This window comes from Monodon monoceros, unplaced genomic scaffold, assembly GCF_005190385.1.
Source record: "Monodon monoceros isolate NGI ecotype Baffin Bay Population unplaced genomic scaffold, NGI_Narwhal_1 Super_Scaffold_3, whole genome shotgun sequence".
NCBI classification, from domain to species: domain Eukaryota; kingdom Metazoa; phylum Chordata; class Mammalia; order Artiodactyla; family Monodontidae; genus Monodon; species Monodon monoceros.
Window position 1 is genome coordinate 57315356 of NW_021703780.1, and position 61584 is coordinate 57376939.

At 46.7% G+C, this 61584-nt stretch overlaps 1 protein-coding gene across 1 annotated transcript; it reads right to left on the minus strand.

The window, feature by feature from the left end:
- Positions 1 to 25947: 25947 nt before the first annotated feature.
- POMGNT2 (protein O-linked mannose N-acetylglucosaminyltransferase 2 (beta 1,4-)) lies at positions 25948 to 45268 on the minus strand. The gene is made up of 2 exons (XM_029244422.1): positions 44921 to 45268; positions 25948 to 28247 (listed from the first exon to the last, which is right to left on the minus strand). Exon 2 carries the CDS (start codon positions 28140 to 28142, stop codon positions 26400 to 26402), a length of 1743 nt encoding a protein of 580 aa, XP_029100255.1. The 5' UTR covers positions 28143 to 28247; positions 44921 to 45268; the 3' UTR covers positions 25948 to 26399.
- Between the last annotated feature and the right edge of the window lie 16316 nt (positions 45269 to 61584).

The window sequence follows — 61584 nt, forward strand, 5'->3', positions numbered from 1 at the left end:
GAGGGTTTCAATTTCTCCATGTGTCCACCAACTCTTGCTATTTTCTGTGGCTTTGGTTATAGCCATCCTAGTGGATGTGAAGTGGTATGTTGCTATGATTGACATTTCTCTAATGCCTCACGACGACTAAGACACCGAGCATCTTTTCATGTGCTTGATGGCCACTTGTATATCTTCTTTGGAGAAATGTCTATTCAGACGTTTTAAAATTGGGTTGTCTTTTTATGGCTGAGTTGTAAGAGTTCTTATATACTCAGGATACAAGTCCCTTATCAGATATATGATTGGAAAATATTTTCTCCCATTCTGTGGGTTGTCTTTTCATTTCTTATTGGTGTCATTTGTAACAACAACAATAAAATGTTTTTATTTTAACGAGTCTAATGAATTGTGCTTTTTGTGTCGTGTCTAAGAGACCACTGTTTGGTTAAATGTTTGGTATAATTCACCAGTGAATCCATATGGGCCTGGGTTTTTCTTTGAGGCAAGTTTTAACATTACTAATTCAATCTCTCTACTTACTGTAAGTCTGTTCACAAAGTCTATTTCTTCTTGAGTTCGTCTTTCTAGTCTGTGTCTTTCTAAGAATTTATTCATTTCATCTTCGTTATCCAATTTGATGGCATACAGTCATTCACAGCAGTCCCTTAAAAACCCTTTTGTTTTTGTAAGGTCAATAGTGAAGCCCCGCTTTCATTCCTGATTTCTGCTCTTCCTTTGTTCATGTTATAGCCCCTGTCCATTCCTCTCTCCTCTCCCCCCATCCCCAGTGTAGGGCCTGGACTCTGGAAGGTTCCACCCATTAATTGCCTTGTAATCCAATATGGTTAAGTGCCAATGGAAAACTGTTTTAGACCAACTCAGAAATGCAAAACCAAAACATCTTGGCGCAACCAAAATACTGCAGCTTTACCATCAGGGGTATCTCTGCTTTGTATCGTTGCTTGCACAGACCCAGTTTCCTGGGGTGGCATGGGTGACACTCTCATCCCAACAGGAATCAGTTTTACTGTTTCGAAATGCACTTTAGAACCACTAATTCGGGACTTCCTTGGTTGTCCCGTGGGTAAGACTCCACACTCCCAATGCAGGGGGCCCAGGTTCGATCCCTGGTTGGGGAACTAGATTCCATATGCATGCTGCAACTAAGTTCACAAGCCACAATTAAGAAGCCTACATGCCACAACTAAAAAAGATCCCACGTGCCACGACGAAGATCCCACGTGCTGCAACTAAGACCCGGTGCAGCCAAAATACATAAATAAATATTTTTTTAAAAAAGAAAGAAAGAAAAGATTCTCAACATCTCTAATCATGAGGAAAATACAAATCAAAACCACAATGAGATATCACCTCACACCCATTAGGATGGCCACTATCAAAAACACAGAAAATAGGAATTTCCAAAGCAGCCGCACTATAAAAGAAAAGAAAAGAAAAGAACCACTAATTAGGGACTTCCCTGGTGGCACAGTGGCTAAGAATCTGCCTGCCAATGCAGGGGACACGGGTTCGATCCCTGGTCCAGGAAGATCCCACATGCTGTGGAGCAACTAAGCCTGTGCGCCACAACTACTGAGCCTGCGCTCTAGAGCCCGCGTGCCACAACTACTGAAGCCCGCGCACCTAGAGCCCATGCTCCGCAACAAGAGAAGCCACCCCAATGAGAAGCCTGCGCACCACAATGAAGAGTAGCCCCTGCTGACTGCAACTAGAGAAAGCCCGCGCGCAGCAACGAAGACCCAACGCAGCCAAAAATAAATAAATAAAATAAATTTATGAAAGAAAAGAACCACTAATTATGTCCATCCTGCCCCAAGCTCTTTGTTAGCTTTTTCCTTCTCCAGACTGAGAGACTGGGGGAAGGCGGGGATAACCTGGATTGCCTAAGAGGCATAGGACAGCCTGCCGCAGCCCTGCCCAGACCCTGGATGCAACCCTTCATAGTTTTCCGGGGGCTGTCTCGCCTTGAGTCATTGTGGAGACAAAGTGCAGGAGGACACCGCCTTACCTGCTCAGTGTGAGGCTCCATCACAAGGTCCCATCACTCAGGCTGTCATCCTGGCTCTGCCCCTGGAGCAAGGCAGGACACCCTACAGCAGCCACCTTGCCTCTTGCAGAATCAGCTTGGTCAACAGGAAGATGAGGGGTAGGACCAGCTGGCCTGAAGTCCAGCCTAGCCACTTATGATCAGATTACCAGTGAACCATCTGAGCCTGGGGAAACTCACCCTCCCCCAGGCAGCATTCCCTGGTTTGGTCTTGAGAGTCAAGCTGCCTGGGCTGGAATCCCACCTTCATCTCCTACAGGCTTGCAGGTGGCCTTGGGCGAATTATTCAATCTCTGTTTCCTCATTTTCTTCATCTGTAGAATGGAGGCAATACTAGTATGTAGCTCAGGCAGTTGCTGGAGTGGTTGTGAATGAGACGAAATATATAACATATATACGGCTTTCCAACTGTGCCTGGTAGACAGTAAGCCCTCAAAAAATGTTAGCATTAAAAACAAGTCTGCCCTAAACAGAGACACAGATGTAGAGAACAAACGTATGGACACTAACGGGGGAAAGTGGCAGGGGTGGGGTGAGGGGGTGGTGGGATGAACTGGGAGATTGGGACTAACATGTACAAAATGGATAACTAATAAGAACCTGCTGTATAAAAAAATAAAATTTAAAAAAACAGGGCTTCCCTGGTGGCGCAGTGGTTGAGAGTCTGCCTGCCGATGCAGGGGATACGGGTTCGTGCCCCGGTCCAGGAAGATCCCACATGCCACGGAGCGGCTGGGCCCGTGAGCCATGGCCGCTGAGCCTGCGCGTCCGGAGCCTGGGCTCCGCAACGGGAGAGGCCACAACAGTAAGAGGCCCGCGTACCGCCAAAAAAAAAATTAAAAAAAAACAAAACAAAAATACAAGTCTGCCCTTTTCGAGTTTAGCCAGTGCTCCTAGGCCTGCCCTCTGCAGCCATCAGCTGTCCCAGCAGCAGGAAATCTGCTGGGCTGCCATACATGCCAAGCACTGTGCCAGGCTGCCCATGACCCAGGGTAGGATGAGGAGATGGACTGGTGGAATCCCAAAGCGCTGCCCCTGAACGGTGTCAAGGTAGGGGAATTCAGACCTGATCGGAGTCAGGAAGACTGGCCTCGAGGCCCCACCTTGCCACCTGCTCTCCTTGAGACCTCCGTGAAGGCAAGTTCCCCAACCTCTGAATGTCGATCTGTTCATCTTTCCAATGGGAGTAACAGCACCTACCACTGTGTCGGGGGAAGAGTCAACTGCTGATACCTAAGACCTGATAAACACACCGACTGGCACTTACTAAGGACTCATTTCAGGTAATAAAAAGTTACCCTCCTGCTCTTACCTTTTCTCTTGTATTGTAAACGGCTCCCCTCCGCCCGCACCGGCCTGTTTCAAATAAAGAGCACGCCAAAGTTTCTGTAAATTTGGTCCTGTTTGAAACCAAGCAGAGGTGACTTTGAGGTGATGCGACAAAGGTTCAGACTGGGTTCTGTTTTACCCAAACTGCTTCCTCTCTGGCTGATATCGTGATCTTTATTGCCCTCACACCCCGGAGCTCAGGCTTGCGAGCTAAAATCAGAACGAGTCTAAGGTTTCCGGTCAACTCAGCCTGCGATTCTTCCACTTGTGATGCTGTCAGGGGCCTGTGCGTCATGAGCTGGGGGACCAAGCCTCCTGTGTGGTTGTGGTTGTGCTGACGCCCCTCTCTCCCCTCGGTGGCCCTGGGAACGGGGATGAGGGAGATGGAGGAAGTGAGCCAGTGCTCAGAGGAGAGTCACCTACAGCCACACAGACAGGACGCCACAAGGACCACCACTTTTCCTCCACAAAGAACCACGCACCTTCCTCAGTGTAACCGTTTCCGGAATGCAAAGCAGCCTCTGGAGAAGGCCAAGGGCTGTGCCTCTGCCACTTCTCCAAGCTGGTGCCGAGCATCTGGCAGGAGAGGCAGCGAGCACAGCTGGCAGCCGCAAGGGGCACCGGGGCATTCTGTGCCATTTGTACAGAGTGACGTTTCCAACTTGACTGCAAGTAGAATCTTTAATAACATATACATTTTCAGTGACTGAAGCCTTGCTCTTGCCAAATCCTAGCATAAAGCATGTTTTTACAGCTGGGATGATAAATCCCTGAAAGACGGCGCTTACCATGGAAACGCTGACACAGCCTTTCATTCCCTTCACAGTGATTAAAATCCTCATTTCAATTTGTTTTTCTTTATTTTGAGCTGGAGTCATTTGCAACCCCCAGAAACATAGCTCCCTGCGGTAGAAAACTAGATGCTGCCCTCTGTCAGAAATAAGATGGAACTGTTCTTCATTCGCTGGAGTGCAGCAAATCTTGGCTTGGAGAATTAGGGCAACCCGGAAAAGCAGGCCTTCTTACTAATAACCTTACCAGCAAAGACATTCCTGCAGGACTTAACCTTGTTTCCTGGGGAAAGTGAGGCAGGGAAGGAAAGGCAGCTGATAAAGCGTTTGTTATCAAACCAGAGGCCACTATGGGCAACTGGAGATTCAGCCCACTGGGGAATTCTGGGAGCCCGTGTGGACTCTGCACCTCAGTCATCCTGCCGGAGATGCAGACGAGCTTCTCATTGGTTGCAGGCTGCTGTCCATCAACTCTTAGGCACTTCTGGCCTCTCCAGGCAGAGATACGGATCTTGGTAGTTGGAGGGCCAGCCCTTGCCATGGTGAGGCCCCACTGGATACGGGCAGCCACTCTCCTTTCTGCAGCACCCGCTCCCCATTGCGCCCTTTATTCTCCTTTGGACTGTTTCGTTTGCAGGGATATTTTATGCCCTTGGAACCCAGGGGCGTTTGTCTTCTGTTTATTCATGGCCTACAGTCTCTGCTGAACCAAACGGCTCAGTGATCCTACCAACCAGATGGCTCCGAAAGTCTTTCTGCTCTCCAGATCTCTTAATTGATAATAAAATCCATAATGGAGTTGGCCACCCTTCTTAATCCGCCGGTGAGACTGCAGCAGCGTCGCTGCTCTGAGAGCTGACACGGCCTCAAATTTCCCGAAATTCAGCCGTGCAGATCTCGCGAGAACGTGGCCTAACGGGACTGGGGCGTTAGTCCGATTCTGCGCGCAGCCCGGGCTTCGGAAAAGGGTTTTCCAAAACGCGTCCCAAAGACAATCAGTGGGCACAGATAGTCCTCACAAGAGGGGTTCGGAGGTCGGATACTGTCCGTAATATTGCTGGGTACAGCCCCCTGTTAAGGGTCGGACTACCCTCCAACGTCTTAAAGGTTCTGAGAAGTACTGCAGGGAAGAAATCCAGTTAGCTTTAACTCAGTGTTTCCCAACTTATTTCATCACTAGACCTCTTCGTGATGGAGCATCCATTACCATCCTCTAGCACACTAGGTGTGCTACACGTAAAATGCCTTTATTTGTCCTTCCCCCCCTTATCTTAATGAATTTTAAAAATATTTTTATTATACAAGCATTACATGTTCATTGCAGAAAAACAAAAAGTACAAATAAGCAAAAAGGAGAGAAGGAGGCACTGAGGCGTGATTACTGTGGTGGACATTTGGGTTCTCATCCAGCAGCGTTTGTTTGTGGGAAAGGGGTTTTGTAGCAAGAGTCAATCTGTGTTTCCTGGACTATGTTCAGTTTTATGACCCCTGATTCTAAGTAGCAGGTTTTATTTTTTTAAAAGACCGCATATTTCAGCCAACAATGGCCAAAGAATCTTTTTGAACTAGTTCCAAAACCACCAGTGGAGGAAAATTCCTTTACCATATGTTGCACCTTTCATGGGGAATGGCAGGCCAAGAAAATCGACAAATTGGCAGAAAGATGAAAAAAAAGTATAGTGATTTCTCAGCTATGTAAAAATATTTATGATAATAAACACCGGAATAAAATACACCCCAGAATTAGGAAGTTTATTTCTAGAATGTGGGCTCCACAGTGACTTTTACTTTCTTTGCTGTTGTAAAAGCAAAACTTAAAGGTAAGTATTTTTCAAAGTACCCCCCTGCACACACAAGGCCACTTTCAGGGAGGATTAAAGCAGAGCAGGGGATGCTGAGTCTGGTGGGGGGCCCTCACCTGGGACAGGCAAGTTCTTGAGGTAGGGGCCCCTAACGTCTCTCCCACCTGAGAATCAGCAGGCTTGCTCCGGGTGGCATCATGTCCTTTTTGAGTCATGTTTGGGGTTCATGGGTGGTGCAGGATGAAGCCAGAGGTCTAGCTGGTTGCACTGACCCTCAGAGCAGCCCTAGAAGAGAAGTGCCTTTATTACTCCTTTTCACAAATGCTCCCTGAACATGTGAGCTCATGTCTACCCTAGAACTTTGCACCGGCTGTTCCCTCAGCCTGGGATACTCATCTTTCAGGTCTGAGCTCAAAGAGAGTCTATAAGGAACCCAAAAGCACACAGTACAGGGCTTGAGCCAACGTCTGCCTGACTACCAATCTCACAAGCCTAAGCTGAGCTCCAGAAGGGTTTTCAGATGGTTACAGTTCAGAAGAGAAAATCCCTGCCCTAAGTTTGACATAGGAGGTCAGGCGCTATCCGAAGCCATGGGAGGACATCTAGTATCTAACTCCAGATCTCCTTTTTAAAAGAATGGCTTGTCTGAAAGGCTGAGGACAAATCTGATTCCATCTTTTGGTGGTTGGAAGGCCATTCTGGGGGTACGAGCTCCGTGTGCACAGTCAGAAGTCACAGCCCCCTGGCTTACTGCCCATCTCCTTTGCCCTCTCAGAGCAAGAGCCAGACGGTCCTCTGGGCTCTGCAGCCACACTGCATATGCTGCCAGCCCAGAGGAAGCCCGCCAGGCAGAGCCGGCCATCCACCGGCGACAGCTACCTACCACCCAACGCTCGCTGAGTGCCAACCAGGTGCCACGCTGGGTCCACAGCTGATGCTGAAGCATAGTATCCTCCTGCCTCGGGAGAGGGGATTAGAGAACACGTGCTCGGGGAGGAAGTGCCTTCATTTGTCTCATGCTCTTTTGTCACCCCCCTCACGAGGCCCTCCCTGACCGCTGCCACTCTCAAAGCCCTGGTCCCTGTTTCTTTTTCTTCCTAGCATTTATCACGCCCTAGTGTTCTCTCTCCTTCAGAAGAGGCAGACATGTGAATCGTCTCGTTCTTCGTGATTCCCCAGCAAACAGAACACTGCCTGACACAGATCAATGCTCTATAAAGACCCGTTGGTCGAACTTCTACCTGCCATTTCAGTAGGATGGGTGCGTATCGGAGCCTTAGGAGTCCAGGTAGGTGCTCTGTGGGCACCATCACTCTGCTCTCCTCCGACATCACCCACGTTCTGCTTATGGACCAGTTCCTGGATTCCTGCTTTGTCTCAGCCTGGGAGACACACCTGACGATAGTAAGTCCTTTATGGGGTCAACAATGTATAATATATTCACAGTTTTAAAGCTCCTCCTGTAGGCGTTTACTACCCATCTTGGGTAGGTAATACCCAAGGCCCCCAAATCAGCGTTTAAACACAGAAAGCTCTTCTTTTTCTCCCCTTTTACTCCTGCCACCTTGGGGCTGCTGTTGCCCACAATTTATAACCGTTTCAGGAGGAAGGCGTAGTCTTACCTGGCCTGATGCAGCTCCAGCACTTTGGCACTTCTGAGGGAAGGTGGCCAGAAACAGAGTTGCATTTCACCCTCATCATCCCATAGACTATGAAGATTTCATTTTACCTCCAAGACAAACCAGGCACTGCCTGAGGGTCAGAGACTTGCCTGTGTGGCTGGATTTCAAAGGAGAAAGGCTGTGTCCATGACTGAGAGTGGAGGAGACCTGTGGCCACTCAGATGAGAAGGACTTTCCGATCTCACCCTTCAGGATGCTGGCTTGGTTTCCTAAAAGGTGTGGAACTGAGCAGTGACACATCCTTCAGGAGCTTCTGTCCCACTCCTTCTCCCTGCCTCTCTTGACTCTAGAAGTATCTGAAGTTGGAGTCTTGCCCTGAGGGGTAAGGAACCAGGTCTCTATTTGTCCTTTAAATCTTCTTCTGGGGCTCAGATTCTTTACAATGCAACGAGTTTGGGGTGATAAACTAGCCAAAAATCACAAGGCTAATTGTGAACAAGTTTCCATAGTATCTGTAGTTAAACTCTAAGGGTGCCTTGTCAGGGGCAGCCCGTTCCCCAGGTCTGCAGGTGATGGTGGGCCACGGAGATCATCTGTGACTGTAGATGAAGAAGCTCAAGTCCACTAATGTGGCCTAAGACCCAGGATATGTCATATGCCCCCGGTGGGCCTCAGTTTCTTTATCTGTGAAATGTGGTGGCTGAACAAAATTACCCCTTCAGGCTCTGACACCCTCCCATTGGATGCCTGCCTCAGCCAACAGCTTATTCACCCTCTGAAGAATAAGCCTAGGGTTGCAGTGGTTGTAGTTCCACGGGCCGCCAGGAGAGGGCAGCAGGCAGTAAACGGCAGGTGTTGGCAGAATTTGGGTAACGAGCACCCCAGACACAGAGAAGGATTTCCAGAGGAAAAAGAAGGAGGGCTGTGAACACCACAACTCTGATTGCTTCTTGTCAGAATGTGAGCTGGTGCATCTCCCACTGCTGTGTCCTCTGATACCTGATGGTCCCCTATCCTTGGAGATTCCAAGGTCCTTGCCTCCTGTAGAGTCACCTGGACCCCACGCCTCTTGCCTGTGTCAGCCACTGGAGGCCGTGTGCCCCCTAACTGTCATCCCGCCTGCTCTGGCGCCTGCACTGGTGTTTATCCTCACACCCACGTCCTCCATCCCATCACCTCATACTCCGTTTCAGCTTTGCCTCCTCTACCCCAGGGGAACAGGAACACGAATGAATACACCCCCCTGAGAGTGACCAGTTGCAGTCACAGCTTCCAAGGAGGGCAGCTCAGGACTGGTGCTCAGCTGCTGACTGAGGGTCTCATTTCTGGAAGCTGGAAGGGACTTCATAGATAAACCCACAGAGCTCTGTGCTCCTCCCACACCTTGTGCTCTGGGGTTCCAGCAAACAGACCCTTGGGGGTCCGTTTTATAAACATTAAAATCTTTTCTCACGACCTCTGCTTGCACTTCCTAACTGAGCCAGGCTCTCTCTCACCTCCAGGTCTCCGCACATGTGGCCCCTTCTCCCCGGAGGCCCCCTGCCCTTCTGTCCCCTTGCCAGCTCCTTCTCGTGCTTTGGGGCTCGGCTTCCTAGGCCTACCCTCTTTGGGTGTTCTCCCATTCCTTCCCTGTTCGCCCAAGCCTGTGTTCAGATCCCGATTCAGTTAAAATAGCAGACACCCACGGTGGCTGGCAGAAACAAACGGAAAATTGTTGCAGGGACGTTAAGAGGTCTCTGAGTGCAGACAGGACACTGGAGAATCAGCTGTGGGAAAAGGGCCGCGGAAACAACCCGGGCATCCAGGCGAGATGCTGTCCCCAGAACAGGTGGGCTCCATCCATTGTCCCATGTCACCCCTCCAAGCTGCAGAGGCCTGGGAAAAGTACAACTGGTTTGGGCCATGTGACTGGCCCCGGGATAAGAGTGAACTGGGCCCCTGGGTTACAGCCCCTCTAAGACTGTACACCCCCAATGTCGTCATGACAAAGGGAGGCAACTCCAGGGTGCTGATTGGAAGGAGGAATGCGGAGGCAGGAAGGCACACAATCTGCCACAGTGTCCTGCCTGTGTGTTCCCGTGGATCTGTGCCCACCCTGGTTGCAGCACTCACCACCCTGTGCTGTGGCGCACTGTGTACTGGCTCTCTCCTCCACTGGACCGTGAGCGCCCTAAGGGCAGGGAGGCTGTCCTGCCCAACTTTCCAGCTTCAGCACCTGTGACTGTGCCTGGCACATGGTTCATGCTCAGTAGGTCCTGCATGAGTGGATGAGCGGGCAGGCGTGGTCTTTAGAACGCGTGGTCTGCAGAATCCCACCACCTCCTTGCCACTCTCCGAGGGTTACAGGCCCCTTCTCAGACTCAGCACGGCTCCTGGGATTCTCCTGTACTTCTGGGCCCAGTGACACATCCTGCTTTTTCAATCTTCGGTAGCAGCCATCATTCCATTCCTTGGGGATGTATGAAGTCTCCTTCTGCATCAATGATCAGCTCAGCCTCTTCTCATCACTTCTATTGCCAAGTTGACATGAGAAGTAGAACAAACAGGGGGCTGTTACCGAGCTTAGGCAGGCATGCTTACTGAACCATCTATCTTTTATCCCTGTTTCCCAGGGCTGCCATAAAAAAGTACCACAAACTGTGTGGCTTAAAACAACAGAAATTTATTCTTTCGAAGTTCTGGAAGCTAGAATTCCAAAATCAAGGTATCAGTAGGGTTCATTCCTTCTGAAGGGTCTGAGAGCCAGTCCATGCCTCTCTCCTGGTTTCTGGTGGTTACTGGCAATCCTTGGCATTCCTTGGCTTGTAGACGCATCACTCCAGTCTCTGCCTCCATTTTCACTTGGACTTCTCCCCTCCGTGTCTGTGTCTCTGTATCCAAATCCCTCTTTCTGTTCTCTTATAATGACACTAGTCTTTGGCCTAATTTTGTGGGCTGTGGTTCCAATGACCATTTAATATTTACACACTTTGTGGTACAATTTGGCCAGCTTGGTATATCCAAGTGCCATTGGGAGATTCCATTGATACTGTCTGAGGGGTCAAAGGAGTTTTCCCAGCCTCAGTCACCTGCTGCCTCTAGTTAGGGGAAAGGTGTCTCTGGCCTGCAGGGACAAAGATTGCTTTCTGGCACATATGTCTGCTTGTTCCACTTTTAGTAATGCTAAGATCAGTGGATTCAGGTGTTATCAACCAATCTACATCTTATAAAGTTCCTTGCCAACATTTCACCCAATGGTTTCAGCATCCATTAATGATTGGTACCTAAGTACATCTCTTTAAGAGGTTTACTAAATGTATCCTTCCATCTGCATCCATTAGCTGGAATTCTCTACAAAGAACTTTCATCAACTATTCGGTTACCCTGAACAACAGTTCATTCAGGAGAGACAGGACAAATGCTTTGATTCCTTCCCTTTCTTTGTTGGGAACCCTAGCAACATTCAAAGATCGACGAGTAAAGGTTTCTTCTTGTATCATGATAAATTGATGGATTTTAATTCAGTCAACTGTAATTTCAGTCTATTGCATTAATTTCTTATGTAAAATTGTTCCATTTTTAGCCAGTGGGAGACCCTCAAGTTGACCCCTGGGTGCCTTTGTTATGGTTCCATTAATATTTGACAGCTTCTTCCTTTTCCAGCATAACCACGTGTCCCGGCATCATCTGGCGCATCTTCTGCCTCTCGTGTGGAATCAACCATTTCTCGAGGAAATGGTTTGAGTGGGAAGTGGTATTTGGAGACTACAATTCAGGCGTGAAGGCCATTTACTGCTACTAGACCTTGTCAGCAAATAAAGCTAGGAAACGCATACTTCTTTTTAGAAAGAAACAAAAGAAATGCTGTAATGAGTTACTGATATTTCCTATTTAAATTTAATATCACAGCGTCTTCCCATTACTTCTTTGATTGTATCTCTTTCTACTTACGTCCCACCCCCAGCTTTTTATGCCTCCTGATTTTGGTTGTATAGACCCAAGACCTAAACTCAAGTAGGTTCAGATCTATCCTGTACTCCCCTCATCTTACTTTCCCATCGGGGCACCTTCCAGTTCTGAAACGTAATGAGAAGTCTGGTATTTCCCCCATTAAAGCTTAGGTAGAGGAAATAAGATGGACTTGAGGGGATGTGGTGAAAATCTTCCTAGCAGGGACCAGCTCAAGGTCACTGAACCACTGGATTCCCTAACACCAACCGTTCCCTGCAAACACTCCCAGCCTTCCCAGGAAATAGCTCCTGGCAGAAATGCTTCCCCAGGGAAATCACAAGCAAAAGTAATTAAATGAGAATGGTAGTTAAGAGCATATCGGAGATCCCATTTCCGATAGTCCCCTGAGACAAAGCTGAGTGTTCTTCCATTCTTTCTTTTAAAAAAATCTGATCCAGGTTAAATTATGTTCCACTGGCAACTTATGTCAATGGTGTTGTCATGGTTACAGGTGAACCTGCAAGTGAGCTGTGACAGCCTGGGCTCTGAGCTCTTAGAGCTGCATGTCTTAAAGAGACATCCATCTGTTTTCTTGTCCAGGCTAGAAAGGTAATGAGAATGAGTACCGTTTCTCAGCAAGGCATAGCCTGTGGACCAATGCAGGCCAGGGAAAGGTGGAGCCAAGGGCTCTTCATAGTAAACATTCTCCTCCAGCAGCCAGGGCGGTGTCCCAGGACACATCGTACGAATTCCCCACACCTTCGTGTGCCCACACGTGGGGAATGGGAGAATTCACTGTGTGAGCAACTCTCCAGCGGAGAAACCACGAGCCCCTCCCAGGAATTCTCCTTAGATGAAAGCTAAGCAACAATATCCCCCTTCATCTTTGACAGCGCTGTCCAACAGAAATAGAATGCAAGCCACCAATGGGGGCTACACACGTCATTTTACATTTCTAGCAGCCACATTTTTAAAAAGTTAAAAGAAACAGGTAAACTTAATTTTAATAATTTATATATAACCCAAGTATCCAAAATACCATTTCAACACGTAACTAATACAGAAACTAATGAGACATTTTATATTCTCTTTTTCATACTAAATCCTTGAATTCTGGTGTGTACTTTACCCTTAAAGTACTTCTCAATTCAGATGCTAAATTCTTATCGGAAATACTTGATCTAGATGGTGATTTCGTAAAATTTACAGTTGAAATGGTCAAGTCACATACTCAAGTTAATCCAAGCATACTTTTAAAGTTTTTAAATAACAAACTGAGTATGTTTTACTACAATGAGGCACCACCTCACTGAGGTACCACAGTGAGAATGGCCATCATTTAAAAATCTACAAATAACAAATGCTGGAGAGGGTGTGGAGAAAAGGGAACCCTCCTACACTGTTAGTGGGAATGTAAATTGGTGCAGCCACTATGGAAAACAGTATGGAGATTCCTCAAAAAACTAAAAATAGAGTTGCCATATGATCCAGCAATCCCACTCCTGGGCATATATCCAGATAAAACTATAATTCAAAAGGATACATGCACCCTTATGTTCATAGCAGCACTATTCACAATAGCCAAGACATGGAAACAACCTAAAAGTCCATCGACAGATGAATGGATAAAGAAGATGTGGTACGTATAGACAATGGAATATTACTCAGCCATAAAGAAGAACAAAATAATGCCATTTGCAGCAACATGGATGCGACTAGAGATTATCATACCAAGTGAAGTAAGTCAGAAAGAGAAAGACAAATACCATATGATATCACTTATATGTGGAAATCTAAAATATGACACAAATGAACTTATGTACAAAACAGAAAGAGACTCACGGACATAGACAACAGACTTGTGGTTGCCAAGGGGGAAGCGGGGTGGGGAAGGGATAGATTGGGAGTTTGGGATTAGCAGAGGCAAACTATTACATATAGAAGGGATAAACAACAAGGTCCTACTGTATAGCACAGGGAATTATATTCAATATCCTGGGATAAACCATAATGGAAAAGAATGTGAAGTAGAATATATATATATATATGTGTGTGTGTATGTGTGTGTGTAGAACTGAATCACTCTGCAGTACAGCAGAAATTAACACAACATTGTAAACCAACTATACTTCAATAAAATAAATTTTAAAAAAACAACTTGAGTATGTTTTAAATCTTAAGTTTAAATGAACTAAAATTAAAGAAAATTTAAAATCTCGCTCCTCAGTCTCACCAGCCACATTGCAAGTGGTCAGTAGCCACATGTGGCTGGTCATTACCACATGGGACAGCAGGGATCTACGACTGCTACTCAGTATGGTCCTCAGCAGCATCAGTATCATGTGGGAGGTTATTAGAAATCTAGGCGTTTGGGATCTGCCACAGATGCACTGATTCAGAGTCTGCACTTTCACAAAATCCCCAGATGACCCTCAAGCACATTAGTTTGAGAAGCTCTGCTAAAGGGATACAATCAAAACTCTTAATTTGGTTTTCAAGACCTTTGGTTTTCAAGACCCCTGCCTCCTTTTCCACTCTCATCTCCCCATCCCTCAAACCCTACCCCCACCAAGCCTTCAGGTGAAACAGCAGGCCCTGGTCCAACACCTTGATTACGGTCTTATGAGACACCCTGAGTCAGAAGCACCCAGCTAAACTGTATCCAGATTCCTGACCCATAGAAGCAGTGAGATAATGAATGTTTGTTGTTTTAGGCTGCTAAATTTGGGGGTAATTTGATGTGCAGATATCAAATACAACTGGCGATATGAGGACCCCTGCCTACCTCTCCAGACTCATTACTCCCCACTTTTATCCCATGCTCCAGCCTTAGCAATTTCTCCCATTTCCTAACAACCTCTTTGCTCTGACTCATTGGCAGGTTTCTGCATTCTCTGTTCCTTCTTCCCGATACACTCTTCTTCACCACCATCCCCCAACTCTCTTCATCTGTCCAATTCCTACTCATTATTCAACTCTCAGCTTAAACATCACTTCCTATAGGAGTCCCTCCGGGAGCACGGCCCTGAGCTCCGGGTCTGGGTTAGTGCCATCACGATGCCCATCACATCCTGTGTTGTATTTGCTTATTAGCATCTGTCAACAGACCCCAGTAGACAGTGATCTCCACCACGGCAGGGACCACATCTGTCTTGCTCACCATTGTACTGTGTGCCCTGAAGCAGGGACAGGGTCTGGCAAGTAGTAAACAGCCAATAAATATTTGTTGAGCATTGTTGAGAACTAGGAAAAGAGACTGTAAAAAACTAAGAAGGACTGGATGACAGAGGACGGGCTGGAGTCATCGGCCCCAGAATAGTAATAAAACCAACGACCAAGGAGACAGAAGCTCAAAATATTTCTAAGGGTAGAGCTCATGAGATAGGAGTTCATGGGGTGTAGTTGTTAGTAAGGCAGTTGAAACTGTCCTCTGAGGTTCAGATGGAAAAGGGGGGTTCTTTCCGTGGATCCCCAGAAGTGAGAGAGGATTTAGCTTAGGCCTGGTGTGGAAGCAAAATGCACTAGGAAGAGAAGGCAGAGAAGCAAGGCCTGGGTGTTTAGTGTGATCGGAACGGGGGAGGAAGGTTGTAGGGCAGAGCCTGTGGGCTGCTGTCCTTTGTTCTGAACACTTGCTTTCTGGGGTATGATTGCTTCTCCTAAGCCTGGAACACTGGAGCCTCCTCCTGAATCTCTCCAGAGATTCTGAGCCAGGTGGAATGAAGACAGGGAGAGTGGAAGATATCTGGGGAGATCAAAAAGTAGAAAGAGAAAATGAGAGAGATCGGTACAGATGCTGCTGAAGAAGTGGATCCACTGAGATTGCTGGGAGCAGGGGGAGGCGGGGATGTACTTGTGTTTTCACAGAATTTTCAAATAATTAAGAAACACAAACTACAACCAATCACTACTGAAGATGAAAATGCTGAAGGAGAGCAAGATATTTGTGTACCCTGATTTGTAAATTCTGTGTGCACATTGATGAGCACAAACAACCCTGTACAGGCAGTAAGCACCAGCTGGCTGGAGCTGGCATAACTCATTGTCCTTGACACTGAGCCATAACAAAATGTGTCCAGGCCTTCTTCAATTTATATTTTCTACCTTGATGAAAATGGTGTGATTTGTATATTGTTGCAGACCAAATCACAGAGTAACTTACCACTCATTATTGGCATGGTTGATTTCATACCACTTTTACCCCACCTTCATGCAATTAGAGCAATTAGAGTGGTGTTTGTCTTCTAGGAAGTTGTCCCCACCCTGGATACCTCCTTCCTTCTCCCCTGATACTACATATAGCCCCACATATTTAAGTCAAAGGAAAATCTATCTGCCTGGAAGGAAGTGGAAGAGAGGGAGCCAGGAGTAAATTGACAGAGACAGGAGGACAAGAAGCCACTTTGTAATTGCTGCATTATTCTCTTGGTTGTAAAGAGAAATCATCCCCTTTAAAATTGCCTGTGCTGCTCTGCGGAGGACGGGTTAAAGGAAAGTAGTCACAGGAAAGGCCAAGAACCTCAGGGAAAAGCTTCTGGACAAGCCATCCCTCTCCCCATCACCCATCTGTCCCTGGGGGTACCAGCTGAAAGTTACCGCAGAGAAACCAGAGTGGAAACCCCAGCAGGGGCCAGTCCAACTCTCTTTGTTTGCCCACATCAGTGGGTCTCATCCCCTGCAGCACATTAGAAACACCTGGAAACCTTGGGGGACAGAAATGATCCCAGACCAGAACAGTCAAATCAGAATGTTTGAGGGAGGGTCGGGCCCGGATATGGGTATTTTAAAATGTGCAACCGCTGTGCTGGACCAGTGGTTCTCAAACTTAAATGTGCATCAGAATCACCCAACAGGCTTGTTAAAAATATATATATATATATATAGAATGCTGTTTACCAGAGTTTCTGATTCAGTAGCTCTGGGATGGGGCCCAAGTGGTGCTGCTGCTGCTGCTGTTTGAGGACAATTCATTGAAAACCATTCTCAGAAAGATACTTCCAGCATCCAAGACCTTTTCCCTCTGACCTTGCCTTGCCCCTCACCTCCCACTCTGTTTCTGTGGTTACAAGCTCCTGATCACTGGCTTCTCCATGGATCTGACTGTAATTTGACTTCCCCAGTTTCATCCTCAGCACACCCTCCTTCTTTCCTTTCCATTAGCCCTAACCTCACTGGACCCCAGACCAGCCCAGGGATGCTATTCCATTATCAGCCCACATGACTGGAGTTTCTACTGTGGTTGCACGGATTCCTGCAATGGAAAGGAGGTTTCAGATGGGAGTGGCCTTTAATTGGGTGTTCACATCCCTAACTTGTCACAGTGTTACAACATTCTCATATATTTCTGGTTACACTATTCCCAGAAGGCAAAAGCATTTGGAAAATGTGCAAACCATTTCTGGGTTCTTAACATGTGTCATTTGCCCAAGCTTTATGACCCAAGTCCAGTTCTGTCTATCATGGACCTCAATTTTCTGACCCATAAAATAGGGGATTGGACTAAAAGCACTACTAAATTCTCTTTAAGCTCCATAAAATAATTTCCCTATGATCTAAAAGAGTCAGCAATTAGCTCACATTACTAGTATAATTAGACTCACCCTAATGTAATAAAATATATTAATCTTGAACAAAATTTCTTTGTTGCACCCATGACAACAAAGAAAATCATGGGCTTATTAAAACTAGAAAACTATAATTTAAAAGTGTCTGCATTCATCTCGAAGGCACTTAAAGGAACGTGGTTTTGGCCAAGGCAGATGAGTCAGCAACCTCATTGCAACTACTTGTGATTCCCGTGAGAATTGCTGTCATTTCCCAAATACTCTTCTTACCAAAACACTCACGACCTATTGGCAAGTGAAAAAAAGCAGGCTCCAAAACAATACGCACAGTGTAACCTCACTTTGCATACTGACCCATGCAGGGAAAACAGTCTGGAAGGTGATACAGCAAAAGGCTAACTGTGGTGCTCTCCGGATGATGAAATTAAGGGTAATTTTAAATTGTTTTAGCTTATACTGGCTTTTACTTTTGCCCACAGTGAACATATTATTACTGCTTCAATAAAGGAAACACAAAAGGTTTTTCAAAAAACCTATTATTTCCAAACTTGTACATCCTGAGTAGTATAAGCCTTGTGGAAAGGAGACTGTGTCCCAGGGGTCATTTTATCAGCAGAGCTCCAGGGGTCCTCGGCAAGAGCAGGTTGTGTTCCAGGACGGTGGGGAGGGCTGTGTGCGAGCCAGTATTGCCTGCCCAACCCGCACCCACAGCGTCTGTCTACAATGCCTGCCCCACGCACCCCAGAAAAACAAGGGATGATTCCCCCATGTTTTTAGGCTTCTGTATATGTAGAAACTTTGATTAGATGAGGGAGCTTTTCCTGCCTTTAATTATTATGGCATCCATAAATCTTTTAAAACACTGTTTTCCATAACTAAAACAAGATGCACTGAGTTAAGTGTAGAGACTTTGAAGAATATAAAAAAGTGGTATAACTTTTTGCAGTGGTATATCTTTTTCACTCTTTGTACTTTCTTGTAAGCAGCATGTAATTAAATTTTATTTTCCTTAATCCAGTCTGATCATCTTTGTCTTTTAATGAAGACATTCATACATATATATATATATACACACACACACACACATGTAACTTTAAATTAACATTTAACTCAAACTTTTAATTAAAATTTTTTAATTTTTATTTTTAAATGTTTAAAGATGTCTTTTGACTTCCACTATTTATTTTGAGAAGTCAGCTGTCATTCTTTTTTTTTTTTTCCTTTTCCTTGTGGTACACGGGCCTCTCACTGTCGTGGCCTCTCCCGTTGCGGAGTACAGGCTCCGGACGCGCAGGCTCAGAGGCCATGGCTCACGGGCCCAGCCGCTCTGCGGCATGTGGGATCCTCCCGGACAGGGGCACAAACCCATATCCCCTGCATCGGCAGGTGGACTCCCAACCACTGCGCCACCAGGGAAGCCCTGTCATTCTTAACCTTACTTTTTTCAAGGGAATGTGGTTTTTTTCCTTTGTCAGCTTTTAAGGTTTTCTCTTTATCTTTTTATTTATTTTTTTAAAGGAGTTGATTTATTTTATTTATTTATTTTTGGCTGCACTGGGTCTTAGTTGCTGTACGCGGGCTTTCTCTAGTTGTGGCGAGCGGGGGCTACTCTTTGTTGCAGCACACAGGCTTCTCATTGCGGTGGCTTCTCTTGTTGTGGAGCACGGGCTCTAGGTGCGCGGGCTTCAGTAGTTGTGGCACACGGGCTTAGTTGCTCCACGGCACGTGGGATCTTCCCGGACCAGGGCTTGAACCCACGTCCCCTGCATTGGCAGGCGGATTCTTAACCACTGCACCACCAGGGAAGCCCTCTCTTTATTTTTGCTTTACAGCAGTTTTACTATGATTTACCTATGCATGGTTTTCTTTGTAGTTACCCTACTTGGATTTCATAGAGCTTCTTGATGCTTCTCATCTAGTTTGATGTCTTTTATCAGTATTTTTGGTTAAATACTTGGTTATTTTCTCTTCAAATACTGTTTCGGTGCCATTCTGTCTCTCCCTTCCAGAGTTCCAATTACATATATGTTAAACCTTTTGCTATATCCCATATGTCTCTTAAATTTCTTCTGCATTTTTTTTTTCCTTTTTTCATGTTTCATCTGGGTATTCTCTACTGGCTTACTATTTACTATTTCTCTCTTCAGATATCTCTAATCTGCTATTAAACCTACCCTTTAATTTTCCTTTATTATGTTTTTTTAATCCTAGAATCTCCATCTGACTCTTTAAAAAAAAATACATTTCCTTGATAAAACTTCACTTTGTCATCTATTTTCTTAAACATAGTATTCACAGGAATTTTAAAGACCATGTTTGATAACACTAATATCTGAATCACCTCTGGACCTATTTTTTTTAAATTTATTTTATTGAAGTAGAGTTGATTTACAATGTTGTGTTAATTCCTGCTGTACAACAAAGTGATTCAGTTATACATATATATATATATTTTTTCATATTCCTTTCCATTATGGTTTATTACAGTATACTGAATATAGTCCCCAATGCTATACAGTAGGACCTTGTTGTTTATCCATTCTATATATAATAGTTTGCATCTGCTAATCCCAAACTCCTAATCCATCCCTTGCCCACTCCTCCTCCCCGTTGGCAACCACAAGTCTGTTCTCTATGTCTGTGAGTCTCTTTCTGTTTTGTACATAAGTTCATTTGTGTCATATTTTAGATTCCACATATAAGTGATATCATATGGTATTAGTCTTTCTCTTTCTGACTTACTTCACTTAGTATGCTAATCTCTAGTTGCAACCATATTGCTGCAAATGGCATTATTTCGTTCTTTTTATGGCTGAGTTGTATTCCATTGTATATATGTACCACATCTTCTTTATCCATTCATCTGTTGATGGACCTATAGGTTGTTTCCATGTCTTGGCTATTGTGAATAGTGCTGCTATGAACATAAGGGTGCATGTATCTTTTTGAATTATAGTTTTGTCCATATATATGACCAGGAGTGGGATTTCTGGATATGGCAACTCTATTTTTAGTTTTTTGAGGAATCTCCATGCCATTTTCCACATGGCTGCACCAATTTACATTCCCACCAACAGTGCAGGAAGGTTTAGGGAAACCTATTTTTTAAACTGCATTTCACTTAATCACTAATGAAGTTATGTTTCCAATTCTTTACTAGTCATTTGTATTCTACTTTCTGTGAGTGGTCTTTTTCTTTTGAGATGTTTGTTCTTTCCTTGTTAGATCTTTGACTCTAATTAGTGTACTCAGTCTTTTCGTTGTTAGCTATGTTGTAAATGTTTTCTTCCAGCCTGTCATTTGTCTCTTGACTTTGGTTACGGAGTTTTTTGCCAAGTGGAGAATTTTAATTTCCATGCAGTCAAATCTGTTTATCTTTCCCTTTAACTCTTCTGAGTTTCATGCCTTCTTAGAAAGGCTGTCACTATTTCAAGATTATTGAAATAATCTCCTATGTTTTTTTCTAGTATTTACACAGCATTTCTTTTACATTTACTCTAAATCTATATAAAATTTATATTTGAGAATTTGGTGAGGTTAGGGATCTAACTTAAGTTTTATTCTTCCCCCTCAAAAATAGTCAGTTGTTCCAACACCATTAGTCAACAGTCTATTCTTTCTCAACTGATCTGAAAGTATACTCTTGCAATATACTAAATTTCCACATGTACTGAGGTCCATTTGTAAACTCTCTTCTGTTCTACTGATTTTTTTCTTTCAGTTCTGGCATCAGTATAACACTGTTTTAATTAAAGTTATGTTATTATTTTGCTATGTGGTAGGGCAAATTCTCATCTTTTTATTCTACTTTAATTCCCTTCTTTGCTATTTTTGTGCATTTTTCTTTAACATGATAGTGTCAATCTATGAAGCATGCCACCCCCCTCCCATTGTCCTCAAAATCCCATTGGTGTTTTGACTGGGATTGTAATGACTTTATAGATTAATTAGTAGGATTTCGACTCATTTGCAATATTGAGTGCTCTCATTCAGGGATATGGTTTATCAATCCATTTGTTTTTTTAGAACTTCTAGTAAAATATGAAAGTTTTATTCAACAAACTCATTTTATAAGATACTTTACAATTTTTACTGCTATTGAGAATGAGTTATTTTTCTTGATCAGATTTTTTTCTAGATAGATTTCTAGATGCATATCAGAGTTTTTAAGTAAAAATACTTTCAAATAATGATAATTTTACATCTTTGTTGCACAATGTGCATAGGTATGTGTGCATGTTATATTATCTTCGATTATTTTTGTCATCTTACTACTTTGGTTGGGATCTCTGGAGGAAAGATGAATAATAGCGACAACAGCAAGCGTCCTCATCTTATTCCTGACTTTAATTAGAGAACACCTCTGGAGTTTCACCACTGACTATTGTTAGGGTTAAAGAAATAGTTTCTGATAAATGTCTTTCATTAAGTCAAGTTAATTTCTTTTTATTCTTAGCTTACTGAAAGAATTTTTCAAAAATCAAAAGTAGGGATTGAATTTCATTAAATGCCTTAATGTCTATAGAACATACAGTTTTTCTCATTTATTTTCTAATGCTGAATCATCTTTACATTTCGAGAATAAAGCTATCTGGCTGAGGTATATTAGGAATGATAGGGTTTAATTTGCTAAGATTTTATTTAGAATCTTTGCATATATATTGATATATGGTCTAAGGTCTTCCTTTTTTGTGTGCTCCATGGCTGCCTTACTATTAACGTTAAACAGGCCTCAGGAAATACATTTTTTTCATCTTTTTAATGCTCTGGAACAACTGACATAGGAATCATGTACTTCTCAAAGGTTTGATAGCACTCTCCCATAAAACCATCTGGGCCCTGTGCCTTTCTCTAGATCTTTTACGACCTTTCTAAGGTGCTTCCAACCTAGTGTGGGAGAGAGGCAGTTGGGGGCCTATAATCAACTTTCATGCCTGGCATATTCAGCAGGCACGGGAATGCAGATGTGTCCTGGGCAAGATTCAGGCCTTTGGAAGAGGGAGTATGGCTTCAGATGATTCAGGTATTTCTCTTAAGATCACCAACACATTCGTCTTCCTTTGACTTCTTGAATTTTCTCCTCTTTTTCTCGGTTCTTTCCAAGGATACTCTTATCAAGTGGTGCTGCCCCTCCTGGACTCAACCATTTTTCACTTTAACAGCCCTTGCTCTGCCTTCTGGCTAAAGTGTCCCTTCCCTCCCTCCCGCCTGATGGACCTACACTCAGCCAGAGGTGGGACTGAGACAACTGTCACCCTAGAAAATGTTGAGAGAGGATTGTGGAGAAACACATTTCACTGCCAAAGCAGAGTTAGGGCTCCCATGTCAGGATGAGACTCATTCTACCTTTGTGACTCAACCTGCCCCTTTCAAGAAACAGAGCTAATACTGTCTCACTGCTGAGAGACTGAATATACAAACAGACAATGGCCAGACACCTATGACAACAGAACTCTGACCCACAACCTCTGCAGCCATCAGCTCAGGAAGTCAAACCACAACATCTGTAGCAATCGGCCCAGAATGGTCAGGACTTGACCATAACTGCCAGCTTCACTATTTTTTGTCCCCGCTTTCAACCTAAGACCAACCAGAGAAAGTCAAATATGCTCCCCTAACCAAGCACATAGGATGTCCCTCTTCAAGTTAGCCAACCTGCAGCTCCCCCTGCCCACGGCCTCCAATCAGGGCACCCCTGAAGCCCTCCCTTTTTTCCACTAGAAAGTTTTCCCACTCCTCAGTCTGCCTTGGAGTCTCTGCCGAAAGCAAGTGATGGTACTAACTCCCTTGCTAGAGCAGGCTCTGAATAAATAGCCTCTATTTGGGTGATCTCATCTGGGTGGTCTTTATTTTCATACTGCATGCATGTGAGGCTTAAACAAAGTTCGAGGGTAATCTAGGTGAAGGCAGCTGGCCAGCGACCTACAGAGAGGCAACTGAGCCACAGCTCAGAGCAGCTTCCCTTTACGTTGAAATAGGTCTGGGTGGCTGCCTGGGAAAGGAGGGGAAATCTGCCCAGCGTGTGGGTGGGTGGGTTGGCTGGTGTGTGTGTGTGTGTCTGTGAAAAGTTTCTCTGGACACCAAGCCAGAATCTTTCTCTCCGTGAGCAAGGCCCCAAGTTTCCAGCAAACACTTTTGCACCCTGATGTGGACAGGTCTGTTCAGCACAGGAAGGGAGGGACACACGGCAGGCACTGTGTGGCCCCTCCCAGCCTTCCCAGCGCACATCCACCGCCCATGGCACCGTGGGACAGGGTCCAGCTCTCCCTCTTAGCCCACCCAGTGGAGACACCACCTCGGGCACTCCCTTCAACACTGGCCCTTTTCCCTGGGGGTGCGTGTGTGGAGGGGGGGCTCCAAGCCCAGCTCTGCCCAAGTCCACAGAACTCCAGGGTCAAACGCCAGCCCCCACCTCGTCTACTCTCAGATGAGAATGGCTCCAGTTTGGGGGTAGAGGCCTCTCAATGTGCTGGTCTTCAGCAGGTGTCTCTTGAGTCCCGACCTTCTGCCTCTGAAAGTCTTTTTTTTTTTTCTTACGTATCCTCAAAATTTTTCTTTAATATTTTTGATTTTCAGAGGACTGGACTTGAATGCAGGAGTTTTGGGTTCAGATCTGGGCTTGGTCACAAATGCTTCCGAGCACTGGCTATAATAACCACGGACATTTACTGAGCGATGACTACATGCCAGGTACTGTGATCCTGTTTACATGGATCAAGGCATTTGACCTCACCACAGTCCATGGGCAGGTGTGATGATTGCTATCCCTATTTCGCAGACGAGGCACAGAGGGGTTAAGTGACTTGCCCAAGGTCACCCAGCTGGTAGGTGCAAGGGCCGGAATTCAAGCCCAGGCAGGAACTGTGCTAGCAAGCCTTAAACCCAGGACCACCACTCAAAGGCGCTCCCACTGCCCTCCCCGCCACTCTGACAGCTCCTCTTCGTCTAGTCCCCTTGGGTTCAGAGCTGATGGCGAGGCAGGGCCAGTGCCCTGGAGTATGAGCAGCAAACTGTGACTCTGGCCGAGCACATTCACATGTGTTTGACTCCCTCCCCATCGCTCTTTGCTTTGTAAAATCTGCTCAGTCTGTGAACTGTGTCCCTTCTGCCAACCTGAAACTTCATGCACTTTTTACCCTTTTCAGAAAACACTCTCAACCTCAGTGCGTGCTGGGGCTGCTTGCCCCGTGCCTCCCCAGCCATCACCTCTGGAACGAGAATGATGTGCCAACGGAAGCAAACAGCAGGGGATGGTGAATCAGAATGCTCCCATCAACCTTAGAGAGGCTGCCCGGCCAGGAGCCACAGTGTGAAGCCAAAGTGGCCCCCACAACTACCAATGCGGGTGCATCTGCAGTGTGGGAGTCGTGGGGGTCTGCTCAGCTGCAGGTGACTCAGCCTTAAGAAAGGCAGGCTGAGGGGCTCTGTCGAGGCCATCACTGGCCGAACCGCGGGCCTGACCCTGTTCCTCGGCACTTCACCCCCAAAGGGCTAGTCCAAGGAAGATGATGGCGTTTCCAAGCAGGAGGGGATGATGATTCACAACCCTCTAGATGCAATTCCAACAACCCCCAAAGCTCTGAAAATCAAAAGCTTTTTCATATGTTTGGTGCCAACGCTCATGTCCCGCTCAGCACGCATATGCACACAGTTCACTGTGGACATCCCAGTGTGCTTGGTTATTGGGTGTAACCTCAGACCCTGTTGAGAATATTGCGTAATACACGGTATAGGCACCAGATTACCTTCTGAAAATTTCAGAATTTGGAATCACATCTACCCTCCAGGGTTTGGGTATGGATTCCGGACCCGTAATGTCTAATATAGCACACATCCGGCATGGTGCTAAAGGTTTACACAGATGATTTCCTGAATGCCTTACAACAATCCCAGCTGTATCATCCTCACCCTACAGATGAATAGCTCTCAGCCAGTGACCAGGATATTCATCTAACGCACAGCTTTGCCTCAGGGCCTCCCGATCAGCCTGGCACAACTCATATAAGCAAACTACAGCCCGAGCTGCCACCTCCCCAAGGCCCCCTTTTCTCCTCTCCGCAGGAGTCAGACCTGCATCACCATCTGCCTGTGAAGAAAAGGCTAAAACTCTTTCTTTCTCCTTCTCTGAGGATGAATTTGATCGTGAGTTAATTTTCTAGCTCTGTTGCCATGGAAGCCGGATAAAGGTTCAATGTCGGGTGGACCTCTGATCTGGACTGGAAGGAGCCTGAATTAACTATCTGGTAGGACACCGGAGCCGAGGCTTCCCTGAGTGCGAGAACTCCTATAACCAGGCAGGTTCCTCGCAGGACCCTGGGAACTTACTTGACTATGGGCTGTTTAGAAGATAATGGTTCCTATGGGGCTTCTAAGCCAAAGTGGCCCCCACAACTACCAATGCGGGTGCCATCTCCTTACCCTTGAGCAATGACTTGGGGAAGAGGGTAACAGAATGGCCCCTGGACTGGTGCGAGGACTCCTCCTGTGGAAGAAGTCACTTGATGCAGCCGTGCTGGCTTTCGGAGCATCTTGTGTTACGTCCTTCTAAATGAATCCGACGCCGGGCGTGTGTACCACAGTCTCATGTGTCTGAACGTGTAGTGAAGCCTAAGCGGACTCTGGCAGACACCGATCTTCCTCCCCGCAGCCCTCTCCCACCTACTTCCAGGCTTTCATCCCACACAGGTGGAAATGGGATACTCATCCCTCATCGGGATGAAATCCAGCCAGCCTGCCTTGCTTCCCAGGCCTCGATGCCTTCCCCTTTGCCACATCTGCTTGGCTGACAATCCGGATGAAAGGGCATCTAGGTATTGACTACGAGCCCCCCTTCCCACCGTCCAATAAAAGACTTGACCGAGATGTTTATGATCATTTAATCAATGTTCCAAACACACACTTCATGGGGCTACAGGTGAATTTCATGATGACGGAAGCTGATGTACCACCCACCCAAACGACCACAATTACTAGCAGTTTCCAGAAACCCAACACCAACCAGAAAGATGCCTAGGAAACAGCATGATCACTTAGCCAAACAGGTTCTTTGGGATTCTTACTCTCCGCTTCCTCCTCCCCTCAAGGACCTTCTCCAGGGTATGGATGCTCAGGATGAGAGAAACGGGTGGGGAGGTGCCATCACACCTGTGCAAAGAGGCGCGCTGAGAACCCCACACCTCCGATGCAACAAGATTACCCGAGGCACAGGCCTGCTCAATAAATAAATAATTCCCAGAAGCCACCCCTGGGAGCTGGCGGGCCCAGGGACACCAAGCCTGAGTATCCACCCTCCCGAGGCCTGGCCGGACCGCTCGCTACGTGTTGCACACCAGCACGTCTGCAAAGGGTCCCTGGAGGGTCTTGTTGAAGATGCAGCGGACCCACACCAGGTAGGTAGTGAAGGGCTTGATGTTCTCGGTGAAGGTGTGGTTCTGCAGGGCCAGGATGTAAGGCACGTAGGTGTTCTCCCCCTGCTCCTGGAGCCACACCTCGTACTTCACCTCCCTCACCTTCAGGTACTTGAGGTTCCATGGGATCTGCCAGGAGACGGTGAGGCGGGCCTCGGAGGCGCCCTGCACCGACGCCTGGCACCGCGCCTCCCGCACCTTGCCGGGGTACAAACTGACCGTCCACTTCTGCTTCCTCGGCCCCGGCCGGCCCTTCACCACGCGCCGTATGGTTTGGATGAGCGACGGGATGTCCACCTTGGTGTCCTGGTAGATTCGGAAGAGCCACTCAGGGTTCCGGCAACAGAGGTGCCGCGGGACCTCCCGGCTTTGCAGGATCCGGGCCTGCTCGGCCCGGTCTAGGTGGGTGATGCCCCCCTGGTCCCAGGGCCGCTCTGGGTGCGTGACCGTGTTCTCTGGCAACGTGTTCCGCCAGGCTACGTACTGGAGGTCCATGCCGGGCAGCGTGGCCAGTGTCTTATAGGGGGTGTAGTGGTCAGGGTTGACGGCGTAGGGAAAGAGCTCCACCACGGCTGCCCCGCGGGGCAGGAAGAGGGCAGTGACCAGCTGGGCCCCGTGCATGCTGACTAGCATGGAGGCGTTGCTGACCAGCCGCACCACGTCTGCGAAGGCGTGGTCCTCCAGGGACACCGTCACGGTCTTCATCTGAAACTCCTGGGCCAGTGCCAGCAGCAGCTCTGCCTCATTCAGGATGAGTCTGTTGTGGGTGCGGGTGAAGACCAGGAGGTACTCCTCGCCCAGGGGGCTGCCTGCGTGGCTCACGTTCAGCTTTTCCGTCAGGAACCTGGCAAACTGCCGGATCTCGTTGCCCGAGACGAGGATGTTGGCCTTCGGGCCCTGGGGCTGGACGAAGCCGTACTGGTACCAGGTGGTGATCTTGGAGAGGCCCACGAAGGCATGGGAGAAGCAGAGCAGCCGGCCCAGGGCCTTCAGCTGCGCCCGCAGGAGGGGCTGCTTGGGGCTGAGCAGCTTGTAGAGGTCAAAGTGGGCGCCCTCGCCCCAGCCCTCCATGAAGAAGAGCCGGGCCTCGCGGGCCAGGCCGGGGAACTGCCGCAGGGTGTAGAAGAGGGGCAGCAGGTCGTCGTGGAAGACGTGCATGAGGTTGTCGGGGTTGAAGCGGTTGGCGATGAGGGCCACGTCAGGCACGAACGCCGGCTTGGGCATGAAGCGCAGGGCGGCGGCCGGCAGCTCCACGAAGTTGAAGTACTGGGTGTTGTGGTCCTCCACGGTGGACAGGTCGAGCAGGGCCGGCTGGAAGCGCCGGGAGCCCAGGCTGGGCAGCATCACAGAGGTGTTGCCGTGGAAGAAGATGAACTCCTCGGCCTCGCTGGAGTAGCAGAGCCACTTGAAGCGGCAGAGGCGGTCGGTATGCGTGCGGCCGGTGCACACCATGTGCGTGCCACCCTCCGTCAGGATCTGCAGGGCCTTCGCGTAGTCGATCCGCATCGCGGGGGCGGGCTCCGGGGCTCGGCTGCCGAGGGCCAGCTCCTCCTCCAGGGAGGCCGCGTGCTCGCGCAGCCTCACATGCTTCCACAACACGGCTGCCAGCACCGACACCAGGAGGGCGTTGAGCACCGCCGAGAGGTGCATCCTAGCGCCACAGCGAGGCCCTAGTGAGACGACGGCCCCTGGAAAGCACCTCGGGCCTGGCGGGCTTTACCCATCCCTGCAGGCACCCGGAGGACCAGCAGAGGCCTGCGGGAGGAGAGAAGGAAAAGGAAAAGGTGTCTGCACTGTGTGTCTGGAGTCACCCCGATCGCCCGCTCTGCGCCAGGCATTGTGCTGGGCTCTGCTACGGCACTGGATCCTTGCGTCGCTCTGCACATTTGAAGACACGGTAGGCTAGACCGTTGTTCAAAAATATTCACTCCCCTCCCTCCCCTGCTGCTTCCATGGGGGAATATACATCCCTGCACCTGGACTTTGGGCTTGGCCACATAACTTGCTTTGGCCAATGAGATGTTAGCAGACAGAACATATCAGAGGCTTGAAAAGCGCTTGTGTGACTGTCTTTGCCCTCTTTATACTTAGGATGTTGCCATGAGAAGAATGTGTTCAGCCTAACTTCCTGGTCCCAGGAGAAGAGATCTGTGTGTGGAGCACGGCTGCTCCAGCCATGCTCAGTCTGGCTCAGCTGACCCCCAGATTTGTAATTGAGTCCAGCCAAGATCATCAGAGCCACCGGTCAAACCCAGCCAAGACCAGGCAACACAGAGACACGTGAGCTGAATAAGTGCTTCTTATTGTAGGTCACTGAAATTCTGGGGCTGTTTGTTATGAAGCACTGCTGCAGCAAAAGACAACCAGCAAAGGTACCTGTGACAAGGGGCCTCAGGGAAAATCCCCATTAAGGACCTGACATTCCTGGTACTGCAAGGTAAGGACTTCACCTTACCATGGGCACATATGGCACAGAAGGCTTGTGAGCGCAGTTCCCAGGCTGCACACCAGGACCCCGCATGCCCCTTCTCAGGACACATGGCACACATGCATGGGGGAGATAGGGAACATCTGCTCTTGCTTAAAGCTCCTGTTTGGAAATCACGCCTGCTGGTTTTTAGATCTCCATGAAAAGATGGGTAGAAACTTGTCCCCTCAGTGCTCCACTAAGAGAACTGTGTCTGAATATCACGACTGACAATGGTTTTGTATATTGAGGCAAAACCTCCAAAGGGTTAAACTTCCTGTCCCACATACACACACCTACAGGGAGGCCTGGCTGAGCTGTGGGCATTTGCTCCCATTTTTTCCATACCACCAGGAAGGGTATCATACCTGCTCTGAGGCCCAGGACTGTTCAAACGATCGAAGAATCTCACCCTCGGGCCTCCCAGGAACAGCACGGGTAACACCTGACACCAGCCATGGGGTGAGAGAACAGGGCAGGGGCAGCTGCCTTCTTAGCTGGCTTTTCACTGCACCTTCAGTCAGCCCTGTTCATCTCTAGGGCAGGGTCTCTATAAGCCCAGAAACCCTGTAGCTGAGAAATCTGTTTAAGCATCAGTCAGCGTTTCTCAGTCTTTTCAAACCCATGCACCCGCTAATAATACAGAGAAACTCTTTCATGCCTCAAACTGACCTGTAAAGTCCAGCATCCCCTTCCCCCAAGAATCTCTCACACACAAGACTCTCTTCTGTAATATCTGCTCCCCAAGACAAACGGATTTCATCAACTTTTACTTTCTGAAGTTCGTATTTTATATCTATATCTGTAATATGTAAAATAATATTGCTGCATATACTTTCCCAAATATGTGTCCCCATCTAGAAATTCTCCACCCAGCCTCACCAGCTAAGAACTACTTTGCTATAAGGTTGAACCACGTTAAATTGCTGAGCGTTGACAATTTCCGACCAGTGTCCTATGGTCCTGCCACGGGAACCAACTATCCTTACCACCACCGTGGTACAGACAGTACCAAGGCGGCTCGAGAGAGAAAACCTGGTGTACCCAAATAGGGGAGAAGAGACAGATCTCCCTTACAGAATTCCAGTTGATAAATGTAGAAGCAATGATGGAAAAAGAAAATCACCATTTGGCAAACATCACAGCAATAACTGTTTCAGGCAAGATCCACTGATGGATGCTAAAATTAGTGGGTGAAAGTATGATGAGAAACAGGAAATCTGCATAGTCTCCAAGTATCTCCCTATGAGATACATATTAATGACCAAGGTAAAAATAGACATTTTACAGCAGAGAAGCTTGGCAGACATCCCCTGAACCAAATAATCAACATTAACATCACCAGTAATAATATACTGACATCGTGTACCCCTTGATAGGATGTGCTGAGAAGGGTACCTCATTTCTGGAGCCTTCTTGCCCAAACTACATAACTGCAATCTATATTTCTAAATGGGGAAAACTTGGTTCTAGTTCCAGTTCTAGCTCTGAATATGGTCTACAGATTAGTTAATAAAGAAAGCATTAAACCCAAACTGAAGGATATTCTACAAAACACCTGACCAGGGCTCTTCAAGAGTTAAAGTCATAAAAGACAAGGGAAGACTGAGGAGGTCCCAGATCGGACGACAGTGAGGAGACAAGACAACTAAATGCAATGTGGGCTCCTGGGCCAGAAAGAGGACATTAGTAGGACAATGGCAGAATCTGAATAAGGTTCATGGTACAGTATCAAGCCTGTGTTAATTTCCTGGTTTTGATACTTATACTGTGGTCGTGTAAGATGTTAACATTAGGGGAAGCTGAGTGAAGCGTTTCTTGTAACTCTGATGTAAGTCTCAAATTATTTCAAAATAAAAAGTTATTAAAAATCAGATAACTTAAGAAACAAGAGGACATAAGTATTTATAGGTAAAATAACATGTATGTGGTTCGTTCTAAAATACTGCAGCAGAAAAGGCATGGAGAGAGATGGAATAAGACGGCAGGATACTGGCAGATGAAGATATGATGATGGGGTCTTTTTTTGATCCCTTTTGAGTTTGTTTGACATTTTGCATATGAAAAAGTTAAAAAGGAAACAAAGCATCAAGTAGATCACTATTACAAAATGACAGAATACTGGATAGTGGATGAGTAATAAATTAATGCTCAGAAAAAATAATAAAATAAAATAAAGCTTTCCCTGGAGAGATGGGAGGCAGATGGGCGTGGCATGAGCTGACGCACGTTTTGCTCTGACCGTAGACAAGAACGGCTTCCAACAGCAGCTAAAGCTAAAACACACACCCGGGGAACATCAGAAAGCAAGACCCCCAGGAAATGAGGAGAGACCCACCTCCAACCTGAGCAGGCATCTGGGCCCCCAGGTACTCACCGCCTCTCTAGTGAGCATTCTGCTACCTGCCCCTCGCCCAGGTGTCCTTGTGGTGAAAGGCAGGCTTGGCAGCAGGTGGAGAGGCGGAGCAGGGGCCACAGGCAGGCAGGAGGACCCGGGGGATGTGTGTGCAGCAGCCAATCCCAGTTAAGTCACTGAGCTTGCGGGCCTTGGGGCAAAGCTTATGGGAACCAGGGAACATGGGGGTAGCGGCCTCGCAGCGCCCACAGGCAACTGGGCAGAGACCAGCCTTAGGGCCTGGGGAATGGGAAGGACGGCTTCTAATCAGATGGTAAGTCCTCCACCCACCCCAGGCCCTGCCGGAATGGTGCTGGCAGAAGGCAGGACAAATACAGACTCGCCCATGTGGACCTCTCATGGACGCTTCAGGCTTTCCAGTTACCCTTCCAAGAGGGAAAACGGGAGAAAAGGTTTGCTGGGGATGGACAGAACATCTCCCTAGAAATACAGCATGGTGGTTAAAGCATGGGGCCCTGAGTTCAGATTGCCTGGGCTTCTAACTTTACCACTTACGGGCCAAGCGGGCTGCGCCAACATCTGATGGGAACGGTCACGTAAATCCCCCAATCCCATCCCCCCCACATGAGATGGCCCAAGGCGTGTCCTACACTGGCTCCCAGAACTCCTAACAGATTAAGTGGATTACAGAGTTGCCCGCAGTGGGAACTGGCCTTCTCCCCCACCCTGCCTCATTTCCCCACTGCCCTGTTCATGTGTATTGCGATCAAGTGCAAGCAATCTACTTGCACTTGAATCCTTGTCTCAGAATCTGCTTCTGGGGGAATGTTAATTAACGCAGATATTATTGTATTTTGCCCCTGTGGAGACAGATGGAAAGCTGCCCTTGTACTCTGCCCTGCTGTGAAATAGCCAAAGTGTGGTAGTGAGAAAGCCAACAAGAACTCAGGCAGTCCTCCCAGCCTGTTCCCCACGGTGTCCCCTCTGTGTCTGTCCACCCCCGCCCCAACCCCAATTGCACTGCAGCAGCCTGCAGATGCCAGAAGAAGGATCAGGCAAAATCCTCAGAAATGTTTTCAAAAGATAACAGATGGAGACAAAGAGTACATTAATCACACCCTTGGCTCTAAAGAAGCCAAGATTCTCCTAAGTCCTGTCTGCTGGCCGAGGAGATACAACTTCTCTGGACCAGGTACCAGGCTGCTGGAAGAGGAGGGCAGTGTCCCTGCTGCCTTCCCCAGTGGAGTCTCGTTACAGAGGCAGATTAAGGGCACCAGTGGCCGGGGGCAAGGAGGCAAATGAAAGGGGCCAACTCAGTGGCCTGGGAGACACCTTCTCTGCTCGTGGTGCCGAGGGCTGACTACAGAACTGTGTTCTTTGGACATCAACTTGTTACATGGAAAAGACAGTCCCTCTTGGACTTCTAAGGTGCGGCATCGATAGCTTGGATGGTGCTGTCTTCAGCACACCTGCTCCCTGGCCTGGGGGTCCCAGGAGGGGAGGAGCCTGTCACTTATTATGAGCAGACCACTCTTGTCTCAAGTTACCTGTCAAGCCACTCTGTCCCAAAGCCTGGTCTGGAGCAGTGGACCCTCTCCCAGGAGAGGTAAGCGGCAGGGAGACCAGGGGAGGATGGCCATGCTAAGACAGAACAAGGCCTCAAGGCTTACAAAGGGCACGAGCCCAGAGCACCTGTCTTCCAGCAAGGAGGCAAGCTCTGAACAGATCCCCAACCCCTCCTGAGGCCTGGTTCTGTGGCACACGGTGGAAAGCTGTGCCCTTGAGTCGTCCACGACATAGGTCCTGAGATTCCCTCCTTCAGTCTCTTGACAACAGGCTCGGTTAGAGGTGGGCAGGCAGGGCACTGACCTTACGTAACTCCCACTATGGCACAGCCAGCAGCCAAGCAGGATGGACGCCAGCCATGGTGCTCCTCCCCCCAGGGGACAGCACTGGCAGGGTGCGGGGCAGGGCAGCCTGAACTTCCTGTTGACTCACCCAAAGGAAGATATGTCCATATCTCCATCCATTTCTATCTATATCTATTCATGAACCTGAGTCCAAAGACTGAGGAGAACATGCAGGAAACGGGAGTGAGGCTCTGCATCGGCCTAAGTTAGAGCGGGTATGAGCAAGAGATACAAACATTAAAAAAAAAGAAAGAAAGACACCCCTGTCCTCAAGGTTCTCCCTGTGGCCGAGGGGACAAGAGGCTGCTGCGAACACCTGACGTGGCACAGCTGTCACAGAGGCAGGGAACACGTTCTCGGGAGCGCTAACGGAGGAAGCATCTTCACTGCTGGGGGTGAGGCCGGGCCCCCCCTGCTAGACGCACTCCTCCTGCCCCACGGATGTCAGAGAGGCCCTCAGTACAGGCGACAAGCTTTCCTTGTCCAGTGAGACCAGCCCGACCCCACTTCTGATCACTTCCTGGGTCATCCTGATGAGACACTCATTTGGCCTTTGCTTAAAAATCTGTTTCCCACTGGTCTCACCCAAAAGGCTCCCTAGAGGAAGAGCATCGTCAGGTGGATGAGAGAAGAGTCTGCTGAGGAAGCTGGGAACCCTGGCAGCGTTCCCACACCACGGAAGTGCATTCAGTCTGGGCGAGTGCAGGTGTCAGGACACACACAAGACAGCAGAGGAGATTTCAAGCCTCCTTCCTAATGGTGGTGGTCAAGAATACTTCCCAGGCTCTTGTTCATGCTCACCTTCCTTCAGACCACATGTGAGCTGGCTTTATGATCTTGGCACGTCCGTCCCTCCACCACCTTAAGTCTCAATGGCCTCATCTGTACAATGGGCAGAATAACCTCCTCGGGGTGTTGTAAGAATAAGTGAGCTAAAGCATGTAGAGTATCTAAACAGGCCTCAAAGCACATCAGCTGTCATAATTATATTTCCATTAGGGCTCCTAAAATTAACAGTGAACGAAAACAGGTACCAAACTGTATAGCCTCAGACCAATTCCCAAAAGGGCTGAACCCCCGACTGCTCTGGGGAGCACCCTCACAATCTCCCAGCTTTGCTCCATCTTCCTAATGACTTGTTTCCTTTCTCTGTGAAGATGGCCCCATAAATTTAGAAGACGCTTCTGCCTGGTCTGAGCAGCCAGTTTTCAGTACAAAATTAACATGCAGAACCTCTGCCACCCTCAACATTTTATGCTGGCAGGGTACTTAAAAACTATTTATGCATTTCCTCATTTAATCGGAAAACCAACATCTAAGCAGCTAGCAAAGCACCAGTAACATTTTCCCCATCGCACAGATCAGGACACAGAGGTGAGAAGCTAAGTAATGTGTCCCAAGGCCCTCGGCTTGCATGGAACGGCGTCAGGATTTGAACACAGAGCACATAAGCACTGTCTACGCTAACAGCCCAGGCACCCCTGGGACCTCATCTTCTCTGCATTCAGGGCAAAGAGGTCCGGGAGATTCAAATGTCACCACGTTTGTCATTGTCTGCTTCCTCTACCTCGGGCTCCACATTTAGGACCCAATGGATATGGGGCACAAAGAGCTTACTGGCTTAGCCAGGGCAAAGAATGATAGAGCAAGAATGTTTTTCAATGGTATATTTTTAGTGTTAAAATATTTTCATCAGAAATGTGCTCTAGTTAAGTGTGGTAGATATAAGATGTTTATTTAGCTATTGTTTCTTTAATTTTGCTGACAAGTCAATAAATAGAAGAACGGGTTCAAGCTAAAAAAAAACAAAAAAACAAGAATATTTTTCAAAAGAAAGGGGAAAAAAGAAATAAGGGGTTAAAAACATGCTTAAAACAGCCCTCGAGAAACTGAGGCAGATAGAGGATACTGCCAATTCACCCCCCAAAACCTGCTTTACTCAGCTCCTAGACCAGATACCTACTATCAGATTCCCCCAGACGGGAAATCCTCCTTTCCAGGATCCCACGTGTTCCAGGAAGCACCGGAGGAAGGTGCTGATGACGTTGCCACACCTGCAGACACAGTAAGAGCCGGGCAGCAGGAGGAGCCACCACTGTGGAGGCTCCCATCCGAGGCCGCTCATCCAGCACTGGGTGCAGGCTCCCCTCCTGGGGCGCCCTGCCCGGCTCCAGACACAGGCACAGAAAAGGCATTCACAAGGGCCCTGGCATCTGATCAGGAGTAAAAGCCCCAGGAATTCTAGGCCTAGAGCGGGGGGTACAGACTCACATGCTTACTAAGGCCAAGAGCCAATGGGGAAAGTGAAGCCAGGAGCAAGCAGTGTGACCCGGAGACCAAACGCCAAGGTTAAAGTTCAAGCTGATGAGGGCCTGGCAGGAAAGTGGCCCGGTGGTACCTACTAGTATTAGTCTGCTCCGGCTGCCATAACCAAGTACTACAGACTGGGTGACTTAAGCAAGAGAAATGTATTTTCTCACAGTAGTGGAGGCTAGAAGTCCCAGATCAAGGTGCCGACAGGTTTGGTTTCTCCTGAGGCCTCTCTCCATGGCTTGCAGACGGCCACCTTCTCACTGTGTGCTCACATGGCCTCTTTGTGTGTGCTGGAGGGAAAGAGATCTCTAGTCTCTCTGCTTCTTGTTATTAGGACACCAGTCCTATTGGATTAGGGCCCCACCCTTATGACCTCACTTAACTTTAATTACCTCCTTAAAGGTCCTCTCTCCAAATATAGTCACATTGGGGTTTAGGACTTCCACCATGAATTCGCAAGGACACAGTTCAGTCTGTAACACTACCCTTCTGGTTTTTCCAGAGAAGCCAGAAATCCATTTAAAATGTGAAATGTCCTAATTTGTAATTTCTGGCAACTATTCAACTTGAGTGAAGATGACAGGCAGGCCCAAGGGCTGGGGCTGCTGGCCTTATTGTTGCTGGTATAATGGGACCAAGGATGTAAGCTCTGGTCTAAAGTGAAGCCCTCTCCTGCTGGCCTCGCCAGCTGCACTGGGTTCCCAACTACCAGGACCAGCCGCTGTTCACCGGCCACTCCCCCAGGAGCAGGGCTGTGGGGATGGGGGGAGCTGGGACTGCCAGCACCTGCCAGGCCCAGGCTCAGAAGACCAGCAGTGCCCACGGCAAGATGTGGGGTGGCAACAGCGCCTGCAGAAGGTTTTATATTAATAGTATAACAATCTTACTTTTAAGGGTTGTTCATACTCCCGACTGAAAATCATAGAATTCTTATTTTGTCATTTATTGAAAAAAAAATGCTTTTATCCCAAATGCAGCCTGAATTACTAGTGCTGAATTATGGAAGCTTTCTGTCCTGCACTGATGTGTCTCACACATTGTGAGTTAGGAAAAGCAAACAAGTTCTAATAACTCAAACACCCTCATAATGATCTCTCCCCCTGCGCCCTCCCCTTCCTATTTATTGTTACCAGAAGCAGTGTGTAGAACTGGTACTCCTAACATCATGCTTCTATGGGCTCCAAAGTTAGATCTCCATCCAATGCTATGGACAAACCTGAAGAAACACGGACAAGACATCAGGTTTTCTGCCAAAAGCATTTACCCTCTGGCAAAATGATGGCAGCCTCTGAGTACTCCTTGTCAAACCTAACATTTAATTGACCGGGCATATTTAACATTCAGTTAAGAGTTCCCATGCTTAGACTAAAAAGTTAATTTAACATGGATAATAACTCCTTGCTTTAGTACAACAGGCGAACCAAGGCAAAGCTGCGGACATTAATCCTGGGTCAAGCTAAAGACAGTGACTCTACTTCCTTATCAATTAAAGGGGATGGAACTCCTTGGGGTGGGGGCGGGCAGAGGAGCAAGAGAGTTCCAGTCTGTGTGACTCCGGTATGATACGCGGTGGCAGGCTTTGCTGAGGACAGCCAGGGCTCCACGGCGCTCAGCACAGGCGGAACAGCTGAAGAGACGGAAGTGAGCCCAGCCTACCACCGACGCGGAAACCCTCGCTCGCACAGCCTGCTGTGTCACCACCTGGCTTTTGCTTGGCACCCATGGGTCACTTGCAAGTTAGAGCTGTCCGTGTTGGCCCTTTCTGGCAAAACAGGTAAGCACTACTACACACCAATGTGGTCACAAACAGGGATGCAACAGAGAACAGAATCGTGTGAGTCTCTCCTGTGATGCTCACCCAGGTGACACAGAACACGCCTGCATCAGGTTTTCTACTGAAACTGCAAATTCAAATAAAAATAATTCTTACAGGAAATGCACAGTCCCCAGTGTGTACACAGATCCATTTGGGCCCTCAGGTCCAATGTAAGAAGACTGAATTCATCAAGAGGGTCAGAAGGCCACTCACTACAAGAGGCACAAAACATTCACCAAGAAGAACGAAGAAGTGTGCCTGACAGGAAATGGTGCTGGTGGGGCCTGAGGCCACCCACGGAAGCTGCCTGAAGGGTGAGGGAGTTCTGAGCAAGGTGTTGGAGGTGTTTTGGTGGTCTGGGGGCTAAGATGAGTATCCCTGTTAGGTGTCCACACATCCCTGCTGACAGTGACTGCTACAAACCTCCAGCCACAGCAGACATCACTGTGCCCAGTTCTCACATCTGCCCACCAAGAAAGTCATGAGGCCACCAAGGCAGAGACTCCTCTCCCAACCCAGGGCAGTGACGGCCAGGCCCGAAGTCATGCACAGCTGAAAGGGCACTGTCTTTATAAGACAGTGGGACGCTCAGGCTGCGGGGCAACTGTGGCCAGTGCCGGGAGAAGGCAGGGCGTGAAGCTGCCAGGAGACCTGTGTTTCACCCAGTGGAGGCCCCTGGGCTCAGGTGACCACTGGCGAAGCCCTCTGCAGGGGGAAGCCGTGCAGTGTCCAGGTCACAGCAGTCCCTGCCAAAAACCCAGGGAGCCTGGAGCCCAGCATTAGTGTGTGGAGAGAGGTGACAGGCCTCGGCTTGGGTTTTCCTTTGGTCTCATCACCAAGGTGTCACCCTCAACTCCTCCCTTTCATCACCACCATCACCACCACCACCTCCACCACCTCCTTCATCATCATATCAGAGCCAACATCCACTGACCAGTCACTAGGTGCCAGGTTCTCCAATCTACATGATGATGGTCATGTTATAGATGGTAGAACCAAAGGGCAAAGAGGTTAGAAGCCTGCCCAAGCTCACCCAGGAAGCAGCACTGAGACTCTAACGCAGTCAGGGTGGCTACAGGGTCTGTCATCTCTGTTATCTGTTTTCCTTTTATCTGGAAATAATCCCAGACTTACAAAAAGTTGTAGGTATAATACAAAGAGCTCTCCTACATCCTTACCCAGATCCAACAACTGCTAATTTGACACATTCGTTTTACCATTCTCTCTTTCTCTTTTTCTGAACTGTTTAATAATAAGCCGGAGGGACTTCCCTGGTGGCGCAGTGGTGGAGAATCCGCCTGCCAATGCAGGGGACACAGGTTCAAGCCCTGGTCCGAGAAGATCCCACATGCCGCGGAGCAAATAAGCCCGTCCATCACAACTACTGAGCCTGTGCTCTAGAGCCCGTGAGCCACAACTACTGAAGCCCGCGCGCCTAGAGCCCGTGCTCCCAGCAAGAGGAGCCACCGCAACGAGAAGCCTTCACACTGCAACGAAGAGTAGCCCCCGCTCGCCACAACTAGAGAAAAACCCGCGCGCAGCAACAAAGACCCAACGCAGCCAAAAAATTTAAAAAATGAGCTGAAGATGTCTTGCCCCTTTAACCCCTAACACTTCAGCACCTATTTCCTAAGAATGAGAACATTCTCTCATATCACGCAAAATCGGGAAATTAATATTGATATGATACTGTTATGAATCCGTGGCCTCTATTCTGTAGTACAGAATCCAAACCAGGGTGAAGCCCGGCGGGCAGGTGGCATGTCTCTCTAGTCTCCCCTATTTTGGGCAGCTTCTGAGTCTTTCCTTCCCTTTTATGACCTTGACAATTTTTAATAGAGTCAGATATTTTCTAGTATGTCCCTCAGTTTGGGCTTGTCTGGTGTTTCCTCATGAGTAGACTGAGGATACAACCTGTCAGGAATCAGAGTCTACATGCTTAATTGTTAATATGAGACTATTCCATGTGAGTCCTTCTGGGAAACGTCCAGTGGGGCAGCCAGGATCAGGAAGGATCCAGAAACCCCATCCTGTGTAGGATGCTCAAAGGAGTAGGGCCCCTTCCTTGCGGAAGAGAAGCCCCTGGACCCTGGGCATTCTTCAAACACCTGAGGGGCTGTGCAGCAAGGGTGAGGCTGCTCCAGAGCGGGGGCTGCACCCCTCTCTAACAGAGTGGACACATGTGCATGACGGTGACATGTGCAACCCAGGCCCCAGGCTGAAGGGCGGACGTCAGGTACCTGTAATTCCCAGCAGCTGGCTGCCACTCTGCACCTAGCACGTTGGTGTGGGCCGCTCCAGGGCACTAAAGTAAGGCCTGCAGGGGCAGTCACAGGGAGGGGATTCCAGCGTGGGAGGCAGGAAGAGGCTTCTCTAAGCGTTAGAGCTGTTCTAACATTGAGGGATCGGCTACTTTGTACTCTCCCCTGCTGGGCAGTGGTCCAGTAAACCGAGGTCAACCTGTGAGGCTGGCGGGGGCTGGACATGGGGTCCCCCAAAGCAGTATCAGCATCACCTGGGATATGAGAAATGCAGAATCTGGGGCCCCCTCCAGACCTGCGGAACCAGAATCTCTGAAGGGTGATTCAGGAACCTGTGTTTTTTAAAAAAAATCTTCCAGGTGATTCTAGTGTGCACTCAATTTTAAGAAGAACTCCTCTGAGGTTTTTCTAACACTCCACAATTCTGCAATTCCCTGCTTCTAAATACCCAGCAGGGCATTTCTGTCCAACCCAGGGTAAACAACCAAGGACAACCCTCCCCTTCAATAAACGCTAGTAAATCCTGTTTCCAGCCTCTGCTAAGACAATGCGTAAGCCTATATTCTGGGGCACCCTAAGAAGGCTGCCATACTCTAAGCCCCTTTTGAGAAAAGGTTCCCCAACCAACACCTTCCCACACAAGCTGCATCACTTATAATGCTGAAGTGGCAAAAAACCAGCCCAGGTCTCTAGGCCACAGCTAAATGGATGCGAGTGGAGCCTGGGTCTAAAGCAGCCACTGGTGGGAGACCCTGAAGAGGTCAGATCCAGTGGTGGCGCTTGTATCAGATGTGCACACCCACAGGCCCGCAGACAGAAGGTAGGTCTCCTGAGAAATGAACTCCTGAGCAGAGAAAGGATGGACTGCTTCTCTGGCTCCTCACAGTGGCCACTGTACATCCCTCTTGGAAGCTCTGGGACCCAGCATAATGGTGGTAATCCCTGAAGCCCCCCCAGGATGTGCCATGATTCCTGTCACAAACCCCCCACTACTGAAGGACCCTGTGATGTGTCTCGTCACTGGGTGTGTCTAAAACAACCGGACCCAAGGGTCTGTACTGGGGACAACAGTAATAGTGACAGTACAGCAGACCAGGTCCCCAACCGCTCCCTGAAGCCTGGCCCAGGGCTGAGTATGCACTGCCCAGCCAGGAAGGGGCCCTCTGTTAAGCTTTTAAAAGTGGAGAAAGGAGGGCTTCCCTGGTGGCGCAGCGGTTGAGAGTCCGCCTGCCGATGCAGGGGACACGGGTTCGTGCCCTGGTCTGGGAAGATCCCACGTGCCACGGAGCAGCTGGGCCCGTGAGCCATGGCCACTGAGCCTGTGCGTCCGGAGCCTGTGCTCCGCAACGGGAGAGGCCACAACAGTGAGAGGCCCGCGTACTGCAAAAAAAAAAAAAAAAAAAAAAAATTAAAAGTGGAGAAAGGAGACAACTCTTAGCATTAAGACCATACCGATGGTCATCACCACTGGCAGAGTGAAAGGTGTGATTTCCTGATAGAGCCTGGGCCCTGAGTATGTACCCAGGGGAGCCAGACAACATGGAATGATCGATAGCTCTTCTGAACACGTCAGGAAAAGAGGATGCTGGCCTCTGGGCAGGGGGTGGACGTTAATGCTACCACCATCTTACTTTACCGAGCACCTACTATGTGCCACGCACTGTTCTAAGCCCTTTCTCTGACCCTTTTCACTTAAGCCTCACAAAAGCCGTGTATCAGATGAGCCAGAGAAGCAGTCCAGCCTTTCTCTGCTCAGGAGTTCATTTCTCAGGAGACCTACCTTCTGTCTGCGGGCCTGCGGGTGTGCACATCTGATACAAAATGCAGGTACTCGTATTATCTCCATTTTCTTTTAATATGAAAAACTAAAGCTTCGTGGGGTTAAGTACTTTCCTCCAGGTCCTGCAGCTCAAGCAGGAGCACCAGAATTCAAAGCTGTGTCTGACTCCAGGGTCCACAGTGCTTCAGACTCAGAGGTACAATTGGTGATGGAGAAGCAGGGTAGGCCTCAGAGCAACAAGCTTTTATCACTCAATGGCAGAGCAGGTGTGGATGCAGACCCACAGGCCCTCAACTGTAACTTAGCAACCAAGGCTTCTCTTGTGTAACTACTCCCCACCCGGCCAGGCAGAGAGATTCCCGGCGATGGCAGGTGGCTCAGGGAGCTGTGGCCGTTCTCTCACCCCAAGGAAGGTCTGGAGAGCACAGTGGGGTGACAATTATCCCACCTGCCCCGGTGCTGTGCTGACAGGGTTAATCCACCTATACAGAATTACCACCACCACTTTTTATAGCTAAAAGAGCCCTTAGAAATTATTTGCTCCAACTCTTTATTTTATAAAAGGTCTTGAGAGGCAGTGGGAACTCTCACAGCAGCCGAAAAGAGGAGGGCGCTGGCTCTCCTCACACCCACAGCTCGCAGGCGAACCCCTCCCCAAAGCAGACATCAGGCCCAGAAGAAGTACGTGGCTCCAGGACTCTTCCCAGCCCCCAGACAAGAGCATTTCTTCTCAAAACCAGGCTTCTGGGTCTCACCCAGATTACACCCTTCCCCAGCCCTGTGGTCCAGTGATGAGAGCCTCTGGGGGCCACAGGGCTCGTTTTGGCTGCCTCTTCCTAAGGCTCCACCCTCCAGCCTCGGCTAACCTTAGACCTGGAGAGGAGGCACACTCAGCCAGGCTGCAGGATCCTGCCTCTTCTCCAGGCGGTCCAAGACCCCCTGCTGTAACACTGGAGGCTGCCCCCGGTCACAGGTGGACTTTGAGAACTGTGAAGACCCCGGGCAGCAGAGGAAGGGAATTAAAAGGCACCAGTTCTGCAGCTGAGACTCCAGGATATGCGCTCTGGTCCTGACACTTAGTAGCTGCGTAACTGTAGACCAATTCTTCTTTTTATTTTTTTGACACATAAAAAGGTGTACATGATTAATGTACACGACATGATAAGTGTGGAGATAAGTATATACCCACGAAACCACCACCATAATTTATGCCATCACCTCAGAAAGTTTCCTCTGCCCTCTTATTATTTTTTTGTGATAAGAACACTTAACGTAAGCTCTAGCCTCACAGCAAAATTTGAAGTATACAATACAGTATTGTTAACATAGGCTCTATGCTGTACAGTAGATCTCTAGGGCTTGGTCACCTTGCCTATCTGAAACTTTACACCCTTTGACTAATACCTTCCCATTCCCCCCCCCCCCCCGCCGCCCCCAATCTATGGCAACCACCATTCCACACTCTGCTTCCATGAGTCTATTTTAAATTTATCCTTTAAGTGATATCATGTAGTATTTGTCCTGTGTCTGCCTGGGCCAATTCTTAACCCCTGCAAGCCTCCATTTCCTGGTCTGAAAAAAGACACAATTATACCTACTTCAGGGGGTGGTTCTGTGAATTCAAACAGACAACTCAGGCAAAGCACAGTGCCTGACAATTATTTTATAGAATTATTATTAATCATAATAATGCTATAACTCCCATTCGCTGGCCCTTACTCTAGGCCAGGAACAATGCTAAGTACTTGACATGAATTATCTCATTTGTTCCCTCTTACAAATCTAAAACAGGTGTTACCAATTTCGTTCCACGTTTGAGGAAGTATGCTCAGAATTGTTAAGTGAATTGTCCAATGATGCACAGCTATTAAGTGGTGAGGCTGGGATTCCAACCCAAGTTTGACTTCAAAGCCTGCGATGACATTTGTGGCCTCTGCCTCTCGTGTTCATGATCTTACCCAATGAAAAAACCTATCAGGTGATAAGCAGGTCCTGGGGGAGAGTATCCACTGACAACCAACTGAGAGTAACGAGGACCCTCGGGGACTGGAGCATTTGGTAATTTAATTTTCTGGTTAGCTCAATATTCACTAGAAGCCTGTGTTTATTGCTAAATATTTTCTAAAGCAAGGCTCAGAGGCAAGAACTTGCCAACCAGAAGGTCAGTCTGAAAGACACTCTGACACCTGCCACTTCAAGGCCACCAGAATGCTCACATGCCACAGTGTGGGGGGCCACACTCACCGTCACCAGCACCCCATCCTCCCCTTTGCTGAGGATCTCCACTCTGCTGCTCGCCACCAACCCCACCCTGCCCAGGGGCCCAAGACTCAGGGACTGATGTGCTGTCCGTCCCCAGGGAAGAGAGGACCTGTGCTCTTTCCTGGCTCTGCCACCCAGTGGAACTCAGATTTCTCATTTGTAATGTGAAAGGATGAGCTGAAGATCTCCAAGATCCATGGGCGTCAGAGGGAGCAGCTAGTTCCAGTGAGACGGACCTGGGTTCCAATCTCACCTCTAACATCTTCTGTTGTTAGCAACCATAAGTGCTAACATTTGCTGCACGTTCACTGTACACCAGACACTGGGCTTCGGATGTGTGCAGCATGATTTCATTTAATCCTCACAGCAACCCTGTGATGAAGGTACTTTTATCTCCATAAAAGAAACAGAGGCTCAGAGAGGATAAGTGACTTGCTCAGGGGCACACAGTTAGTAAATGAGGGCCAGGATTTGAATGCCCAGCACATGTAGCAGTAAACACTTGGTGAATGAACCCTGTTCTGTCTGTGCTCTTAGCCACCAAGTCCTATCAAGTTCACCCCATAACCAATTCCATTCCCTTCTCCCTTCCCCCAAAAGTATGTTCTGAGATTTGGTTGGCATAAAGTAAGCCAACCCTAGTCGCCCACCACCAGGTGCAGGACTGTGGCCTGAGGACCCTAGACCTTAGCAGAGGATTCCCATCAGTGACCGGGAGACGGGTTCCTACACACATGATAGGGCCGGGAGTCCATCGGGTCCCTCCTTCAGAGGCTATCCCAGCACTGTCAAGCAGGCTGTCATCACTAGACACACAGTAGGCACCCTATGGAGCCCCAAGGAGCCCAGGGATCAGTTGTGGTTTGCCCAAGTACTGCCTTCAAAGGGAGCTCAGGAGGCCCCGGCCCCCTCCGTGCACCTTGCCTGGCTCCCCGCCACCCGCGCCTCACGCGCACCATCTCCCCAGCAAAAGGGCATGGGCACCCGCTGCCAGTGCCAGTCCCGAGCTAAGGGCTTCAGCTGACACGCCAGGGCCCGCGGCACCTGCACCCCGAAGGTCCACCTCCCCTCACCCTCGCCTACCTCCCGCACCTCCTTCAGCCCCATCACACGTCACTCCTCCGATCTGCAAATTCCCCTGGGCTCCTCTCCACCCCAGCGCTCCTGTCGTTCCCACCCGAGGAAGGTCAGGGGGCCGCTCCCTCAATTCCAAACCCAGACGGGTGGCGGAACCCTCGCCCGCCGCGAGGGCGCGCATCTCACCTGCACCCCGCAGCCGGGCTCCGCGAGGCTGAAGCTTCCAGGCCGGCCCTCCGAGGAGCTGGCTTTGGCCGAACCCGCCCCCGCCGCCCGCTCTGAGCCGTGGAGGTCCAGACAGGGAGTGCAGGCTCCGCCGCGCCGTCTGGTCAGCCGCCGCGGGGCTCGCAGGTGGCCTCCGTGCGCCCGCCCAGCTGGCAAGTCCGCGCGTCACCTGTGCACGTGCGCAGGCTCTCGAGTTCAGCTTCCTGAGCCCGAGGCCAGACCCACCTCCTTGGCTCGCGGAATTCTGGGAATTGCAGTTTGCGTCCGGTGACAGCCCGCTCCTTCAACCCGCGGAATCCTGGGAGTTGTAGTTTGCCCGACGAGAGGCGGTTTTGCTTGGTGTAAAGTTTATACAATTATGGGAGGCCTGATAATAAACTTAAATGCAAGTTAAACCAACAAGAAGATGTCATTTATCAAATCAAAGTAATTAATATTTTCACATGCTTTTAAAAAACATATAATACTACGGGGGACTTACGTACAAAAGTACCATTCCTCTGCTCCAATCCCTCAGCCCCACTCTATCCCACCAGGATCGACCTGCTCCTTAAGGGCAATATTCCCAAGTCTTATGGCTGCTGCATTTGGCATTTACTGCCGACTGTCGAGATAGATACATATATCGACATATATATCAATATATATATCTCCCTACTTCTTCATTCATGAATTTTAGACCTCGACTTTTTGCTAGTATAGATGAAAATTTTATTCATTTAGATGTGTACCAACTATGACTACCTGCACCTCCACTGATCTATGAGATAACACTTCTGTCTCTCGAATTGGGAAAACCCTGTATTTCATTTATAATTATTTTAAATGATAATGCCCAAGTGCTGAGGCAGTAAAAGTTTGTAAATTTATGCAGGGCAATTTGACAATACAGTCAAAAGCCTTTAAAAACATACAGACCTCTAACCAAGAAATTCTAATAAATGTGGATGAGTGCAAAGGCTGAACAGTGTTATTTATAATGATAATAAGTTATAAGGCTGGAGTGGCTATATTAATTTCAAAGTAGAATCAAGAGCAAGGAAAATCATCAGGGATAAGAAGGGATATTATGTAATGACAAAAGGGTCAATTCACCAACGAGACATAATAATCCTAAATGTGAATGTGCCTGACAATAGAGCCTCAAAATAAATGAATCAAATACTGATGGAACTAAAAACAGAAATAGACAAACCTGTAATTACAGTTGGAGACTTCAACATCCTTCTCTCAACAACTGATAGAACAACTAAGCAAATAGTCAGCAAGGATACAGAAAAGCTCAACAACACCAAAACTCAACAGGATCTAATTGATATAACATAACACTCCATGAAACAACAAAAGAATACACATTTTTTCAAACACCCACAGTATATATATATATTAAAATAAACTCTATCCTGGACCATAAATATAAAAATTAGCAAAAGACATTAATAGACATTTTACTGAATATATATATATATGGCAAATAAATACATAAAAAATGAAAAGATGCTCAACATCACTAGCCCTTAGGGAAATGCAAATTAATACCATGATGAGAACAGCTAAATTAAAAAATAATGTCAATATCAAATGCTGGTGAGTATGCAGAGAACTCTATCTCTCATACATGGCTGGTGGAAATAGTTTGGTTGTTTCTTTAAAAAACTAAACATGCACTTACCATATGACTCATCAATCACACTCCTGGGCATTTATCCCGGAGAAATGAAAACTCACACAAAAACTTGTACCAATTGTTCGCAGCTGCTTTATTTGTAATACCCCAAAACTGGAAACAAACAAAATGTCCCTCAACAGATGAATGGTTAAACAAACCGTAGTGGATCCATACCATAGAGTACTATTCAGTACTACAAAGGAATGGACAATTGATACAGGCAACAACTTGGATGGATATCAAAGGCATTATGTTGAGTGAAAAGATGTCAATCGCAAAAGGTTACATATATATGATTCCATTTATATGACATTCTTGAAATGATAAAACTGTAGAGATGGAGAACAGATTAGTGGCTGTCAGGAGTTAGGGATGGGGTAGAGGGGGAAGTGGTGAGTGTGACTATATAAGGGTAGCAGGAGGGAGATGTTTCAGGTACTTGATTGTGGTGGTGGTTACACAAATCTACACATGTGATAAAATGACACAGAACCATACACAACTTTATACCAATGTCAAACACCTGGTTTGGATACTGTACTATAATTATGTAAAATGTAACCATTGGGGGAAACTGGATGAAAGGTTCCAGGGAACCTCTCTCTACTATCTTTGCAACTTCTTATGAATCTATAATTATTTCAAAATTAAAAGTTTTTAAAAAGAAACAAATAAAAAAAACAAACCATGGACGTTACTTAGGTCCTTAGCCATACAGAATTGATTAAATAACATCATGGACCATCTGAGAAATTATTAAAAGAATGTTGCAAAATAATATTCACTTAACACTTGGAAGATATTTCATATTATATCATATTTAATTTTTAAAAAGCACCAAAACATTCAAAGTGACCCCTTTTTAAAAAGAGTATATTTGTGCAAAAGAGTCCAGAAGGATGTCAGCACATGCCCTGTGTAGTGAGATTATAGGTGATTTTTATTTTCATCTTGTTCATTACATATATATATATATTTCTCCCCCACCCCCGCAATGAACATGTATTTTAAATTTAGGGTTTAAATTTAAGTCGTATTTAGTTTTAAAAAAAGCTCCTAGGTTGAGTTCATCGTTCTCTACAACAGCGGTCCCCAACCTTTTTGGCACCAGGGACCGGTTTCGCGGAAGACACTTTTTCCACGGATGGGGCGGGGGCGGAGGTGGGGATGGTTCGCACGGTACTGCAAGTGATGCTTTGCTCCCTTGCCCGCCGCTCACCTCCTGCTGTGCGGCCTGGGTCTTGACAGGCCGCGGACCCGTCCTGGTCTGAGGCCCAGGGCTTGGAGAACCCTGTTCTACAAGAAAGCCAGCAGTGGTCAGCCGATGGAAAGAGGCACTGAGCAGTCCAAGAAAGCAGCCCATTACTAAAGGTGGGAAGGGATTGAGTTCTGGACAAAGCAGTCTTCTGGTTAAGATCCCAAAGGACGTAGCCTGTGGGTCCCCTAGGACCCAGTTTGCAGACAAGGATGATGTTTCATTTTATGAGCCAATCATGTTTTAAAAACTATTCTGGTTGTGGAGCATTAGGTAGTGCTTTAGTTGCTGGTAGGAAACTTTGACAGACTGGGAGAAAACAAGTACTTTCCTTTGTAGTAAATACCCAAGGTGGGCTGAGTAGCTGTCTTTTTGAAGCCTTAACCAATACTTTCAATAAATCAAGTATTTATGCAGCACCGAGCTGGGTTTGGCATTCCTCATGACTGAGTTCTCTCCCTTCCTCTGGGGTCACATTTCCTTTCGATTTCTATATGTGGATGACTCCCAAATCCACATCTCTAGTCCTGAGTTCCAGATCCACACTTCCAATCAAGTTGCTTGGGGTCTATTTCTACCTGGCTTACCTGACAGCATCTTAAAGTCTATGTGATGAACATGACGATGATGGTAATGATTTTAAATAGATCTGCAAATTATTTTACTCTCCTTCTTTCCAAAGATGAAGTTGAATTATTTTTCCCTTGAATAACTTAGTGATTCACTTAGCGGCATAATATAACGACTCACTGCTAATGAATAAAATATGTCAGAAGCAATACGATGTGATTTCTGAAACTAGGTCTTAAAAAAGACAGCATCTACACCTCTGTCTCTGTCTCTCTGGTAGCCTTTGGAACATAGCTGCCATGTCATGAGGAAGTTCAGGCCACATGGAAAGGACATGCATGGGCACACTAGTTTGCTAGGGCTGCCACAGACTGGGTGGCTTAAACAAAAGAAATTTATTTTCTCACATTCCTGGAGGAATAGAAGTCCAACACCAAGGTGATGGCAGGTTTGGTTTCTCTCCTGAGGCCTCTCTCCTTGGCTTGCCGATGGCCACCCTCTCTGTGTGTTATCCCATGGCCTTTACTCTGTGCACAAGCGTCCTTGGTGTCTCTTCCTCTCTTATTAGGACACAAGTCCATCAGATTGGATTAAGGCCCACTCTAAATGGCCTCGTTTGAGCTTAATTACCTCTTAAAGTCCCTATCTCTAAATACAGTCACATTCTGAGGTACTGGAGGTTAGGACTACAACATATGAATTTGGGGGGGGGGACACAATTCATTCCATAACAATGGGTGTACCAGGCAACGGCCCCAGGTAGGCCTTCAGCTGACAACCAGTAGCAATTGTCAGACATGTGAGTGAATGAGCCCTAAGGTGATTCCACCCTCCAGCCTTCAAGCTACCTCAGCTGATACCCCAGACATCACAGAACAGAGATAAGCTGTTCCTGCTGCCTTGTTTAAATTTTTGACCCACGGAAATTACAATAAGTAAGACATGATTTGTGTGATTTTCAAGCCGCTATGTTTTGGAATATGGTTATGTAACATTAGATAAATAATATCCTTGTATTACACTTGTCTAACACTGTATAACAAATCCCAAAATGTACTGGCTTAAAGCAACAATAATCATTTATTATATCTCACAGTTTCTTTGGGGCCAGAATCTGGAAATGACTTGGCGCATTGGTTCTGGTTCAGGGTCTCTCATAAAGTTGCAACCAGATGTTGGCTGAGACTGCAGTCAACTGAAAGCTGACAGAGACGGAAGGATCTGCTTCCAAGGGGGGCTGGTTCACGTGGCTGGAAAGTTTGTTCTTCTCCATGTGGACCTGTCTATACGGTCTCTTGAGTGTCCCCGTGGCCAGGCAGTTTGCTTCCCCACAGCAAGTGATTTAAGAGACCAAGGCAGAAGCTGAGAAGAGACCAAGGCAGAAGAATACCTTTTGTGACCTAGCCTCAGATGCCTCATACCATGTCCCGTCTGTGTATTCTATTGGTCACATAGGTTGACACTGATTCATGTGGAAAGGGACTATGCAAGGGTACAAATACCAAGCGACAAGGATCTTTGAAGACCCTCTTGGAGGCTGGCTACCATAATGATAATCAGAGATACCATCTGTTCAGTACCCATTATGTGCTTGGCTTTAGATGGAAATGATCTCATTTAATCCTCACAACCTCATGCACTAGATTATGTTTTTCACATCTTTATTGGATTACAATTGCTTTACAATGTTGTGTTAGTCACCTATATGTATATATATATCCCCATATCCCCTCCCTCTTGTGTCTCCCTCCCACCCTCCCTATCCCACCCCTCTAGGTCGTCACAGAGCATCGAGCTGATCTCCCTGTGCTATGCAGCTGTTTCCCACTAGCTATCTATTTTACATTTGGTAGTGTATATATGTCCATGCCACTCTCTCACTTCGTCCCAGCTTCCCCTCCCCCTGTGTCCTCAAGTCCGTTCTCTATGTCTGCGTCCTTATTCCTGCCCTACCACTATGTTCATCAGTACCGTTATTGTTTTTAATAAATTTATTTATTTATTTTGGGGGGGTGGCTGCATTGGGTCTTCGTTGCTACGCACAGGCTTTCTCTAGTTGCAGCGAGTGCGGCTACTCTGTTGCAGTGCACAGTCTTCTCACTGTGGTGGCTTCTCTTGTTGCTGAGCATGGGCTCTAGGTGCACGGGCTTCAGTAGTTGTGGCACGCAGGCTCAGTAGTTGTGGCTCACAGGCTCTAGAGCACAGGCTCAGTAGTTGTGGTGCATGGGCTCTGCGGCATGTGGGATCTTCCCAGACAGGGGATCGAACCCGTGTCCCCTGCATTGGCAGGCGGATTCCCAACCGCTCTGCCACCAGGGAAATCCCAGTACCGTTTTTTTAGATTCCATATATATGAGTTAGCATTTGTTGTTCTCTTTCTGACTTACTTCACTCTGTATGACAGACTCTAGGTCTGTCATTACAAATAACTCAATTTCATTCCTTTTTATGGCTGAGTAATATTCCATTGTATATATATGTGCCACATCTTCTTTATCCATTCATCTGTTGATGGACACTTAGGTTGCTTCCATGTCCTGGATATTGTAAATAGTGCTGCAATGAACATTGTGGTACATGACTCTTTTTGAATTATGGTTTTCTCAGGGTATATGCCCAGTAGTGGGACTGCTGGGTCATATGGTATTTCTATTTTTAGTTTTTTAAGGAACCTCCATACTGTTCTCCGTAGTGGCTATATCAATTTACATTCCCACTAACAGTGCAGGAGGGTTCCCTTTTCTCCACACCCTCTCCAGCATGTATTGTTTCTAGATTTTTTGATGATGGCCATTCTGACTGCTGTGAGGTGATACGTCATTGTGGTTTTGATTTGCATTTCTCTAATGATTAGTGATGTTGAGCATCTTTTCATGTGTTTGTTGGCCATCTGTATGCCTTCTTAGGAGAAATGTCTATTTAGGTCTTCTGCCCATTTTTGGATTGGGTTGTTTGCTTTTTGATATTGATCTGCTTGTATATTTTGGAAATTAATCCTTCGTCAGTTGCTTCGCTTGCAAATATTTTCTCCCTTTCTGAGGGTTGTCTTTTTGTCTTGTTTATGGTTTCCTAGTAGATTATATTTGTCCCCAGTTTATAGATGAGAAAGGCTAAGAATCAGTAAACATTTTGCCCAGGGGCAAGTAGCTAGCAAATGGAGGGAGATGGAACCCAGCTTGGTGTGACTCCATCCCAGCCTCTCCACACTCTCCGGGGCCCTGAAACCTCCAAGTCACTTTCACCTTCTCTCTCCTCACCACCAAGTTGTGTAAATTCCTGCCATGTTTATCCTCCCCCTCATCCTCTTCCAACCTTGCCTCTACTGTCCTGATTCAGAGTGGTCCCCAAAAATATGACTAAAAAAAATACATATTTGTTAAATTAAGGGAGAAACTCTAGCAACCTGTTATAGCTCTACTGTACTCAGTTTGAAACCCATGCATCTACCGTATTAGGATCTTTAAAAGGAATCTGCACGCTCAAAGCAAATGGCTAAACAGGAAGCCAAATAATCTCAATGGAATCTGTGCCCAGATCAGGAAACAAGGCCAGGGCAAGGCCCCGGAGAGCTGGATTAAGAGAAGAGGCAGAGAACAAGAGCCCTTCTACCCAGCCGTTAATCCCGGGCTGGTTTCTCTGGCTATGGAAGCGGAATGAGGTTTTCAATGGCTGTAAAAATATGCTTTTAGGACTTCCCTGGTGGCGCAGGGGTTAAGAATCCACCTGCCAATGAAGGGAGACACATGTTTGTGCCTTGGTCCGGGAGGATTCCACATGCCGCAAAGCAACTGGGCCTGTGCACCACAACTGCTGAGCCCGCACTCTGGGGCCTGCGAGCCACAACTACTGAAGCCTGCGCACCTAGAGCCTCTGCTCCACAAGAGAGGCCACCGCAATGAGAGGCCCGTGCACCACAATGAAGAGCGGCCCCTGCTCTCCGCAACTAGAGAAAAAGCCCATGCACAGCAACAAAGACCCAATGCAGCCAAAAATAAATAAATAAATAAACATATATGTAAAAAAAAAAAAAAAACCATTCATTAAAAAAATATTTTAAAAATTTTAATAATTACTTCTGAGGAAATATAATTTTTGTAAACCTCCCCTAGTGTATGTTTTTAGGTTATATTTGCCCAGCTCACTGATGGCATGTTAAGACATTTTGCTAGTATTTGGGCTCTCCAAGCCTGTTTGCCATGGGGACATTCCACTCCTCCTCCCACAGGGAGCGCTCCCCGCAGATAAGCAGGAGGTATAATCACAGCTTTGGGGAGTCTCCCCCACTACACACTGACTTCTATAGATAATTAAGTGCTACCTAGGAAGAGGGATAATTATAAAAGACACATTAATTTCCTGAAACTGAAGCTCAAACGATTGCCTTTAATAAACTTTAAGTTTTGGAGGAAGATGTAAAATTTGTATAATTCAAAATCATCCCATTCTTTCATCTCCTCTCCCCCAACACTGCCTTTTTCCTTTTGCTCCTGCCAATGACTGTTATTTTAATTGTCCTGCTCATGCTTCCAGAAGAAGATTTTACTCTGAATGTGAGAGAGAAGACACATCCTTTAGTGGCAAATGCTCACAGTTACAAAGAAAAAACAGTGCCTTTGGTACACATACGTGGGGAATACCCAACTGAGAATCTGGCAAACTGGCTGCCCCACCTGCTACAGGACGGTCCTGGGTCACTTGCTTGTCTTCCTCTGTTGGCTCTCCAACTCAGTGGTTTACTTCACTTTCTCCCACCCGATGTCCTGAATTTCTTGGAGGATAATTTTGCTGGAAACTTAGAGGTTAAAAGCGGGGAACATTGGCTAAGTGAAGTAAGAGAGACAGAGAAAGACAAATACTGTATGACCTAACTTATATGTAGAATCTAGGACGCCCCCCCCCAAAAAAAAACCAAGTTCATAGACACAGAGAACAGATTGGTGGTTGCCAGAGGCTAGGGCATGGGAGGTGGGCAAAAGGGGTGTATAGAGTCAAAAGGTACAAACTTTCAGTTATAAAATAAATAAGTCATGAGGCTGTAATGTACAGCATGGTGATTAGTTAATAATACTGTATTGCATATTTGAAAGTTGCTAAGATGGGTCTTAAAAATTCTCACCATAAGAAAAAAAATTCTGTAACTATGTATAGGCATATTAACTAGACTTATTGTAGTGGTCATTTCACAATATATACAAATATTGAATCATTATGTTGTACACATGAAACTAATACAATGTTGTATGTCAGTTATACCTCAATAAAAAATTAATTAAATGCTAAAAAAATAGGGTATGTTGTAATACCTAGTAGATGGCGAGGCTATGAGGGAAAAGGTGCTGTCACACACTACAGATGAGAATATAAATCAGTGTGAATAAGTCAGGGACTGCTTTGGGCTGTTAGCAACAGAGGGCTGCCTGCAGTAGCTTAGAACAATTAAGACTTTGTTTGCTCAGGTCTGAGAAACAGCCCAGAGCTGTTTGAAAGCTCTAACAGGGCTTTCAAGGACCCAGACTCATTTGGCCTCCCTGCTCCCCCCTCCTTAGTGCACGGTGCCCATCCTCAAGGTTACAAGAAGGCTGCTGCAGCTCCTGCCATCTCAACAGAGACCATCTGGAAGAGGAAAAAGGACTGGAAGCAAAAAGGACTTTCCTGGAAGTCTCACTCAAAACTTCTGCTTCCATCTCACTGGCCACCCCATCTACAAGGGAGGCCCCCAAATGTAGCTTTTTGATTATTAAGGGAGTAAGGGAGAATGGATATTGGGTAGGCTGCCATGAGGTGCAGACTTTTTGGAGGACAATTCAGAAATAGCTATCAAAATTTAAAAATTTAAATACACTTACCTCCTGACTCAGAAATCCCCCTGCTAGGAATTTATACTGGAGATGTGTTCTCATATATGTGCGTGTGCTTACACACCACAGCTGTTTCTTACAGCAGGAAAGGATTCATGGACATGCATGTTCACTACGTGCAATGTCTCAGTGAATGTCAGGCTCTGACCCATCCGATTAGCAACTTCTCTTCCCGTGGAGGAGGTGGGTAGAGACAGGGAACAGGAATGTGGCTGGGGGTTCCGTCTCAGCCAAAGTAGTAAAGTAGGGAGGGGAGCATACATGTTTCTCTGCAGCCCTTAAGAGGACACAGAATGGGATTTATTAAGGAATATTAGGTGACTCAGAGATTCACTGGGATGGATGAGGAACAGACCGTAGACTGGTTTTCTAGGAACAATTCCTGCAATGTCTGAGAACCGAACTGCCGAGGGAGCAGCTGCCTCCCCACCTCTGGGATCATGCTGCTCGGCCATGGGATGGAAGCTACCACTGACTCTGCCAGCTATAGAGAAACCACCGTTTCCCCCGGCAGGGGTACCACCTCACGGCGCTCTCTTTCTTCTTCCACGTTTTATAGGGTGCATCTGTTTGGTGGAGCCTTGGTCCCAGGGATCCCTTGTTGCAAAGAGTCTGGGAGATGGAGTTTGTATTTCTCCATCTCCAGTGTGGACAGCATGGCGGAAGGGGGTTGGAGTGAGGGCAGAGTGAGATCCTGATGAGCGCAGACTTCTGTATCTGCTACCCTCACCAAGCACCTCATGTAGTTGCTTTTCAAAAGACAGTCCCTCTCATAAGAGGAATTCTCTTGCCAGATTTTAAGACATTTTTCTTTATCTTTTTACATGGTTGCATGAAAATCAGATAGAATAAGGCTATGAAGCTATTGGCCAATGTCTGTCATATGGTTAAGTGTTCAGTACATGTTAACTATTAACCAGTAAGGAGGTACCTTTCCAGCTGGCCCTTCAAGGTTGGGGGCTGGGAGTTCCAACCCAAGGTGCTTAAGGAGAACAGGCAAAGAGAGTGGGGGGAGGATCCATTAATGAAAGTGTTCATCTTTAATTTTTTTCTTCCTGTGGCCCACCTCACTTCTCCCCGAGTGTCTTTTCATTCTGCAAGAATGACCAACTTCACTTACCATCGACTCTACCTATTGAAACCTCTGAATGAGCCAGCCCTTTACAAGACTCCAGAGTCGTCGGTAGTCCCTGACTTAGTTTCTTCTGTGTATCTCCATCAGCCTTCACCATTTTTCGGTTGACTGTCCAGAGGCCGCATGACTAGAGAATGCACTATATCCAGGTGAAACCTCAGAGAGACAGCAAGATGGATAACGTCTCTACCTGGGATGATGCCCCAGATGAGCTCAGTTGCTCAGTTGCCCAAGGAGACTCTTTTTTTTTTTCAAACTACCTAAACAATCCACTGTGCACCACACACAAATTCTAGCAAGAGAATGTCTGTTGATCAGGGCAGTAGTTGGTTTGTGGAGGCCCAGCTATAGGCAAGTTGACTTTCACGCAGACGCGACGTCCAACAGCACTGCTCACTGCTGGGAGTCTCCCACTGAAGTTAAGAGGAGCTCTGGGTCTCTAATTCTACATGGGGAACACCATCCTTCAACAATTTCCTTCATTCAGCAAACACTCTGGGCAATATATCATTTGGGGGTATTTATCAGTGTTTGGGGGGGATCTTCAATGTGTAATTTCAGACTACATAACCTCAGAGAAGGCATTTGAGCCAAATGTCTTACAGTTGTCTTACATTCATCAAAGACAAGGTTGAAGCCTTGCTGGCTTTGCTTCCTTTAATTTTGGAAAAACTCTTCTAGTCTGATTGAATCTACCTGATTCATAGCCAAGCTAGAAGGGGGCAATCATCTGAAAGACATTCTAAATCGTTCTGGAGGAAAAAGGAACCCTCTGTTTGTCCGGCTCTCGTTAGATTGCCGTCACAGGAGAAATCACCAGCCCTTGGCCTGAGTTTCGGGGGATGAAGACCAGGCTCTTGAACTCGCTCTGTCCCATATTTTGTTCCTCTGTCAAGAACTTAATCCCGGCTTGTGAAACAGACATTTCGTAAAAGCAGTAGTAATAAGGCTGACGTCAGCAGTGTGGCCTAAAGAGCAAATGATCTCACTGGCATATGACGATTCACCACTTCAGAAGAGAAAGGAGAGAGGAGATGAAGATGAGATTCCTGAAGATGAGAGAGGAGAATTCTTAAAACAAAACAAAGATAGCTTGTTGGAACAGAAAAGTCATTCCATTCCTGGGGCAGAGAAGGAAATCCGATACAGGCTGCTCATTTCCCACACCTGCCCTTGGAGTTTGCACATAGAGCTCACCCCTTGTTCCTCCTCCGATGCCAGACTTCCAAAACCCAGTGAACACACCAGATGCTGCATATACCATCTGGATCATCCGCACCTACAGGAACCTCTCACTCCTCTATGACTTTCATTTGTTGTATCATTCTCTTAAGTTGGGTTCCCCCAAAACAAGAATTTGAGAGAAAGTAGTTTGAGAGGCGGTACCAGGAAGCTCCAGCCAAGGGCTGGAGAAGTGATACAGGAAGGGAAGGAAGCTAATACAGGGGGAATTAATACCACCACTGTGGGAATCAGTGTCTCAGTCCCACTGGGGAGCTCTGGAGACTGCAGAGACCCCACCTCACTGTCATCTTCCCTGAGTGGGGTAGGAATGGAGGCTTTTATCCTTCACCTCCTATCCATTTTGCAGGAGCTGTTCCTAGGAGTCTCAGAACTTCCTTCCCTGCACTCACGGAGAAATCCCTCAGATGGAGAATCCCAGGGGTGTTCCTCAAGAAACCATCAGTATACAAGGGAGTGGGGAAGGTTGAGGGAATGTGGGTTGGCAATGACAGCATTTGCTGTACTTTCCCTCCTTTCTTCACTAACTCATCACTCTGTGTGAAGCCCTGTGCCAGATCCTGTAGCTGCAATGAAGAACAACACAGACATTATCTGCAACCTCCTGGAGCTTAAAACCTAGCAAAGGAGTCTCATGTTGATTAAATAAGCACGCAAGTATATAATAAAATCAGCGGAAAAGTGAGGTAGAATAAAAGAACTGCGAGTTCAGGGAAGGGATGTCAGGAAAACATACTCTGGCTTGAGAAATCATGGAGGGCTTCTTTGAGGAAGATGTGAGAGTTATCTAACTAGAGGTGAGAGAGAGATGGGAAGAGCATTTCAGGCAGAAGAAATAGCATGTGCAAAGACCCTGAGGCACCAGGGACCACAGTAGTGAGGCTAGAGGTCAAAGAGCAAGAGGATGATGTGGGGCTAAATAAGGCTGAAAAGGTAAGCATGAAACGTACTGTGCAGTGCTGTGTGAGCTGTGCTCGAGGTTTTGGTCTCTGTTCTAGAGCAGTGGAAGCCATTGAAGATTGTTAAGCTAGGAAGCGATGTAATTAGATTTTTAAATTTAATAGATTTTTAAAAGAGAAAAGATAGTTGCTGGGCAGAGAATGGGTCAGAGTAGGAAAGAGTGGAAGAAGTCATGAAGTCAAGAGTTGATGGCAGGATTTCTGCTCCAGCCCAAATAGAGTAACAGGGACCGGATTTATCCTCTAGCCTGAAATAGTTATAAAATTGAACAAAGCATATGAAACGATGGTTTTTAAGACATCGAGCATGCTTGATGATGCACAGTGATCCCTGAGAGAGAATAAACAAATGAGGTAGAGTTTATAATTTCCCCAGCTTACTGCATGGAGAGTTTCTAGGCCAAAATAAAAGGAAACCAGGCAGAGTCCTGAGTTGAGAAAAAGAGCTGGAAGTCTTGGGGAGCCAGAGCAGCCAGAGTTCAAAGGGCGGAGAACTGGAGAGAACTCAAACAGAAAGAGAGAGTTCTAGCCATAAAAAAGAATGAGATGATGCCATTTGCAATAACACAGATGGACCCAGAGATGATCATACTACGTGAAGTAAGTCAGACAGAGAAAGACAAATATTATATTATATGCTAATACTTATATGTGGAATCTTTAAAAAATGATACAAATGAACTTATTTATAAAACAGAGGGCTTCCCTGGTGACGCAGTGGTTGAGAGTCCGCCTGCCGATGCAGGGGACACGGGTTCGTGCCCTGGTCCAGGAAGATCCCACATGCCGCGGAGTGGCTGGGCCCGTGAAGCCATGGCCGCTGAGCCTGCGCGTCCGGAGCCTGTGCTCCGCAACGGGAGAGGCCACAACAGTGAGAGGCCCGCGTACCGCAGAAAAAACAAAAAAGAGAAATAAAACAGAAATAGACTCACAGACACACAAAACAAACTTATGGTTAGCAAAGGGGAAGTCGGGGGAAGGGATAAATTGGGAATTTGGGATTAACAGATACACTCTACTATATATAAAATAGATAAACAACAAGGACCTACTGTATAGCACAGGGAACTATATTCAATATCTTGTAATAACCTATAATGGAAAAAATCTAAAAAAGAAAAAAATATATATATATGTCACTATGCTGTATGCCTGAATCACTGTAAATCAACTATACTTCAATTTGAAAAATAATAAAATAAGAGAGAGTTCTAGAGCTCTGGATAGGGTCCCCCTCAAATTTTTGGTTGAATATCGATCAGTGTATGTGTATGAGGAAACTCCCAGAGGCCAAAGAGTCACCTAAAAGGATTAGAGGGAATAGTTCCCAGAGCTCACACGGGGCTGGAAGATTGCAAACCTCCCTCTGAATAATTAATAAGACAAGCAGAGAGAAAATCACTGAAAATATAGAAGACTTGAATATGTAAGTAAAAATATAGAAGACAACCAACTTGACCTGATATTTAAAGAATACCCCAAATAGTAGAATATTCATTTTTTTCAAATGAACATGGACCATTTACCAAGACAGACAATATTTGGGTGCATAAAATAAGTCTTAATAAACTTAAAATGATTCAAGTTAAAAGTAGGTTCTCTCACCAAAGTGGAATTAAATCTGAAATCAATGATGAAAACATACCTGGAAAATCCCCCAGTTTTTGAAAACTAAATAACACATTTATAAATAACTCATGGATCAAAAAGGAAATTAGAAAATATGAATGAATGAAAACAAAAACTCAACATACTAAACTTGTGAGATGTCACTAACAGTACTTAAAGAGAAATTTAAAAAAAATAATAATAAAATAAAATAAATTTTTTAATAAAAAATAAAAATAAAATTTTTTATAATAAAATTTTTTTATTTAAAAAAATAAATTTTTTTAAATAAAAAAAATTTTTTTAAAAGTTTTCAAATTGATGACTTCAGCTTCTACCTTGAGAAACTTAAAAAAAAAAAATTAAAGCAAGAGTAAGCAGATGAAAAGGAAACGATAGATCAGAACAGCAGTAGAAATAGGAATAGAAAACAGAAAAACAATAGAGAAAAATCAATGAAACCCAAAGCTGATTCTTTGAGAATTTGTAAGCCTTTAGCAAGACTGAGCAGAATAAAAAGAAACATTAAAAGATTACCAATACTATGAATGAGAGAGGCGACATCATACAGATTTCACTGATATTAAAAGGTTGATAAGGAAAAGTTATGAACAATTTAATGACAATAAGTTAAAAACCATAGAAACTTGAAAGATACAAAGTATCAAAATTCTAGAAAAAATAGATAACTTGATAACCCTAAAAAAATCCCTTAAAAGAAAAATATTAATAAATTGGACCTAATCAAAACAGAAAACTTAAAAAAAAACACAAAACAAAACAAAAAACTTTTGCTCTTCAAAAGATACTGGTAAGAAAATGAAAAAGGCAAGTCACAGACTGGTAGAAAATATTTGTAAACATATATTTGACAGAGGACTTGTATTTAGAATATATAAAGAACTCTTAAAACTCAACAATAGAAAGACAAACTTTTATTATGAATTTATTTATTTATTTTTGGCTGCATTGGGTCTTCATTGCTGCACGCAGGCTTTCTCTAGTTGCAGTGAGCGGGGGCTACTCTTCGTTGTGGTACGTGGGCTTCTCACTGTGGTGGCTTCTCTTGCTGCGGAGCACGGGCTCTAGGTGCCCGGGCTTCAGTAGTTGTGGCATGTGGGCTTCAGTAGTTGTGGCTCACAGGCTCTAGAGCACAGGCTCAGTAGTTGTGGCACACGGGCTTAGTTGATCCGTGGCATGTGGGATCTTCCCGGACCAGGGCATGAACCCATGTCCCCTGCATTGGCAGGCGGATTCTTAACCACCGCGCCACCAGGGAAGTCCCAAGACAAACATTTTTAAATGGGCAAAGATTTGAGCGGACACTTAACCAAAAAAGCTATGTCACTGGCAAATAAGCACATGAAAAGATGCTTGGCATCATTAGTTATTAGGGAAATGCAAATTAAGAACATAATGAATACTATTGCTCACATATTAGAATGACTAAAATTAAATTATACTAAAAGCTGGTGAGTATGTGGGGCTATTGGAACTATCATACGCTACTTAAGGGGAATAAAATGGTACAACCACTTTGGGAAACAGTTTGGTAAATGCTTAAAAAGTTACACATACACCTACCACACAATGCAGCCTTTCTACTCCTAGGTATTTAATTAAGATAAAAGAAAGCAAACACCCATACAAAGACATGTACACAAATGTCCACAGCAACTCTATTCATACAGCTAAAGTAGAACAACCCAAATATCCGTCAAAAAGTAAATAGAGGGGCTCCCCTGGTGGCGCAGTGGTTGAGAGTCCGCCTGCCGATTCAGGGGACATGGGTTCGTGTCCTGGTCCGGGAAGATCCCACATGCCGCGGAGCGGCTGGGCCCGTGAGCCATGGCCGCTGAGCCTGCGCGTCCGGAGCCTGTGCTCCGCAGCGGGAGAGGCCACAACAGAGAGAGGCCCGCGTACCGCCAAAAAAAAAAAAAAAAAAAAAGTAAATAGATAATCTGTGGTCTATATATGCAATGAAATACTACTCAACAACAAAAAGGAATGGTCTAGTGATATCAATAACAACATAAATATGCTGAGTGAAAGAAGTCAGACATCCTGTATGATTCCACTTAGATAAAATTCTAGAAAATGCAAATCTATAGGGACAGAAAGAAGATCAGTGGTTCCCTAGGCAGGAAGTGCTGGAAGGGCAGGAAGAAATGATTACAAAGGGACATGAGGAAACTTTTGGGGGAGTGAATGTGTTGATTGTTTTGATTGTGGTGATTGTTTCATGAGTGGATACATATGCCATAACTCATCGACTTGTATACTTTATATATGTACCATTCATTCTACTTCAATTACATCTCAAAAACCT

What these genes read in the sequence shown, in the direction of transcription:
- POMGNT2 (XM_029244422.1), bottom strand. Translation starts at nt 28,142, where the DNA reads ATGCACCTCTCGGCGGTGCTCAACGCCCTCCTGGTGTCGGTGCTGGCA.